This window comes from Neoarius graeffei, chromosome 18 (assembly GCF_027579695.1).
Source record: "Neoarius graeffei isolate fNeoGra1 chromosome 18, fNeoGra1.pri, whole genome shotgun sequence".
Taxonomy (NCBI): domain Eukaryota; kingdom Metazoa; phylum Chordata; class Actinopteri; order Siluriformes; family Ariidae; genus Neoarius; species Neoarius graeffei.
Window position 1 is genome coordinate 15,454,370 of NC_083586.1, and position 72,089 is coordinate 15,526,458.

The 72,089-nt window shown below is 44.8% G+C and overlaps 2 protein-coding genes across 2 annotated transcripts in view; both read left to right on the plus strand.

Moving 5' to 3' along the window:
* The first annotated feature begins 586 nt into the window (after window positions 1–586).
* On the plus strand, window positions 587–45,447 carry cpo (carboxypeptidase O). Its single transcript, XM_060898250.1, has 9 exons — window positions 587–642; window positions 942–999; window positions 1,608–1,709; window positions 1,924–2,028; window positions 2,136–2,252; window positions 9,614–9,707; window positions 14,148–14,350; window positions 44,181–44,265; window positions 45,176–45,447. Exons 1-9 carry the CDS (start codon window positions 587–589, stop codon window positions 45,445–45,447), a joined length of 1,092 nt encoding a protein of 363 aa, XP_060754233.1.
* A 21,414-nt stretch (window positions 45,448–66,861) lies between these two features.
* The window catches only part of efnb2b (ephrin-B2b), a 58,938-nt gene continuing 53,710 nt past the window's right edge, over window positions 66,862–72,089 (plus strand). Inside the window, exon 1 of the mRNA XM_060898461.1 lies at window positions 66,862–67,363. Coding sequence (XP_060754444.1) covers window positions 67,254–67,363 — 110 coding nt within the window. The 5' untranslated portion in view covers window positions 66,862–67,253. The remainder of the gene's footprint in view (window positions 67,364–72,089) is intronic.

A 72,089-nucleotide genomic window follows, 5' to 3' on the forward strand; every position in this document is an offset into this window, starting at 1 on the left:
ATGATAACAATGAAACTATTTTAGATTTGCTCATCATGAGATCTCTCCAGGCATTAAAAAAAAAAAAATCTTTACAATCATGAATTATTATTTTTATGTATTGTATCATAATAATTCATATACATTTCAAAAATAAGTGATCTACAGGGTCCAAACACTTTAGCAAATCATAAGTATTGCATTTCCTGCTCTTCATTACATCTTCATTACTGTTACAGTTACAGTACCTGGATGTAATGCTGCAATAACCACAGTCCAGTCCTCGGCTCCTTTTTTTTTATGATAAATTTCCCATTCAGTATAAATAAAATATGATGTTGCATGTACGTCAAATCTTTATCAGTGTGTGATATGACTGTGTGTGATGTAATTTATCAGTGTGTAAGCCAAGTTTCATGTGATACTGTATGCCTGATGAAACTGCTTGTTCCTTGCTGTCAAGCAAATACATTATTCAACTTTATGGGCTTTAATAATTGACTGCAGAGTCTTTATCTGACATGAAACATCTAAAGAGCCACTTATTACAGCTGGCTGTATCAGTACCTGGGTGCAGATTCCTAGAGCTCTTTGAGGTCCAAGCAACATGTTGGGGTTGGTTTTGTCTGTTCTGCTCATTTTAACCCTGCAAACCCATGACAGGTAATTTTTCAACATTATTATGGTCTCAGAAGTGTAATGTGTAATAACAATTTAGCTGACAGGACTGATAAATAACAATGTAGCAGAAAAAGTTACATTAATGGTGATTAAAAAATTAAGCTCCACTTCACCACTAAGCACAAAAACATTGTTTGAATCCAGTAAATATTCCTTTGCCTGATTGACTATATTTGTGGTAATGGGGAAATTGTGTTGTAACTCTAGTAGTAGTGGTACTAGAAATATACTCCAAGCATAATCCAAGAACAATATATTAATTATGTGTTTTAATATTCCAGGGTAGTGGAGGGACTGGAGCAGCAGGCTTATTACACCAAGTACCACACCATGGATGAGGTCATTCATACATTCATTTATACATTAATTCATTAATATAAACATTTCTACATGTTTTTAAATAGCTAATTTTATTATATAATTTACCTACTTACTCAGCATCTGGTTTTATTGGTGCTAAAATAAATATATTAAAAATATTTACAGTGGATAGATAGATAGATAGATAGATAGATAGATAGATAGATAGATAGATATTTTTGCATAAATAAAAATATTTTGAAATCTATTTCCTTCTTTCAAATTAATTTGTAAAATGTAATTTTCTTTTTCTTAAATAACTTTTCATTTACTCAATTATTTAAGTAATTTATTGAATTTATGATTTAATTTTTACTTAATGTGTTAAATAATCTATCACTCTATCTCTCATTTTATTTAAATAACTGGTCAAGGGTTCAGTTAATATTGATTGATTTTGTTACTTGATCCATAAATGGCAAATTAAATCATTTAAATTGCTGGTCAATGGATTAGTTACAATTATCATAATGCATCATGGATTATTCTTTCTTTCTTTCTTTCTTTCTTTCTTTCTTTCTTTCTTTGTGTTGATTGATTTTTTTAATGCATTTATTCAAATTACCACCCAATTTGTTTGTTCACAGATTTCCAAGTGGATGATGATGATGGAGAATAATCATCCTGACATCGTTACCAGCATCATGTATGGAACCACATATGAGAAGAGGAACATCACGATGCTGAAGGTAGTTTTACTCTGAAGCTGTGATAAATTAACTCTGTGATAAATTTTTTTTCTGAAATGAAGGTTTTGACATGTTGTAATATTTGCTTATAAGTTCACACCTTATGATAAGTTGCAAAGACATTATTTCTGGTAACATCATATGCTTAATGGTAGCAACTCTTTGTACTTTTAGTACTGAATTTCTGATGAGAATGTGTTTGTATGTAATATAGATTAGTCTGGACAGCCCCGAGCCGAAGAAGATAATATGGATGGACTGTGGGATTCATGCTCGAGAATGGATTGCTCCAGCTTTCTGCCAGTACTTTGTGAAGGAGGTGGGTGCATGACTACACATTGATAACTTATAAGTTCATAAAAAACATCAAAAGCTGCCTCTGCCATTACAGTAATGACTTTTTTTTTTGTTCAAAAATCTAAACAGATCCTGAACTCCTATAAAACAGACCCAAAGATCAGCAGGATGTTGAAACATTTGGACTTCTACATCACCCCAGTGCTGAACATGGATGGATATGTGTACTCGTGGAAAGACAACACGGTGAATTTACAGTCACTTTCAGAATACAGTACATCTATACACTTAAACAAGCCTTAAAGTACCATAAACATATATTACAGTATATACATTAAAATAAGCTGTATATTTATATATAAATATATAACATCAGAAACTATTCAAATACAAATAATTAAATTTTTGTTTTCTTTTTTACTTTTTAAATATTTTAATTTTTAAAACTAATTTTGTAAAACAATCTTCTAAAGAAATCTTATTATTATTATTATTAATTATTATTATTCTTTTGAAGCAGTAAACAGGCTAGTACATGACCTAGAGTCAAAATATATCACAATTGTCAGAGTGCAGGCACTTATGGATGTATGTGCAGATGAAGGCGGGAAGCAAACTGTCAACAAAGCCAAAACGAGAGACTGGAATCATGGTCAGTAAACTAGCGAGGGTCAGGTGATTGGCAAACAATGTAGTAGAGAGAAGACAGAAGGGCGAAAATGTGAAAGAGAATGCAAAGGGTCAGAAATCAAGAGGCAGTCAGAAATAACAATGCTTGGTATGAACTGATAGAGCAGAATGATGCTTCGCACTGGAGTAGTGTGGGAAAGTGGCTTAAATAGAGAGAGTGGTGATTAGGAAGATGCGTGTCAGCTGTAATCATTAATCGAGAGACAGATGGCGCTGTGAATCTTGGGGATTGTAGTTCGAGGTGTCCATGTTTGTAGTCAGAGCATTCTCAGCAGGTTTACTGACAGACCCCCCCGAGAAGCTCCCTCTGGGAACTACATTCTTCTTAGGACATGCTCTACTTCTGGGTGCTGGCTTGTCGGGATGTAGAGTGTGGAATTCTTGGTTGAGGATCGGGTCTAGAATGTCCTTGGTGGTGACCCAGCTCTGTTCTTCAGGGCTGTACCCTTCCCAATCTACCAGGTATTCGACTTGCCCTCCTCTTTGTCTTGAGTTGAGGATCTTATTTACCTGGTAGATGGGTTCACCCTCTATGTCGAGAGCTGGGTGCTCCTGGACTAGTGCGTTCTCAGCAAGGGGGCCTGGAATGGCAGGTTTCAGACTGGAGACGTGAAATGTGGGTACTAATCTGCTGTGAGGGGGGAGTTCCAGATGGTACAAGACCTCGTTTATGCAACAAATCACCTTGAATGGTCCGATATATTGTGGCTGAAGCTTTTTGCAGGTTTTGGGTTCTCTTAGGTTCTTTGTTGCTACCCATACTCTGTCGCCCGGGGAAAAGTCTGGCTTGTCTGCCCGATATTTGTCAGCATATTCCTTATACTGGGCATTGACAGTTTCAAGACATTGGTGTACCTTCTCCCATATTATCTGGCTGTGTGAAAACCAATCTTCGACGGCTTGTACTTGGCTTGGCGTGTCGTCCCAGGGGAACAAGGGTGGCTGGTAGCTGAGTATGCACTGAAATGGTGTCAACTGATTTGCAGAGTGTCTAAGGGAATTCTGTGCATACTCGGCCCATGGGAGGAAGCGTGCCCAGTCCCCCTGGTTATGCATGCAGAATATTCTTAAGAAACAGCCGATTTCTTGGTTACACAGTAGCTCTTTCTACTTGGCCGTTTGACTGGGGATGATACCCGGACGTGAGACTCACTGATACCCCCAGTCTTTCCATGAAGCATGTCCAAAAGTGTGAGATGAACTGAGAGCCCCGGTCGCTGACACTGTCCTCAGGGAGGCCATAATATCTGAAGACTTGCTGGAATAGTAGTTCAGCCACTTGGGATGCTGTGGGGATGCCAGGTAATGGGATGAGTTTAAGGGCTTTGGAGAAGCGGTCAATCGTTACCATTATGGTAGTATTGCCTTGAGAGGGAGGGAGGTCGGTGATAAAATCGATGGCTATGTGGGACCAGGGTCTCTGAGGTACAGGGAGGGGACAGAGCTTGCCTGCTAGTGGGATTCTCGGAACTTTAGCTTGAGCACAGACGGAACATGAGGTTGATTTCCATGAGCATGTTTTCCCACCAATACTTGTTTCTCAACAACTGATGAGTACACTGGCGGGGTGTCCAGTGGTAGGAGATGCATGAGCCCAAGTGATGAGTTTGCCTCTAAGGTGCTTCGGTACATATAGTAGTCCTGGTGGAAGATTGCTGGGTTGAGCCTGAGGTTGTGAATCCCTTACAGAGGTGGACAAAGTACCCAACTTCATTACTTAAGTCAAAGTACAGATCCCACTGGTCAAATGTTACTCCAATACAAGTGAAAGTTGTACAGTCAATTTTTTACTTAAGTTAAAGTACTGAAGTACTTGCTTTTAAAAATACTTAAGTATTAAAAGTACATTTTCTGTCAACGCTTTGTTGTATTATTGTCACAATGCTTACAAAACTTAATGCCGTTACCAAAGACAGAAATGTGAATTCACAAAATGAACGCATGCTGTGCCATCATGGTGGTTTAACATTAAGCTAGCTAGTCAGTGAAACTCCACCTGACATGGTAGCAAACTCTTTTCAAACTCAAAATCATATTGGGTAGCTAACGCTACTAGAAAATAAAGATTTCTACAGTCTGTTTATTTGGCAAGATTATGCTAAAACATATTTCTGAAAGTATTTCAGACAAGTTAACGTTATTCATGTTAGCGTAACTCCGTTTTTACATGCTAACTAACAGTGTCCAAATTAATTAGCTCCGTGTTAACGTTAGCCATGGACAAGGTTACGGCAACTTGGTGGGCAAATCCATAGAAAGTTCTTTGACTAATCAGACTGCATAGCTATTGCAACATTATCACTAGCTCTAAAAGCACAGACAACTTCATTGCAAACTTTCCCTTGGAACAAAACATTTATATACCTCAAGATGCTTCCACAGATTGGATGGTGAGTTTTTATAGGCAGTGATGTGGTTCATTTTTGGCAAACAAAGCAAACATTTAAAACAAAATGAATCTTTAATCCTTTCAAAAAACGAAAACATGGGTTGGGCCATGAGTTTGTGTTCCCCAGAAGAACCGCTTCCTTTCATTCTGCCATCATCTGATTGTGTTAAATAATGCTGTGGAGAAATCATTGATCTTGATTTTATCCAGTCTATGGATGTGACGTGACCCTAGTGATTACTGATAGACTGTCTCAGTGTAACCTGCGAAAAAACCAATCACGTTTTACAAAAGAAAAGAAAAAAACATCCACTTTCAAAGCTGCTTCATAGTAACGAGTAATGAGGACCTTGATAGAAATGTAGTAGAGTGAAAAGTACAATATTTGCCTTTCAAATGTAATGAAGTTAAAGTCATAAGTTTCCAAAAAAAATACTCAAGTAAAGTACAGATACTCAAAAAGTGTACTTAAGTACAGTACTCAAGTAAATGTACTTAGTTACTGTCCACCTCTGATCCCTTATCTCCTTATCGAGGTCCCAGGTGATTGACTGTAAGAAGCATTGTTGTGGAAGAATTGAGTGGGTGACAGTCTTGATGAGGCGGAGCAAAGACTCGAGATAGGCTATCAGCCTTGGTGTTCTTGGAGCCTGGACGGAATGATATGGTGAAGTCAAAACGTGTGAAAAAGAGTGCCCACCTGGCCTGGCGAGGGTTTAACCTTTTTGCTTTCCTGAGATACTCAAGAAAGCATGTTATCTGTGAGAATGATGAATGGGTGCGTGGCTCCCTCTAACCAGTGTCACCACTCTTCAAGGGCTAGTTTTATGGTGAGCAGCTCTGTTATGCATGCCATAATTTCTAACTGCAGATGAGAGTTTTCTGGAAAAGAAGGCTACAGGATGGGGTTTCTGTTTCTCCCCAAAACGTTGTGACAGAATGGCCCCTACTCCTGTATCAAATGTGTCTACCTCAAGGATGAAGGGCTTAGACGGGTCAGGGTGCTGTAATACTGGGGCAGAAGGGAAGGCTTGTTTCAGACAGCTAGAGGCTTCTTCTGCCGAGGGGTTCCACTGGAGCCATTTGGGTCCCTTCTTAAGCAGAGCAGTCAAGGGAGCAGCGATCATGCTGAAAACCCTAATGAAACAGCAATAGAAGTTTGCGAAACCCAAAAAACATTGAAGGTCCTTTATGGACAGGGGTGTGGGCCAAGAAATGACTGCAGAGACCTTGGATGAGTCCATGCTAACTCCTTCAGCACCGATGACATATCCTAAGGAGGAAGTACATTTCTGATGGAACTCACACTTCTCCATCTTGACGTAGAGGTGGTTCTTAAGCAGGCAATTGAGAACCACTCTAATGTGATCCTTGTGGCTTGCTTCATCTGGGGAGTAGATGAACATATTATCTATATAAGCGATGGCATATTTGCCTATCATGTCCTGTAGAACGTCATTAATGAGGCACTGGAACATGCTAGGCACTGAAGAAAGGTCATACGGCATTACCTGGTATTCAAAATGGCTGGTGGTAGTGCTTAAGGCGGTTTTCCACTCATCGCCCCTTTTGATTCTGGTAAGGTTGCAGGCACTGCGCAAGTCGAGTTTCAAAAGGGTCTTAGTTGACCTGAGTTGCTCCAAGACTGCCAGGACCAGAGGAAGTAGATATGGGTACTTAACGGACACCTGATTTAGTCCCCTATAGTTAATGCATGGCCGGAGACTGCCACCCCGTTTCTCCACAAAGAAGAAGCCTGCAGAAGCTGGAGATCTGGAAGGGCAGATGTAGCCCTGCTTGAGGGTTTCTTGAATGTATTCCTCCATAGCTATGTGCTCCTTTTGGGAGAGTGGGTATATATGCCCTCGTGGTTGTGACATACCTGGCAGTAAGTCAATTGTGCAGTAATATGGATGATGAGGTGGTAGCCCATAGGCCTTTCCCTTTCTAAACACCTCCTTGAGGTCCAGATAACATTCAGGGATGTTGTCAAGGGAGTCCGGGTGTAGGCTTTCCACAGAGGTAGATGAGATGTTGATTTAGGGTCGAGCAATGCAACCCTGGAAGCAGGCTGGTGACCATTGGAGAATTTCTTTACTTTGCCAGGAGATCAAGGGGTCGTGAAGTTGAAGCCAAGGGTAACCGAGAATGATATTGTGATTTTCCATTGTTGTGACATAGAGGGAGATGAATTCAGAGTGCAGCGCCCCCACCTGAATGTGAAGGGGGGTGGTGCGCACAGTGACTAGACCCTCTCCTATGGGTCCTCAGTCAATGGCTCAAATGCTGAGTGCACTTTGGATAGGGGTTGTTGGCAGGTTCAACCTCTGAGTGACTGAGCCACTGATAAAATTCCCCTCTGCCCCTGAATCGATAAAAGCAGAATGGATGTGTGTGGAATTTGCCAACTTTAATAGCACTGGAACCTTAACTGATTTTGAATTGAATGTTTGTGCTGGAATCATATTATGTGCTGGACTTTTTGTAGGAGCTGCATGAGACGGACAGATTGGACACTGGTTGAGCTGGTGTTTGGCACTCCTGTAGTAAAAGCACAAGCCCTCCCTCTTTCTCCTAAGATGTTCAGAGCATATTAACCGGGTGCATGACACCTCCATGGGTGAACTGCGTTCTGAAATTTGAACCAGCTTAACACTTTCCTGAATGGAAGGATGTTGAGTCAACAGACGATCCAAGCGAATGGCTAGGTCAATGAGAGAGTCCAGAGTGAACTGTTCATCTCTGCAGGCGAGCTCGCACAGAATCTCAGGACGCAGGCAGTCCAGGGCGTACTCAGCCACACTACGGGAACCTTGTGAAATGGTGAGCAAGCTCTCACTCACTTCAGTTCCCTCCGGTTCATGGTCGAATACTCTCTTGCACTGAGCGAGGAACTGCTAATACAACTTCGTCTGCTCACCTCCTTGGTTCCAAATGGCACTGGCCCATCGGAGTGCTTTACCAGTGAGGAAAGAGAAGAACTTTGCAATTTTATGCTCTTCAGACAGGTTAGGCATAGTAGTGAAATACATGGAACATTGAAGGAGGAAACCCTTACATGCGTCATGCGTTAGTGTCTCCAGCAAATCTTTCTGGAGCAGGAAGTTGCAGCACAGGGCTCGGAGGAGACTTGGGATGCACTAGGAGGGCCTGCGACATCACAGAGGCTAGTTGCACCATACATGTTTTGAGGTCTGCTAGCATCTGCTGAAGTTCTCCCAGAAGGCATCCCTGGGCATTAAGCGCAGTTTGTTTTGCTTCGTCCGCTACATCCATGGAGGCTAAGTATCCTATCAGAGTGCAGGCACTTACGGATGTATGTGCAGATGAAGGCGGGAAGCAAACTGTCAACAAAGCCAAAACGAGAGACTGGAATCATGGTCGGTAAACTAGCGAGGGTCAGGCGATCGGTGAACAATGTAGTAGAGAGAAGACAGAAGGGAGAAAATGCGAAAGAGAATGCAAAGAGTCAGAAATCGAGAGGCAGTCAGAAATAACAAGGCTTGGTATGAACTGATGGAGCAGAACGATACTTAGCACTGCAGTAGTGTGGGAAAGTGGCTTAAATAGGGAGAGCGGTGATTAGGAAGATGCGTGTCAGTTGTAATCAGTAATTGGGTGACAGAGGGTGCTGTGAATTTTGGGAATTGTAGTTTGAAGTGTTCATGTTTGTAGTCAAAGCGTTCTCAGCAGGTTGTCTGACAACAGTAATTAATACTGTTTTATCTAATGCTTATCTTAGTTATAATCAGTGATGCTGTTACATATTAATTTCCTTACAGGCACCAATAAAGTTTTATCTAAACACTGTCTAATCTATTACACACTTATCGTCAACTGACAAAGTACAAATGAACTGGGATTCTTACGTCAGGATAAGGCAACTGATTTGATCTTTATGAGACTTAATAATAATCATCATCAATAATCACAGATCAAATTGCCATGAATAAAAAATTATTAAAAGCTAAGCATTATTAGAGAGGAGAAGTAAAAAAAAGTATGATGAGAGTAAATGATCCATCCATCCATTATCTGTAGCCGCTTATCCTGTTCTACAGGGTCACAGGCAAGCTGGAGCCTATCCCAGCTGACTATGGGCGAGAGGCGGGGTACACCCTGGACAAGTTGCCAGGTCATCGCAGGGCTGACACATAGACACAGACAACCATTCACACTTACATTCACACCTACGGTCAATTTAGAGCCAATTAACCTAACCTGCATGTCTTTGGACTGTGGGGGAAACCAGAGCACCCAGAGGAAACCCACGCAGACACGGGGAGAGCATGCAAACTCCACACAGAAAGGCCCTCGCCGGCCGCTGGGCTCAAACCCAGGACCTTCTTGCTGTGAGGCGACAGTGCTAACCACAACACCACTTTACCGCCCCAAGAGTAAATGCTATAAAGCATTATTAGTATACGTTAGAATATCAGAAAGCACTGCTACTAAACCATAGTCATAGTTTCTACTAATCGTCAGTAATTCTTATTTCTTGTCATTTTATATGTGCTGTTTTATTCAGACACGATTATGGAGGAAGACAAGGTCACTTGGACATGATGGCTGCACGTGTGTTGGCACTGATCTCAACCGCAACTTCTATGCTAACTGGGGAAGTAAGTCATTATTTAATGTTTATAAAAATGCTACAAAATGCTACTAATTTTTAATATAGTGCCGTATTCACCTTATAGTTGCATTAGAATAAAAAAATAAATTATAAAGCTACCCGGGCGGCATGGTGGTGTAGTGGTTAGCGCTGTCGCCTCACAGCAAGAAGGTCCGGGTTCAAGCCCTGTGGCCGACAAGGGCCTTTCTTTGCGGCGTTTGCATATTCTCCCCATGTCCGCGTGGGTTTCTTCTAGGTGCTCCAGTTTCCCCTACAGTCCAAGGACCGGTTAACCGGTGACTCTAAATTGACCGTAGGTGTGAATGTGAGTATGAATGGTTGTCTGTGTCTATGTGTCAGCCCTGTGATGACCTGGCGACTTGTCCAAGGTGTACCCCGCCTTTCGCCCGTAGTCAGCTGGGATAGGCTCCAGCTTGTCTGCGACCCTGTAGTACAGGATAAAGCGGCTAGAGATAATGAGATGAGATTATAAAGCTAAAAACTAATAAACACAAAGGCCACATCTCCATCACTGAGACTGACAGATATAGAGGACACAACTCCTTCACTGTGACTGATATACACACAGGCTACACCTCCTTCACTGACTGACAGATATAGAGGACACACCTCCTTCACTGTCACTGACAGCTATAGAGGCCACACCTCCTTCACTGTGACTGACAGCTATAGAGGCCACACCTCCTTCACTGTGACTGACAGATATAGAGGACACACCTCCTTCACTGTGACTGACAGATATAGAGGACACACCTCCTTCACTGTGACTGACAGATATAGAGGACACAACTCCTTCACTGTGACTGATATACACACAGGCTACACCTCCTTCACTGACTGACAGATATAGAGGACACACCTCCTTCACTGTCACTGACAGCTATAGAGGCCACACCTCCTTCACTGTGACTGACAGCTATAGAGGCCACACCTCCTTCACTGTGACTGACAGATATAGAGGACACACCTCCTTCACTGTGACTGACAGATATAGAGGACACACCTCCTTCACTGTGACTGACAGATATAGAGGCCACACCTCCTTCACTGTGACTGACAGATATAGAGGACACACCTCCTTCACTGTGACTGACAGATATAGAGGACACACCTCCTTCACTGTGACTGACAGATATAGAGGACACGCCTCCTTCACTGTGACTGACAGATATAGAGGACACACCTCCTTCACTGTGACTGACAGATATAGAGGCCACGCCTCCTTCACTGTGACTGACAGCTATAGAGGCCACGCCTCCTTCACTGTGACTGACAGCTATAGAGGACACGCCTCCTTCACTGTGACTGACAGATATAGAGGACACACCTCCTTCACTGTGACTGACAGATATAGAGGCCACGCCTCCTTCACTGTGACTGACAGATATAGAGGACACGCCTCCTTCACTGTGACTGACAGCTATAGAGGACACGCCTCCTTCACTGTGACTGACAGCTATAGAGGACACACCTCCTTCACTGTGACTGACAGATATAGAGGCCACACCTCCTTCACTGTGACTGACAGCTATAGAGGCCACACCTCCTTCACTGTGACTGACAGATATAGAGGACACGCCTCCTTCACTGTGACTGACAGATATAGAGGACACGCCTCCTTCACTGTGACTGACAGATATAGAGGACACGCCTCCTTCACTGTGACTGACAGCTATAGAGGACACGCCTCCTTCACTGTGACTGACAGCTATAGAGGCCACGCCTCCTTCACTGTGACTGACAGCTATAGAGGCCACACCTCCTTCACTGTGACTGACAGATATAGAGGACACACCTCCTTCACTGTGACTGACAGATATAGAGGCCACGCCTCCTTCACTGTGACTGACAGATATAGAGGACACGCCTCCTTCACTGTGACTGACAGCTATAGAGGACACGCCTCCTTCACTGTGACTGACAGCTATAGAGGACACACCTCCTTCACTGTGACTGACAGATATAGAGGCCACACCTCCTTCACTGTGACTGACAGCTATAGAGGCCACACCTCCTTCACTGTGACTGACAGATATAGAGGACACGCCTCCTTCACTGTGACTGACAGATATAGAGGACACGCCTCCTTCACTGTGACTGACAGCTATAGAGGCCACACCTCCTTCACTGTGACTGACAGCTATAGAGGCCACACCTCCTTCACTGTGACTGACAGCTATAGAGGCCACACCTCCTTCACTGTGACTGACAGATATAGAGGACACGCCTCCTTCACTGTGACTGACAGATATAGAGGACACGCCTCCTTCACTGTGACTGACAGATATAGAGGACACGCCTCCTTCACTGTGACTGACAGATATAGAGGCCACGCCTCCTTCACTGTGACTGACAGATATAGAGGCCACGCCTCCTTCACTGTGACTGACAGATATAGAGGACACGCCTCCTTCACTGTGACTGACAGATATAGAGGCCACGCCTCCTTCACTGTGACTGACAGATATAGAGGCCACGCCTCCTTCACTGTGACTGACAGATATAGAGGACACGCCTCCTTCACTGTGACTGACAGATATAGAGGACACGCCTCCTTCACTGTGACTGACAGATATAGAGGACACGCCTCCTTCACTGTGACTGACAGATATAGAGGCCACGCCTCCTTCACTGTGACTGACAGATATAGAGGCCACACCTCCTTCACTGTGACTGACAGATATAGAGGACACGCCTCCTTCACTGTGACTGACAGATATAGAGGCCACGCCTCCTTCACTGTGACTGACAGATATAGAGGCCACGCCTCCTTCACTGTGACTGACAGATATAGAGGACACGCCTCCTTCACTGTGACTGACAGATATAGAGGACACGCCTCCTTCACTGTGACTGACAGATATAGAGGACACGCCTCCTTCACTGTGACTGACAGATATAGAGGACACGCCTCCTTCACTGTGACTGACAGATATAGAGGCCACACCTCCTTCACTGTGACTGACAGATATAGAGGCCACACCTCCTTCACTGTGACTGACAGATATAGAGGACACACCTCCTTCACTGTGACTGACAGCTATAGAGGACACACCTCCTTCACTGTGACTGACAGCTATAGAGGACACACCTCCTTCACTGTGACTGACAGATATAGAGGACACACCTCCTTCACTGTGACTGACAGATATAGAGGACACACCTCCTTCACTGTGACTGACAGTTATAGAGGACACACCTCCTTCACTGTGACTGACAGATATAGAGGACACACCTCCTTCACTGTGACTGACAGATATAGAGGACACACCTCCTTCGCTGTGACTGACAGATATAGAGGCCACACCACCTTTGCTGAGACTGACAGATATAGAGGCCACACCTCCTTCACTGTGACTGACAGATATAGAGGCCACACCTCCTTCACTGTGACTGACAGATATAGAGGCCACACCTCCTTCACTGTGACTGACAGATATAGAGGCCACACCTCCTTCACTGTGACTGACAGATATAGAGGACACACCTCCTTCACTGTGACTGACAGATATAGAGGCCACACCACCTTTGCTGAGACTGACAGATATAGAGGACACACCTCCTTCACTGTGACTGACAGCTATAGAGGCCACACCTCCTTCACTGTGACTGACAGATATAGAGGCCACACCTCCTTCACTGTGACTGACAGATATAGAGGACACACCTCCTTCACTGTGACAGACAGATATAGAGGCCACACCTACTTCACTGTGACTGACAGCTATAGAGGCCACACCTCCTTCACTGTGACTGACAACTATAGAGGCCACACCTCCTTCACTGTGACTGACAGATATAGAGGCCACACCACCTTTGCTGAGACTGACAGATATAGAGGCCACACCTCCTTCACTGTGACTGACAGATATAGAGGCCACACCTCCTTCACTGTGACTGACAGATATAGAGGCCACACCACCTTCGCTGAGACTGACAGATATAGAGGCCACACCTCCTTCACTGTGACTGACAGCTATAGAGGCCACACCTACTTCACTGTGACTGACAGATATCGAGGACACACCTCCTTCACTATGACTGACAGATATAGAGGACACACCTCCTTCACTGTGACTGACAGATATAGAGGCCACACCACCTTTGCTGAGACTGACAGATATAGAGGCCACACCTACTTCACTGTGACTGACAGATATAGAGGACACACCTACTTCACTGTGACTGACAGCTATAGAGGCCACACCTCCTTCACTGTGACTGACAGATATAGAGGCCACACCTCCTTCACTGTGACTGACAGCTATAGAGGCCACACCTCCTTCACTGTGACTGACAGCTATAGAGGCCACACCTCCATCACTGTGACTGACAGATATAGAGGCCACACCACCTTTGCTGAGACTGACAGATATAGAGGCCACACCTCCTTCACTATATCTTCATGTCACTGTGATTTGCTCAGTGGTAGGTGTTTCCAGAGACTGCTGTTCGAATATATATAATGGGCCGGGTCCTCTTTCCGAGCCCGAGGCCCAGGCAGTGACGGACTTCCTCAGCACCAATCGAGACAGGATCCTCTGCTTCTTCACCATCCATTCCTACGGCCAACTGATCCTGCTGCCTTATGGGCACCCCAACATCTCCGCCCCCAATCAAGATGAGCTGGTGAGAGCCGCCATTTTCCTTCTCACCAGATCACATCCAACCCCTGGCAAAAATATAGAACCACTACTCTTGGAGGATGTTCATTCAGCTGTTTTACTTTGTAGCAAAAAAACAATTCACAGATATGACACAAAATTATTTTATTTAACAGATGGATATTCTGGCTTTGTAAAATATACCTCAAAAAATTAAATGAAATTGTTGTAATTAATGGTACTTTTTTTAAGATCAAGTAGAGGAAAAAATTATGGAATCACTCAATGATGAGGAAAAAATTATGGAATCATGAACCAAAAAAAATCACTATTAGTACTTTGTTGCACCTCCTCTGGCTTTTATGACAGCTTGGATTCTTTGAGGTGTGGACTCCACTAATGAAAAACAATATTCTTTATTAGTCAGGTTCCACTTTTCTCGTATAGCAGTTGGTAGATCAGCTTTGCAGGATGGAGCCTTGTCATGGATCATTTTTCTCAATTTCCACCATAAATTTTCAAATGGATTGAGATCCGGATTGTTTGCTGGCCATGTCATTGAGTTGATATGCCTTTCCTCAAGAAAAGTTTTAATGCTCTTTGCTCTGTGGCAAGATGCGTTATCATCCTGAAAAACGACTTCATCATCACCAAAAGTACTTTCGATTGATGGAATGAGAAAAGTGTCCAAAATTTCAATGTACACCTGTGCATTTAATATAGAGGTAATGACTCCCAGGTCCTTTACCTGACATGCAATCCCATATCATCAATAACTGTGGAAATTTGCTTGTTTTCTTCAGGCAGTCGTCTTTATATGTTTCACTGGAATGACACCAAACAAAAGTTCCAGCATCATCTCCTTGGCCAATGCAGATTCATGGTTCATCATTGAATATCACGTTCATCCAATCATCCACAGTCCATGACTGCTTCTCTTCAGCCCACTGTAACCTTGCTTTCTTCTGTTTAGGTGTTAATGATGGTTTACGTTTGGCTTTTCTGTCTGTAACGCTCATTTCCTTCAGCTGATTTCTTACAGGTTGGTCACAAACATTGGCTCCTGTTTCCACACATTTGTTTTTCATTTCTTTTGTTGTGCATTTTCTATTTTTAAAGCATATTGCTTAGAGTTTCCTGTCCTGATGCTTTGATGTCTTCCTTGGTCTACCTGTATGTTTCCCTTTTACAACCTTCCTATTTTGTTTGTACTTGCTCCAAATTTTAGACAGTGACTACGTTTACATGCACGTCCAAATCGAGCTGCTGTTGGTAATTGAGCAAAGGGTCCCAGCAGGGGTGCCAGAGAAATCCAATCCTACATGCACAAGTGAAATCGGGCTATTGTGCAAGGTGCATTGTGCACCCGAGCCACACGTGACGCTACACGCCCCATCGTGTTGGTACACTTCCGGTTGTCGTCATGAAGAAGAGCTATAGTGTTGCCAGATACTGCTGACGTTTTCCAGCCCAAAACATGTTCAAATCCGCTAAAATGCACTTAAAACCCCCAATCTGGCAACACAGCCAGTTCCGTGTTCAAGCTGTTAGGCTTGCTCTAACAGACTGTATGGCTACAAACTGTCCGGCGCAGACCACTGTTTTGTAAGACAACTTATTTTGCACAATAATATTTTTCTAAAGTCCATTTTTTGCTTACAAAAAAAATTTTTTTTTTGCTTACAATTTAACTTATGTCTTAATAAACACACAAAAAGTTCAATTGTTTTGTTTTTATTGACATTCTTCAGCTGTTGGACATTATATATATATACACACACACACACACACACACACACACACACAAATACAATGACTTGTTTATGTACACAATTCACAGCTATGCAACAGCTGTACAGATGTATTTGGTGATACAGTAAGTGAGCTAAATTTTAACAGTGCAAACAATGCCACAAAAAGAAAAGATTCATGCCGTTGTCATGATTCGTTGTCATGCCGACCGAGGCTGTTGTGTTTCCCGCTTGTGGTCTCGTCACTCGTCACTTCCGGAAGTAGCTCGACAACTAGCTCGATAGGGTATACATGCACAAAGTAGCTCAGCAGAAATCGCATAAACTAGGTCGTGTAGCTCGATTCCGAGAAATCAAGTTCGGTTCAATTTCAGCCGAATTGAGGTGTATACATGGCATTTTGAACTTCGGTTTCAGTCGAGCAACGGCAGAAATTCGATTCTCTCTATGTGCATGTAAACGTAGTGACTGCTAACTAGGAACAACCAACATCTTTTGCCACAGTCCGTGTTGAATTACCTTCTTTAAGGAGTTTTATAATCCTTTCCATTGTTTCAACTGACAGCTCTCCTGTTGGGGCCATGCTTCCTGGCAATCAGCCAGGTGTAACAGTTCATTAAGGTCTACAAGCACTTTCTTTTAACTGCAGACTCATTTGCATATTTAGGCTTGTGCAGGTATTTGTTTTAGAAATGCAAGTTATAGGGTGATTCCATAATTTTTTCATCATGGAGTGATTCCATAATTTTTCCTCAACCTGATCTTTAGGTAAAGGAATCAAAAGGTCACCGCTCATCTGTAGCAAGGTGCAGGATTAAGTGAAAACTTTGAGTAAATAAAATATAAATCCGCACACTTGAACTCTGTGCAATGATTTCTTTACTGAGATAGCAAGCTTTCGGTCGCTAGACCTTCATCAGGCAGAGTGCATAGTCCAACAAACAGTGCTGAGTTAATACATCTTAATTAGGAGCACCTGTAGTCAGTGCTGCAGCCACTCTGTCAGTAGAGCATCATGGGAAATGTAGTGATGTAGTGGTTCTTAAGTTAAACTATTTTTCATTTATAGAGGAATTCTACCTACAACTTAAAGGGACATCTATGGGCTCCACTTTTGCTCCAGATTATGCCAACCTGTATGTGGGTTTTTTTGAACAGAAATTTGTTTTTAACCCAGATGTAAACCCTTATAGTCAAAATATCCTTAAATGGTATCATTTTCTGGATGATGTTTTCTGTGTGTTTCAAGGAACTAGTGAAGAACTGTGTGCATTTGGTACATATCTGAATAGTTGTAACTCTGATTTAAAATTTGCTCTGGATTCTGATCAATCACGTGTATCATTTCTGGATATGTGGATTATGCTAAGTAATGGGAGCCTTAATTACATCATTATACAAGAAAGAAATTGACCGCAATACTTTTCTTTTAGCTACTAGTGCCCATCCTAGAGCTTTAAAGAATGGCTTACCTAAAAGCCAATTCTATAGATTAAGAAGACTCTGCCACTCTAACAAAGATTTTATAGAGAAGGCAGTAGAAATGAAACAGCGGTTTCTAGAACGAGGTTATACTGCTAAGCGTGTTGATGAAGCATATTACAATGCTCTTTCTAAGTCCAGAGCTGACCTTTTGAAAAAAAGTGTAAAAAAAGAAAGACACTTTTCAGTCTCTTGTATCACTACATACACTCCCCAGGCCCACATTATCAAAAAAACAATTATGAAACACTGGCATATTTTAACCACAGATCCAGTCTTGTTTGCACTTTTTCAGGATCCACCTCTTTTTGTCCACAAAAGAGGACCAAACCTCCGTAATAAATTGGTCAGAGCTACCATCTTACCTCCTCCGAAACAGACTTTATTAACTCCTATTAGAGAAGGGAATTATCCCTGTGGAAATTGTGCTCATTGTCACAACTCAGTGAAAACAAACATTTTTAAGCACCCTAGAACTGGGAAAACTTTTGGAATCAGGGGGATCATCACATGTAACACAAAGAATATTATCTATATGTCCATGTGACAAAATTTACATAGGTAAAACCATCCGCCCTCTGAAACAAAGAATTAGCGAACATAAGAGTTCTATTAGGAGGAAAGATGTAAACTATCCTGTTGCCCGTCACTTTAATGATCAGTCACATCCTGTTTCCTCACTCAGATTTACACTACGTTCACACTGCAGGCTGAAGTGACTCAAATCCGATTTTTTCGCCCATATGTGACCTGTATCCGATCTTTTATTGACAATATGAACGACACAGATCCGATTTTTTTCAAATCCGACCCAGGCCGTTTGGATATGTGGTCCTAATTCCGATTCCTATCCAATCTTTTCATATGCGACTTCAGTCTGAACCGCCAGGTCGCATTCATCCGACTTACACGTCATCAACAAGCCACAAATGTCACTATTCTGAGCTGAAGTAGGCGGCGGGTCTCTCAAAAAAAGTTACAACAACATGGCTTTGATGTTCCTTTGAACGGAGGTTGCAGTCACTACCCCGCAGAACGCCTGAGCCAAAACCCTTGCCCTCTTCCTTTTCAACTTCCTCCTTAACATCAGGCTATTGTGCATGTTCTGGCTCCGTCGCAACAACAACTGCATCATCGCCAGTGTAGGTTGAATTGGGATTAATTAAATTATAAATTATGTAATAATTGATAATTAAATTAATCAATTTATAAATAAAGATCAGTCTCATAAAATCTTAAATTATTAATCTTAACACTCACCGTGAATGGTTACATTCAAGATTAATGGTAGCTCTGTATTAGATGGGAAACCCAGTTGTATACAAAAGCTAAATTCTGAAGGAAAAAGGAGTTCTAAATAGTTGACCTTGTGAATAAACAACAGGAACAAGTAAAATGCAATTCAATTTTATTAGCTTTTATTTGTCTACTACTCACTAATAATAATAATCTCAAAATACATTCAATGTCGGCAAAGGTAATAACAAGACAAAACAATGGAACAATTACACCTGGACTATAAAGTTGAGGGAAAGAGAGAGAGAAAGAGATAGAAGAAGAGAATCCCTTGTGTGTGCGTGTGTGTGGAGGTGTGTGTGTGTGTGTGTGTGTGTGACCTAGCTTGTCGTTAGCTAAAACAAAGGAATGTTAGCTAAAACAAAGGAATGTTAGCTAAATAGAACAAAGGATTAGCTCTGTGGCTAATGTGTGCTTTGTGTAGGTATCTGTGGGCAGATGCTAATGACTAGCCACTCTGGCAATGCTTAAACAAAATGGCGGTCAGTGCCTAGGTGTCGTATCACAGGTAACTCAATGAGGGAGGTAACAAAATGGCGTCGGAAAAATGGCGCCTGCAGGCCTAGTCGAGAACACAAGCCTACGAGCTAGCGTATCACCCTGAGGTAGCTAGCAATAAGTTGCTAAGGAGAATCTGACCACGCTACAGCTGGATCCAAACACTGCACTTAACAACAATTTCCAACAGACTATCTAGGCAAAGAACTCAACGCGAGAGAGAGAGAGAGAGAGAGAGTGTGTATATGTGTTAGATGGAGAGGACTAGGCCTTGTAGCGGTCTAGCCTCGGAGCTTAAAATAACAAACTTGTCGCTGCGCTGCTAATCAGATAGGGAAGCTAGCAATGGAGTTAAGGAAAGATATCATGCAAGATACCCTGTCTAACAAGTTCAAAGAAAAAAAAAACAGAACCAAAACAAACAACAAAAACAAACAAACAATAAAAACAAACACCTTCCGTGTCTGAGCGGGTATGCTAAATAGCTCAAAGCTTAAACATGACCCTAACAACCATCTGAATAAGCTACAAATAAAAAATTTGCCCAAGTGCCTACTCAATGCGATGGAAGTTCTTTCTCCGATGTCCGCGCTGAGGGTCGCAGTCCGAGGAGAGGAGGTTAGCGGCGCGTTGCGTCCAACCGCGGCTAACGAAGCAGGGAGATGGAGGCCTAGCTGGCCCACGGTGCTTCAGGAGAAACCTCCGGTGATGCGTCGACGAGAAAAAGCTGAGAGGAGCGAAGCTGTCCGCGAATGCCTCTTAGCGTGGAAAACTACTTAACTGTAGTTAAACTTTGCAAAGGTTTAGAATCAAAACCACTATATCGCTGAAACTTAGCGGGTCGTTCAAAAGTTCGGCCGAAACTAATTTGAACAGGCTGTTCTCAGACAATAGCGGTTAGTCTCAACACTGTAGGCGAGCGTGCCTACAGTCCGTCCGACCACTCCAGTAGTCAGAACATGAGAGGACGAATCGAGGCGCTCTCGATACAGTTAAAGCAGTTCCACCTTACGTCACATCCGGGTGGAGCACGCAAGGAATTGTGGGATCGTTATAGGGGGCGCTGGCGAGTTACCAACATTCCCCCCTTGGCCATAGGCGCTGAAAGGAGTGATACCCTATGGGCACATGGTGTTTAGTCTGCGACCCACGGTCCCTAGTAATCCACAATGAGGTAGTTCCACAATGAGGTAGTTCCACAATGAGGTAGTTCCAAGGGTCCTTTCTGTGAAAAGTCTTTCAGACACAGTTCAACAGTTCAATTCATTTCATACAGTCCATAAGATGCATAGGCACTTGGGCATGAAAGCATAGGCACTTGGACATGAAAACAATTACACTATGGCTACTTAACTACCTTCTACATACAATATTTCACACAGCAAACAAAAATAATCAAAACTCCATAAAGGAAAATGGAAAAGAGGGGTTAGTTAGCGTGTTAGCAAGCCTACTCTTCAAGAAAGTTAGTGGAGGCCTTAGGCCTGATGGAGAATCGGACAATGCCACGATCTAATTTCTCAGGTGCGTAGATCGTTTTGTCCAGTTTGCGGTGTAGTGTCAGTATGTACCTATGTAGAGTGATGGCTATGAAGACTGTGATAACCCAACCGCTAGCTAGAAATCCCAGCGCAATTCGGCTTATTAAAGATCCTTGATCGGACGAAGGGTTTGCGCGGTTATTCAAGAAAGTGGTAGCGATGCCAGTGGGCTTAAGATCGAATTGCACGGTTTTGGTCCCTTCCAGCAGTAGTTGTGCTTGGAGGGTGGAGTTTATCTCAAGTTCGTGACCTGGGAAGGCATCAGGCATTTCTATCTCGGTCTCATACTGGTCAGCGCTAAGGTGATGGAGGGTGATGTCACCCACGTGAACAGTGGTTCCTAGTGGGACACTTAGGAGAGAGGTTTCGTTAGGGATCTTCATTCTAGTGGCAGTGTTATGTTGATCATATGATACCAGAATCTCAGTTTGGGGAGTGTTGATTAGCCACCGATTACCAGCTCTTTCTACTCTAGTTCCTATTCCTTCATCTTTAATAGACAATTTGCCTGCACACTTCTGATCGGGGACTTTTGTCAATCCACAGAGACGGTCTGTGGTGTCTCGGATAAAGGGATTGCTGGGGCAGACCCAGTGGATATCTTTGGTAGAGGTGCACATGTCTAGGTTAGGGACGAGGTAGATAGAGGGGTTGTCATCGTGATAGGCTATGGTGGGAGGTGTCTGCAAACGTACGTGTACGTCGTTGTTCCAGAAACCTACATTAAGGACAGATTTGATTCTGTATATGTTTTGCCGTTCAATAACGGGGAGATTGAGGATGAAGCCTATTTCTAGGTTTTGAGGGTTCACAAAAATGGGGATAGCACTGCCAAGACTATAAGCCAGATGAATCTGTGATGAGTAAACGTTAGTCGTGGTAGTAGATCGGAGTATGCTGTCAACCATGCTGAGGGGTATCAAATATGGTGGGATTTTACCTCCACTCAGGGTGCTGAGAGAGCTACTTACTTCTCTCATCAGGTCCTGCATTAGGTCTCGGATTACTCGGACATACTTGACTTCGCTTCTCATGATTGCTGCTAGCCTGTCTACGGCATGTACTGTGTTCTTGATTAATGTAGAATGCATGTTAACGGTTAGTATGGTTCCCTGCAGGGTTTTGCCTAGGCCCTGCAGCTCCTCCTGTTGAGTTAGTAGTCTACCCTGGATTTCTGGCATTTCTTCCTTAAGAATGTTCATTTCTCGTTTGACCGCGGTCAGGCTAACGGTGTTAACGGCAGACAGGCCCATTGAGAACAGAGAGCCAATGGCGGATGCAGCAGTAAGTAGTCCTCCGAGGAACCGTTTAGGGCGTGTTTTGCCGCTGAGTTCCTCCTCAGTGACTATGAACTTCTGTAACTGTTCGAGCATGTGAACTGTGGTACGCTTGGCGTGTTCGATGTTGGACCCAATCTCGGAGTCAGGCCCGGTTTCGAGGTTTGTTTGTGTGGGCGATCTAAAATGCTTACGGTACACGTCCCAAGGATCGAGGCGGGTGTACACGCGCTGGGTATGGACACGGCAATTGGTGAGGAGCAGTCCTGGGGCATCTTGGAGAACAATGCCACTCAGCGGACCTGGTTCCACTATGTTACCGGCCAATGTGGTCTGCAGGACTAGGAAGATGCCGAGGATCCAGAGAGGGGCCATTCTGCAACATACAGGAGTTTGTTATTCCGATTTGAGTGGTAACGAGGGTGGTTACTTATAGATGCACGCTTATGGATTGAGAGGTGTTAGAACCTGTGTCTGTCTCAGTTCAGATGCGTTGACGTAAGAGCGCTCTGGAGCAGGGAGAAAACAAACCACACGAATGAAATCAATCTGGTTTATTCAGGCACTGCTCAGTGATACACAAAAAGAGCAGGGTTTATATACATCAGAAGCTTTCGTGACAAGATAGGTAAGGGGCCCGGGGGCACAAGGTGAACTCGCCAGATAAGGAGTCGTTTTTATTATACATGAAAGAGCAGAATGTACACCCCCTAGAACAGGAGGGTCCAGGAATGTGGTTTCAGCGAAACTAGAAGGTACAGAGAAGAGCAGAAGAGTATGTTCTCGCGGCTATGCACGTTTACCAGGATGTGAACAGGTCATAAGTTCAGTACAGCTATGCACGAGAACACACATACAATCTTACAATCCCCTCTTTTATACTTTGTTTACAGAGTATAACTACAGTTTAGACTCTAATGTATTGGCAGACATCGGGGTGTAACCAGAGTGCGCAACCATCATATTGTAGATCCTATCCATACAGCAACGAAACAGAAAAGGGCCACATATGCAAACGAGAAGACCAATCACCAGTACAGGAATAATCATAGAGATGTATGGGGCCAGTCCCCCAAAGAGGACATGCAGCCACCCCCAGCCCCAAGTAGAGCTGGCCTGCTCGTCCATTTTTAAATCATGGGCTACTTGTCGCATTTTTTCTAGCTGACGTGTAATGTCACCTAAACTCGGATCATCATTAGCGGGGACGAAAGTGCAGCATGAATCATCTACCATAGCACAGACACCACCCTCCTTGGCGAGGAAAATGTCCAGGGCCATGCGATTTTGAGTAGTCATTAAGCGCAATGCTGTTAACTCGACACGGATGCCTTCTATGGCGGCGTTAGTGGCGTTAACGAAGGTAGCCAGACGATAGTGAGTCACTTCCAGTTGATTCCAGACCTGGGTTAGACCGTATTGGGGAACTAATGATTGCCAGAATTTATTCCATTTGCTTTCTAATTGATGTTCGGGCGGCGGGAAGGAATCGTCGCTTACAGAACGCCTGGTGCGCGGACGTCCCGGAGACTTACCTGATGGCAAGACAATCATGATTTTGCTTTTAAATTGTGTTAGACCACAACGTCCGTTCCACATAAATGGAAGGGAGAGATAAACTCTTGTCCCGCAGACCCAATACCAATCATCGCCTAACGGGTCGGTGCCTACTATGTCGGGGGCAATGACAGAGCAGTTCCGGGAAGATGTACATGTGGCATTTTGAAGATAGGCTTCATATGTACTCGAAGAATTATACTCATCCAGGATTGTTCCACAATGCTGTCGGGAGAGCAGTCCTAATGAAAAGTTCGTATTTCCCTGTCGTTCTACACACACTGGGAACACAAATTTTGGTGGTACCTGAGCCGAGAACCCTTGAGGTCGAAACATTTCTGGAATCCAAAACTTCCGCATCGTTCGTATAGATTTTAAGCAATCAGTTAGGTTATTCGACGTGTTCTTGTGACAATTGTGCAAGCCTTTTACCTGCGAGTGGTTAGAGAATTCGGAATGAGTGTGTGTTTGATTAACTGTATACCCTCCCAGACACACCAAAGTTAAACATGAGCGAGCTAACTGTTGTAAGGCGCCAAACGAGCCGTTCTGCGACCTAGGAGCGAGAGACACAGATGCTGAGCTCACAGGCATTAAATGACAGACATAACATGATTCATTAGTATGTTGTTTAGCAGTCCAGTTGGCAAATTGCCAAAAAACGTTGTCCTCGTGGCTGGCTTGAGCGGGATTCCCTGCTCCAAGCACTAAGACCAATACCAGAAGGAAAGTCATACTGGTCACTGACTTTGTTCTTTCTGTGTCCACAGGATGTAGATAGTTGAAGGTAGCCCAGGCTCACGTGTCTTTCAGATTCTTTAGCCCAGAAGTCTGCAGGACTCACCGACCATCCCCTCTTTGTAGATCAGCCGAAACCGGATTATTCCAGATGCTGGGGAGAGGATCCCTGAAAAGGCCGTCAGCTGTTGTCACAACAACCTTCTGTAACACAAAAACCTGTTAGACATCATCATCATAGATTCAATTTACTATTGGAGCCTTCTTGATTCGGCTGGCGTGGATCCACTGTGGAAAAAGGTCAGTTAGTACAGCCGTTCGAGTTACAGCGAGCACATCCGTGGGTTCACTGTAGGGCGGTTCCTCCAAAGGAGCGCCTAATTTCGCAAATTTCTTTACCAACACTTTATCCCCTACCTCAAAGGGGTGAGTGGGTGCCTCAGGAATGGGAGGCTTTTTGGAATTTAGTCTCGTCCAGTACTCATCCAACACCCGCATGAGACCCACGGCGTACTCACTGAGATGTACATCAAGATCACTCGTTCCTATAGCCTGCACACCTCTGCGCCAGGGTGTAGGAAAAGGCCGGCCCATCACGAGCTCGTACGGAGACAGGTTGTCGAGGGCCACTTGAGCGGTCATTCGCATGTCAGCGAGAACTAAAGGCAAAACTTGTACCCAATTTTTAGTACCAGCTTCTTGCATGGCTTTACGCAGCTTACCCTTGATTGTTCTGTTTGCGCGCTCCACAATGCCGGAGGACTGCGGATGGTACGGGATGTGGAAACGCCAATGGATCTTTAAGTCTTTACACAGTTCTTGTGTCACCTTAGAGGTGAACGGCGTACCTTTGTCAGAGTCTATCCCTACCGGGAGACCATAACGCGGAATGATTTCTTGCGTCAATTTGTTTACCGCCGTGCGAGCGTCTTCTTTCCCGCAAGGGAAAGCCTCCACCCATCGTGAAAATTTGTCGACCATGACCAAGAGATACTTAAAGGGGCCCTGTTTTGGCATGTGAGTAAAGTCAATCTGCCATTCCTGGAACGGCGTGTCAGGTATGGGAAGGTGCTGATGTACCGCGCCTGGTTTAGATGGATTATTCTGGGCGCACGTTAAACATCTGTCTAGAATGTGATGTACATCGGTGTGTATTTTGTTGATGCAAAATATTTTGGATAAATCCTCCACTACCCCCCTTCGTCCGCGGTGAGTGGGACCATGAAACTCGCGGACGAGAAATGGAGTGCAATGTCTAGGCAAACAAAGGCGGCCCTGAGCATCGATCCGAACGCCGTCAGACGGCTGCGCGCCGCATGAGTCCCAGAAATGGTTGTCTGAGGCCGAAGCGGAGGCCTGGAGGGAGATCAAGTCAATGTCCGGAAGAACGGCACTAATCATACGGCTGGATGAGACCAGGGAGAGAGTAAGCGAAGGCGGAAAAACACCGGAGGCAGCCGCGGCTTTGGCAATGCGATCGGCGAGAGAGTTTCCCCTGATCTCAAAAGAGTCCCCAATACAATGAGCACGAGTCTTAACAATGGCTAAAGAGCGCGGGAGAAGACACGCTGTAATAAGATCAGTAACAAGCGAAGAATGAGAAATGGGCTTACCGTCTGCAGTGGTGAACCCACGCGAAGCCCAAATCCGACCAAAGTCGTGAGCAACGCCGAAAGCGTAACGTGAGTCAGTGTAGATAGTGACGTCTGTGTCCTGAGCAATAACACATGCACGGGTTAGAGCGTATAGTTCGGCAGCCTGAGCCGAGGAGAAAGGAAGAGAAAAAGCTTCAACAGTTTCATCAGGAAGGCGGCACACAGAATAACCACACACGAAAACGCCGTCAGAGGGGCGTGAGCACGAGCCGTCCACAAACAGCGAATCACCTGAAAGTAACGGGGTGGAGCGTAAGTCGGGGCGGATACTTGTCTCGAAAAGAATGCTAGAAATGCAGTCGTGTGTTTCAGAAGGAAGAAAATCATCCTGTGAATTGAGGAGGCGCTGAAGCGCGTGCGCGAGAGAATCAAAGGAGGAGGAGGGCTTAACAGTAAGGTTTTCGGTGGCCAAAAGAATAGACTCGTATCCAGAGCGACGCTGCGCAGATAAATGCTGGGTACTGAGGTTCTTTAAAACGTGCACTACATCATGTGAGGTGTGGAGAACGAGCGGGTGAGACAAAACCAGCCGTTCAGCGTCCGTGACCATGACAGCACATGCAGCCACCGCCCTGAGGCAAGCAGGGAGACCCTGTGCCACAGAATCAAGAGTTTTAGAGAGGAACGCACAAGGCCGCATACCCCCCCCGTGCTCCTGCGCCAAAACCCCAGACGCAGTTCCCTGCTGGTTGCACACATATAAATGAAACGGCAAACGGTAATTCGGAAGTCCGAGAGCAGGGGCCGAGCATAAAGCCTGTTTCAAGGCCCTGAAGGCCGTCAGCATCTCATCAGACCACACCAGGGGCTGAGTCAAAGGGTCCGAGTGCAGAATTGCAGAGCGCAGACACTTGTCATAGGTGGAACAGTCAGGAATCCACTGGCGGCAGTAATTGATAAGTCCCAGAAAAGCCATGAGGGCGTGTTTGGTGGCAGGCACCTGAGTGTCTAGGATGACCTGCACACGCTCGGGGCTGAGCCTGCGGGAGCCCTGGGAGAGATCGTGACCCAGATATCGAACAGTGGGGAGGCAGAACTGAAGCTTAGTTCGTGAGACCTTGAAACCTTCTTGCGCCAGAAGAGAGAGGAGAGCGAGTGTGGCTTTAGCGCAAAGGTCCTCGTCCTCCGCCGTTACCAGAAGATCATCCGCGTATTGGAGCACGGAGGAGCCCGAGGGGAGGCACAAATCGGCCAAGGCGTCCCTAACCACGGCTGTGAAGACCGCAGGAGAATCAACATACCCTTGAGGTAACCTGGTCCAGGTGTACTGCTTACCCCTATGCGTAAAAGCAAACAGGGGCTGTGTCTCACAGCCCACAGGGACGCTGAAAAAGGCAGAACAGAGGTCAATCACAGAGAAAAACGCATGTTCACACGGAATCGAGGCCATAAGAGAGGGAACGTCTGGAACTAATGGGGCGACTGGGATAATTAACTCATTAATCTTACGCAAGTCCTGGGTGAAACGCCACGTGCCGTTGGGCTTCTGCACCGGGTTCACTGGGGTGTTATAAGGGCTGACACAGGGAACAACCACACCTTGCTCTAGGAGAGAACACAGAACATCATCAATGCCAGACAGTTTAGCTGGGGAAAGGGGGTACTGTTTTACATATACTGGCGAAGAGTGTTTAATGACCGCCTCGTAAGGGGTACAGTTAACAAAGCCCACCTCGTCCTTATGTTCCGCCCAAAGAGAAGCTGGAAGGTCAGAAAGAGAGGGTGTGAGGTGGGTAACGGCACAAGCAGCATTGAGAAGGTTATGGGGAAGAGAAAGGGAGGTGAGGGCAAGAGCAGCCGACGAAGTGTCGTCTGGTATGTCAACAACCATGTGTGAGCCACTAAAAGAAATAGAGAGCCCTAGGAGGCTCATGAGGTCCCGTCCAAGCAGGTTAAAAGGGCAATCAGGCATGCAAACAAAGGAGTGAGAAAACTTCAGTAAAGGATCAAGGGCACAAGTAACAGAAAGGGGGGGCGTGCAACTGGAATGGAAAGGAACCCCTTCTATTCCCACAGAGCTTACAGACCGTGTAGATAAAGGACCCGCATATTCCCTCCCCACTGAGGACATGGTAGCCCCGGTGTCGAGTAAAAAAGGATATTCAGTCCCTGCCAGGCATAAAACAATAGTGGGAAGATCTTCGTTAAGAGGGGAGCTGAATAAAAGATTTAACATAGCAACGGTCGGGGTTTCATCGCTCTGAGGGCAGCCCTATGGGCGGGCAGGATCTCTCTGCCCTGTGGGGCTTGAACCGGCGCGCATGACGGGTTTCTCGCGTTCCTGCTCATCTCGCTGTTTCGCATGACATTCTCTTATCCAGTGCCCCTCTTTTCCACAATAGTGGCACTTTCCATTTCTCCTCCCTCCCCCGCCGCGCGGTCCCGTTCGGCGACCCCTCTCCTGTCGTCCCTCCGCTCGTCCGCCCGGCACGACGGATAAACATGCTTTATTCGTTTTACAGTCTAAAAGACCATCGCTCTCCAACGTGCGCACCCGCTCCCCGGCCTGACGGAGGACCAGATTATTCCGGTCACTCCAGTGATGTTTTAATACGCTCTGTATTTCGGGGCGACAATTAGACAGAAAGGTGGACAAGAACATTGGGTTCGGGTTTGCCAAATCAAGTTCAAGACCTCCCAAATGTTGCCAAACTTCCCCAAAGCGCTTCCAGAAAGCCGACGTCAGCTCAGAACGCTCCTGTTTGCAATTAGTGACCTGTGACAGGTCTCTATTTGCTTGTTTTAAGGCGAGCAGGTATCGCGTCAACTGCTCGCGAAGCTGCTGCAGCGCGTCCGGCGTGTCTTTCCAAAAGAAGGTAGACACGGTGCGCTGGCGAGGGCGACCGTTTTCCCCTACCGGAGGCAATTCCTCCTTAACATTAACAGCAATATCGTTGACGGGGCGGAGGACCTGTACGTTTTCTAACAGGGCCGTCTCATCGTATGCGCCTCCTAATTTATTCTGCAGAATAAACCGGTAGTCGGCTCCCGTTAGCTGACAGTTACGAGAAACATTAATTAACTGATCAACGAAGAGCAGAGGCTTGTCGGGTGACGGAAGAAGTGAGATGATGTCCTTAAGAGCCGACGGGGACGGAGGAGTTATATCAATACCACTGCGCTTTGCAACCCATACACAAGCAGCGTTTTGTGGCGGATAAGGACGCGAGCCGGCGTCTGGACCCACACCATCGGGATTATCCCAATCATCATCATCAGTGTCATCATCGGTGTCGTCACTGCTTTCTTCGTCTTTGCCGGTCTTGGCTGATGCAGGCGCACCTTTTATCCCTCCAGGGCGCTGCCCTCTGTCAACCGTGGGGGGGGGGCACGCAGACACAGCAGCCAGGGACGGATAAATTTTAGGAATCGTTTTTACAGATGACGACGATTTACCAGTAGCTTTTCCGGTCTTACTGTAAGGCGGAGGTTTACTGTCTAACGAGGCTGGAGGAGCAGAAGGAGATTTAGATTTTCCCAACGCCGCCTCCACCGTTTCTGTAGTAACGGGCGCAGATCGAGGCTTCGGGATGGACTTCAAGACTGAACGGGGAGTATAGGCCTGTTTAAAATTATCCCATACCTTTTTCATGTCATACCACTTAGCGTAACCCTCCCGCATATACGGGCGATCCCAACCGGGGTCCCCTAATCCCTCATAAATCATGCGATAGGCTGATGCAAGATAACCAGGATCGAATGTACCTTGACAAGGATAGGAAGGAATTTGAGGGTTGGCCTCAGTCCAACCTGCCAAATTATCGAGCCAGGGAGAAACATAATAAGCAAAACCGCACCTAGTCATCCATTCGGCCGGGGTTTCCCCTGGCGCAGGCTTAGGGAACGAGCTTCCCATCGTACAATGACAACAAACGGATCTGAAGAGGAACAGACAACAAATATAGTACAAATTTGTATAGCGCGCTCTTCCTGGACTCGAACCAGGGAAAACTGTCCTCCGTAGGACACTACGAAACTACTGCCAACCAGGTAGTCAATCAAACATGTCTTACCTGATTGAGAGTATCACGTCGGGGTCACCAAATTGTTAGAACCTGTGTCTGTCTCAGTTCAGATGCGTTGACGTAAGAGCGCTCTGGAGCAGGGAGAAAACAAACCACACGAATGAAATCAATCTGGTTTATTCAGGCACTGCTCAGTGATACACAAAAAGAGCAGGGTTTATATACATCAGAAGCTTTCGTGACAAGATAGGTAAGGGGCCCGGGGGCACAAGGTGAACTCGCCAGATAAGGAGTCGTTTTTATTATACATGAAAGAGCAGAATGTACACCCCCTAGAACAGGAGGGTCCAGGAATGTGGTTTCAGCGAAACTAGAAGGTACAGAGAAGAGCAGAAGAGTATGTTCTCGCGGCTATGCACGTTTACCAGGATGTGAACAGGTCATAAGTTCAGTACAGCTATGCACGAGAACACACATACAATCTTACAAGAGGCATGCAACTAAGTTGGGCAGGCTATAACTTATTGTTTGTCCACCCCCCTATGGAGTGTGGACTGCTCAAAAAGCTTTATTTGGTTGCTATGGACCCATCTATACGAAGGCGCCTGGCTGGGCTTCGAAGTTTTGATGCGGTAGGCGACGGGGGACAGTTTACCGACGATTTCGAAAGGGCCGGACCAACGGGGTAAGAATTTTCTGGCTACTCCTACCGGTTTGGTGAAATTGAAGTATAGGACTCTGTCGCCTACTTCGTACTCACGGTGTGTCGCCTTTCTGTCGTAGTAAGCTTTCTGTCCTTTCGCACTCTTTTCGAGGTGTTCCTGGGCCCACGCAAATGTGGCCTGCAAGTGGCGTTGCAAGTCGGTGACGTACTGGTGTGCGGTGTACGCAGTGGCAACGCTTAGGTCCTCTGGTCGGTAGAGAAGGTGTAAGGGAAGAACCATTTCACGGCCAGTCATCATTTCGAACGGGGTGACTCCGGTGGTGCGGTGAGGAGTGGACCGAATGGCCATCAGCACCAGAGGGAGTTTGATGTCCCAATCTTTGCCATGGTGACTCACATACTTGCGAAGCATGCTCACGATGGTTTGGTTGGCGCGTTCGACCTGACCAGAAGACTGAGGATGATACGCGATGTGGAATTTTGCCTTGACTCCGAGCATCTCCCACAACACTCTCATGACCTCTGCGGTGAAATGAGTACCTCGGTCGGAATCAATGGATAGGGGCAAGCCCCAACGGCTGAACACATGGTTCATACGGAGGAGAGCGGTGGTCTCTGCGGTTTCGTTCGGGGCAGGCAAGCATTCCACCCACTTCGTGAACGCGCAAGTGACTGTCAGGAGGTACTTATTACCTCGAGCCGATTTCGGCACCGGTCCAACCCAGTCTATCTGGAGATTAGACCAGGGGAATGAGATGCCTTTGCTTTGCAGTGGGGCGCGGTTCAACGGTTGGGCTGGTCGGAATTGGCAGCAAATCAAGCACCCTTTGACATACTCAGTAACGTCCTGAATCATGAAGGGCCAATAGACAATCTGTTGGAGTGTCTGGTAGGTCGCCTGAGCGTTCCTATGGCCCCCGCACGGGCTGTCGTGAGCGTACTGCAACATGACCCCCCTATGATCTGTGGGCACGACCCACCGGGGAGGTCCCTGGTTGCGTGGTATGTACACCAGGAGTCCTTTCTCGAGTTTTAAGCTGTTTTTGAGATTGTGAAGGTGATTTAAGTCTCGGGACTGTTGCAACTCTTGTGGGGAAATTGGGAACGCCACGGGGTCCGCAAGGAACTTACGGATTTGGTGGATCACGGGATCCCTTTCCTGCATAGACACCAGGTCGGCGTCCTGGGGCAGTCGGCTGAGTTGCACTGTTCCCGCTTGGGGTACTGCGTCAGTTTGACCTGCTCTAGCCTGTCGGTGAGTAATCGCGGTTACGTTATGGCGTGGCATCTCGGGAAGCCATGACGGCTGGAATTCCCAAAGGGGGCCGTCTACGGCTCCCGCTTTGGCGAGGCCATCTGCCTCATCGTTACCGACTTTGTCAGGTCCTGGGACTTGAGAATGTCCCTTCACCTTCTTCCAATAGACGCACATTCCCTGTTCGGTTACGAGTCGATCGCATGCTAGGAAGAGTTCGGAGTGTTTCACTTCCTTGCCCCTTGCGTTTTTCATGTCCTGCACCTTCCACGAGGGAAAGTGTGAGACGAAGCTATGCCTGGCATAATTTGAATCAGAGCAGAGGACTAACCGCTTGATGTTCTCACGGGCAGCTTGTTGCAGGACGATGAGCACGGCTGCTACCTCCGCATATTGGCTAGTCTTAGCCCCGAGTCGATGTTGGTATTTCCCTTGTATAGGGCCGTTCGCCCATACGATACCGACACCGGCTTGGACTTTGCGTTCATGATGGAATGAGCATCCATCTATGTAAGCGGTGGGGAGGTCTTTGCAGACGTTCTCGTCATAGTAGTGGTGGTCGGAGGGGAGAGCAGGTACGGTTGTTAGTTCGGTTTGATCCGGACTATTCTCACAGTCGCAATGCTGGCATTCCGCCAGGCCTCGGCCAAGCGCCATCTTGTGGTTCTGGGCGTACTTCACCTCGACGTCGTAGCCCTGTAATGCCATCATCCAAGCTGCGATGCGACTGTTCGAAACTCTTCCCTCTCTCAGCCTCTGGCTGTTCAAGAATGAGACCGGTTGATGATTGGTCTCTATCACCACCTTCTGGCCACCAATGTAACTGCGAAAGTGTTCAACGGCCCAGACCGTGGCCAGCAGGGCTTTTTCGCAGTCTGAAAATTTAAACTCCACAGCACTGAGGGGCCGACTGGCGTATGCTACGACATGGCGATCTTTGTCATGCTGCTGTGACAGTGCAGCGCTCAGGCAGTGGGTGGAGAAACTAGCCTCCAAGAAGAACGGTTTGTCTTTGTCGGGATACGCGAGGCAGGGAGCAGAGCAGAGCTTCTGCTTCATGCTCTTGAACGCGAGTTCTTGAGACTCACTCCACTGGAAGGGTTTATCCTTTCGGAGGAGCTCGGTGAGTGGTCGTGCTATCTCCGCGTAGTCCTCGATGAACTGTCGGGAGTAGTTGCAGACCCCTAAGAAGCTCCTGAGTTCGGGTACGTTGGATGGGGCTTTGATGTCTTGGATAGCCCGCACCCTCCCCGACTGGGGTTCAATGCCATCTGGCCCAACGCACAGCCCAACGTATTCGACTTTGGTGCGACACCACTGCCCTTTGGTGACAGAGAGCTTCGCTCCTGCTCTGGACAGCTGAGACAGAACATGGCGTATCTCTTCGAGGTGTGCATCAAAAGTCTGTGACCTAATGAGGATGTCATCGACATAGATCAAGTTGCCACGAGCTGCGGCATCGCTCATTGCCTTATGCAAGAAGATGTTGAATTCAGCGGGGGAGTTCGCGTAGCTGAACGGACATCGGTTGAAAGTTAGCTGGCGGTTCCCAAAGGAAAAGGCCAGCTTGTGTTGGTCAGCTGGATCCATGCGCATGGTCCAGAATCCACTCGCCACGTCGGCTGTGGAGAAGAACTTTGCACCCTTCACCTTGGCAAGTTCTTGATCCAGATGGATCATGGGCCATCTTGACAAGGGCACTTGCTTGTTCAGCTGCCTATAGTCAATGGTGAGACGCCACTTGCCGTTCGGTTTCAGCACTGGCCATAAGGGGGAGTTGTAAGTCGAGTTACACTCACGAATGATCTGCTTTTCCAGCAGAGTGTCCAGTGTTTCTTGTATTGAGTCGTATGCGGCTAACGGGATTTTGTATTGCCGCACGAACGTCGGTGGAGCGTTCGGATCTGTTGGGATTCGGACGGTGTGGATGTCCGTGACTCCGCAGTCATTAGAATCTCGCGCCCAGATCGCCTTGAAGTCGTAGAACAGTTCACGGAGCTGTCGTCTCTGGGCGTCCGTGGTCAGGCTGTCAGCTTTCACCAGCTGTTGTTGAACTTCTCGTTCGAAGCCTGGGTACGGTTCACCTAGAGCTGAATCGACGACCTCAGTTGCAGGGGTGTCGTTGCTCGATTGCGTGGCAAGAGCGTACACCAGCATGTGTTTCGGGGTGTCAGTTTTGGTCATGACTATGCGCTCATCGCGAAGCATGTCGTGAGGTTCGACGCGGATCATGTGGAAAGGAAGAGTGATCCAGGGCGGTTCCACTGGATCGGAATGAGTGTCCGGCGTTGGCAACTCACCGATGACTGGAATGGTGAGTTCAAAGTCATGGAATGCCTGGTCTATCAGAAGGCCTAAAGGCCGACGGGCGGGGATCGTGATGGCGTCCCGCGTGGAGTTTTGAACCAGGAGGTAAGCCGAACGATGACTCACTTCAAGCAGCGGAGTCCCACACACGGCTAAATCGAGCTCCATGAAGAATCTGAGAGGCTGGAAGAACGCCTGGGAGCTACGAAACTGTTGGTCTTTCATGATGACCAGCTTAAGAGGGGAACCAGCAGTCCTAGCGGGAATGACGATGTCAAATTCGCTAGCGACATGGCAGGCTTGGGGAATCGTTTGTCCTGACCGCATTTGTTCCAGGTCAGCTTGGAACGGGTGCTTAGCAGCGTCGGCTTGGGTCCAGATGACCCGGTTGACTAGGTCCAGTTGGGCTCCCAGTCTGACTAAGATGTCTGCCCCAATGACCACTGGGTCAGGAAGTCCGGGGACGACACTCAAGAAATGAAGGAATTCTCTCTGACCGATAGCGAGCGACACGGCGCAGACGCCCGTGGCTTTGATGGGGCTCTGGGGTTGTTCGGCTGACAGTAGCCGGTGGCTCTTCTGCACAAAGACAGGGGAAGGAGTGCTCTGACGCACTATGTCGAACCACGTTTGGCTGATGGCTGACTTCTCTGACCAAAACGCTAACCTGACGCCAGGTGCCGTGACGCCGTTGACAGTAATGTTGCCAGATATCCAGGGGTAGTACCTGGTTGGGGCAGATTCGCCAAGAAAGCAAAGGAAAGACGGGTGGCCATCAAGCGCGTTGCGGTTGAGAGGAGTGTCGGTTGAGTTTGGTGCGTCTCGACTCGGCTCAGGGTGGAGCGGAATGGTCTCGAGGTTCTCGGGGACCTGCCCTGACTCAGCTATCGGTGGAGTAGCCTCCACGCTAACTTCATCGCAACAGGCTCGATCGTGACGACGAGGATCTGGGGTCTGTGGGGACGCGACCTGGGCCCACAGTTGCCCACGACGACAGTCAATGAGGGGCGCTAGCCTATCTAGTAGGTCTTGGCCAATGAGGAACGGTTCTACCCCAACAGAGCAGATGTAAGTGGGGTGAGTGATGGACATGCCCTGGAAGGTGAGTTCTAACCATGCAATAGTTGTTACTGGGGCTTGATTCTGGGTGAAGCTAACCAAGTTGACGTCACAACGTTCGGTTCTGATGGGTCTACCTTGCGCGCGCCGCGCATCAGAAACCTCTGCGAAGACTTTGGAACACATCAGGGTGATTTCTGACCCGGTATCCAAGAGAGCTTGGAGGGAAACGTTGCCTTCTACCACCACTGGGGTATAGATACGCTTGGCGTTGCCTTTCCTAACCAAATCTCCAAGAAACTGCGTCAGGGGTGCATCCTGCGGGTCAGGCTTCACTACCGGGGGGGGGGGGGTGGGGGGTGGTTTCAACTCATCGCTGCCTATTGGGCAGGGGTCCTTTCCCCACCCCACGAGGTAGACACGCGGTGGTGGTGGGGATGGGTCCCGGCCTAGTCATGCTGACGGTTCGTCCCTGTCCTTGCTCGGCTTACCCTTCCTGTTCTTATTGCTCAGCAGTTGTTTAACCCGTGCTAATTCGGTCCTCAGTTCTGCCATCCCAAGCGGCTCTTGGTTGGCTTGTTTAATCCGTGCTAATTCAGCCCTCAGTTCTGCCATCCCAAGCGGCTCTTGGTTGGCTTGTTTAGCGGTAGCTAGCTTAGGGCTCCGCTCCCTTCGAGAGGAGTTGCGATGGGGCCTTGACTGTCCGCTATTCTGAGATTTAGGGCCGTGACTGCCAGGTTTGCGGTTACCTTGCCCGTGGGCGTTGGGGCCCTGTTCCCCCTTGGCTCCAGCTTGTCGAACTTTCCAGTTACCTTTGGGTTGACTCGACGTCTGGTGGCCGGGGTTTGGGTTCGCCCAAGGGGGCCCACGGTTTGGGGCTTCACCCCCTTCTAGGCCTAAGGACTGACCTTCCTGCTCATATAGGCTGAGGACTCTGGGATCGTCCTCGTGGCGGTCTGTGGGTCGGACGAACGTCTCCCACGTTAGTTGTGCGGTGCGACGCATTTCTCTCATAGTATGGGGGCGCTGGCGACACGCGAGTGTTACTTGGTTACGGATGCACGGGTGAAGGTTATGGAGGAAGAGGGACTTGAAGTTGCGATCTTCCTCTAGCCCGGGCTCGCTTCTGCCCTGAAAGTACGCTGCGCGGAGCCGACGGTAGTACTCGCGAGGGTGTTCGCTTCGTTTCTGTCTGATTAGAATGGCACCCATCGTCGCAGCAGTCTCGTCCTCGTACAACGAGTATTCCTCTTTCAAGTACTTACGTATTTTCTTGTAGTTGTCGAGGACTGACTGCGGTAGGGTCTCAACGAATGCTCGTACGCCACTACCTAAAGTTTTCCAGACTAGTCTGGCCTTTTCATGCGACGTAGCCTCTGGCAGGTCCAGGAGACTACGCTCGATTTCCCGGAAATAATCATTAACGCTTCGGTGTCTATGATTTTCCGGCTCAAAACGCTCTATGTCTTTCGCAAGGACGTCGATTTGGCGGATCCTAGTTTTGCGTTCTGCGACGAGGCGTTTTGATTTTGACCCGTAGGGGTCCTCGCTGTCTTCGCTATTTGAGCTGCTCTCATATCGCCTATGTCTGCGTTTCGGCTTGTAGGCGGCCTCTCCGTCAGAGGAGTCTGAGGGTACGTAGCGCGGCGTTTTCTGCGGGCTAGAGGCTGCAGCGATATTGAAGCGCGAGGGGGTGTAGTGGGGAGTAAAGTAAAAACTCCCAGCGCCACGAGGTGGCGATCGCGCGACTTTCACGCGAGTTGAGCTTGAGTGCGGTGTCTGATCTACCGTTCTAAGCTCAGGTTCTTCCTCCTCCAGAGCGGAACTCTGTTCTTGGGAGGGTTTGGCCGATCCCTCATCTGAGCGACGTGCTTGCGTCACTTCTTCTCTGAGGTATTCTATTTCGCGCTTTAGTTCATCTTGTGTGGCTCTCAGGCCCACGAGGCTACTCTCCGCGCTTTCTGCTCTCCTTTGAGCTTCGGCCAGTTGTCGTTTTAGTGTTCTTTTCTCTTGTTCGAGGGTCATACACACATGTTCCATTTCCTTATAGTAGATCATGAACAATTTGGGTAGCCCTTCTGGGAGAGTCATAGTACGCTCCTTAAGTTCCCTAACGGCTATGTGTATTTCATCAAAGCGAGCCTTTTGGTCCAGATCACAGAAGTAATTTCTCCTATCCTCTGGGACTTGGCCTAAATCGCCTACAACGTCGAAGAGAGAGAGGAGGGGCCCTTCTGACTCCCTTGATGGGGAACGCGACATTTTGTTCGAAATGTATTAATTAACTTAAAGGAAATTAATACTAGGGATTGATTAGGTTAGAATTTAATTCAATCCAAGTTGCTAAATAATTGATGTGGTTTCTTAGCTACTTTGTTTTCACTAATGTTTCACTTGTATTAATTAGCTCAATTAATAATTAGTTAATAATAATGATTATTATTAATAATATTAATTAAGTACTTGGATTAGATATTACTCTAAGGTACTAATCAATTAAACCAGTTTATCAGCTAACTGTGGTTGGCAGCTGAATTTCAGTTCTGTGATTAACACACTGTTAATGATTCACCATTAAAGTCATCTGTGTTATACCTTGGCAGTTGATTTTGGGTATACAGCAGTTTACAAGTTATTGTTGAGAAATTCACAAGGTCATTAAACTATTCCTCACACGAGGCACCACTTTAATGTAGGTTGAATTGGGATTAATTAAATTATAAATTATGTAATAATTGATAATTAAATTAATCAATTTATAAATAAAGATCAGTCTCATAAAATCTTAAATTATTAATCTTAACACTCACCGTGAATGGTTACATTCAAGATTAATGGTAGCTCTGTATTAGATGGGAAACCCAGTTGTATACAAAAGCTAAATTCTGAAGGAAAAAGGAGTTCTAAATAGTTGACCTTGTGAATAAACAACAGGAACAAGTAAAATGCAATTCAATTTTATTAGCTTTTATTTGTCTACTACTCACTAATAATAATAATCTCAAAATACATTCAATGTCGGCAAAGGTAATAACAAGACAAAACAATGGAACAATTACACCTGGACTATAAAGTTGAGGGAAAGAGAGAGAGAAAGAGATAGAAGAAGAGAATCCCTTGTGTGTGCGTGTGTGTGGAGGTGTGTGTGTGTGTGTGTGTGTGACCTAGCTTGTCGTTAGCTAAAACAAAGGAATGTTAGCTAAAACAAAGGAATGTTAGCTAAATAGAACAAAGGATTAGCTCTGTGGCTAATGTGTGCTTTGTGTAGGTATCTGTGGGCAGATGCTAATGACTAGCCACTCTGGCAATGCTTAAACAAAATGGCGGTCAGTGCCTAGGTGTCGTATCACAGGTAACTCAATGAGGGAGGTAACAAAATGGCGTCGGAAAAATGGCGCCTGCAGGCCTAGTCGAGAACACAAGCCTACGAGCTAGCGTATCACCCTGAGGTAGCTAGCAATAAGTTGCTAAGGAGAATCTGACCACGCTACAGCTGGATCCAAACACTGCACTTAACAACAATTTCCAACAGACTATCTAGGCAAAGAACTCAACGCGAGAGAGAGAGAGAGAGAGAGAGTGAGAGAGTGTGTATATGTGTTGGATGGAGAGGACTAGGCCTTGTAGCGGTCTAGCCTCGGAGCTTAAAATAACAAACTTGTCGCTGCGCTGCTAATCAGATAGGGAAGCTAGCAATGGAGTTAAGGAAAGATATCATGCAAGATACCCTGTCTAACAAGTTCAAAGAAAAAAAAAACAGAACCAAAACAAACAACAAAAACAAACAAACAATAAAAACAAACACCTTCCGTGTCTGAGCTCGTCTCGTCTCGTCTTCTTCCGCTTATCCAGGACCGGGTCGCGGAGGCAGCAGTCTAAGCATGGAAGCCCAAACTTCCCTTTCCCCAGACACCTCGGCCAGCTCCTCGGGAAGAACACCGAGGCGTTCCCAGGCCAGCCGAGAGACATAGTCCCTCCAGCGTGTCCTGGGTCTTCCCCGGGGCCTCCTCCCGGGGGGACATGCCTGGAACACCTCCCCAGGGAGGCGTCCAGGAGGCATCCGAAAAAGATGCCCGAGCCACCTCAGCTGGTTCCTCTCGATGTGAAGGAGCAGCGGCTCTACTCCGAGCTCCTCCCGAGTGACTGTGCTTCTCACCCTATCTCTAAGGGAGCGCCCAGCCACCCTGCGAAGGAAACTCATTTCAGCCGCTTGTATCCACGATCTTGTTCTTTCTGTCATTACCCAAAGCTCATGACCATAGGTGAGAGTCGGAACGTAGATCGACCGGTAAATTGAGAGCTTCGCCTTTTGGCTCAGCTCCTTCTTCACCACGACGGACCGGTAAAGCGACCGCATCACTGCGGAGGCTGCACCGATCCGCCTGTCGATCTCACGCTCCATCCTTCCCTCACTCGTGAACAAGATCCCGAGATACTTAAACTCCTCCACTTGAGGCAGGACTTCTCCACCAACCTGGAGAGGGCAAGCCACCCTTTTCCGGTCGAGAACCATGGCCTCGGACTTGGAGGTGCTGATTCTCATCCCAGCCGCTTCACACTCGACTGCAAACCGCCCCAGTGCATGCTGAAGGTCCTGGTTTGAAGAAGCCAACAGGACAACATCATCCGCAAAAAGCAGAGATGAAATCCTGTGGTTCCCAAACAGGATTCCTTCCGGCCCCTGGCTGCGCCTAGAAATTCTGTCCATAAAAATTATGAACAGAACCGGTGACAAAGGGCAGCCCTGCCGGAGTCCAACATGCACTGGGAACAGGTCTGACTTACTGCCGGCAATGCGAACCAGACTCCTGCTCCGTTCGTACAGGGACCGGACAGCCCTTAGCAAAGAGCCCCGAACCCCATACTCCCGAAGCACCCCCCACAGAATACCACGGGGGACACGGTCGAATGCCTTCTCCAGATCCACAAAGCACATGTGGACTGGTTGGGCAAACTCCCATGAACCCTCGAGCACCCTATGAAGGGTATAGAGCTGGTCCAGTGTTCCGCGACCAGGACGAAAACCGCATTGTTCCTCCTGGATCCGAGGTTCGACTATTGGTCGAATTCTCCTCTCCAGTACCCTGGAGTAAACTTTCCCTGGGAGGCTGAGAAGTGTGATTCCCCTATAATTGGAGCACACTCTCCGGTCCCCTTTCTTAAAAAGAGGGACCACCACCCCAGTCTGCCACTCCAGAGGCACTGTCCCCGACCGCCATGCGATGTTGCAGAGGCGTGTCAACCAAGACAGCCCCACAACATCCAGAGACTTGAGATACTCAGGGCGGATCTCATCCACCCCCGGTGCCTTGCCACCGAGGAGCTTGCAAACCACCTCAGTGACTTCGGCTTGGGAAATGGACGAGTCCACCTCTGAGTCATCAGCCTCAGTCTCCTCAGTGGAAGACATGACGGTGGGATTGAGGAGATCCTCAAAGTATTCCTTCCACCGCCCGACAATGTCCCCAGTCGAGGTCAACAGCTCCCCACCCGCACTGTAAACAGTGTTGGCAGAGTACTGCTTCCCCCTCCTGAGGCGCCGGACGGTTTGCCAGAATTTCTTCGAGGCCGACCGATAGTCCTTCTCCATGGCCTCCCCGAACTCCTCCCAGTTCCGAGTTTTTGCCTCCGCAACTGCCCGAGCTGCAGCACGCCTGGCCTGCCGATACCCGTCGGCTGCCTCAGGAGTCCTGGAGGTCAACATGGCCCGATAGGACTCCTTCTTCAGCTTGACGGCATCCCTTACTTCCGGTGTCCACCACCGGGTTCGGGGATTGCCGCCACGACAGGCACCGGAGACCTTGCGGCCACAGCTCCGAACAGCTGCATCCACAATGGAGGTAGAGAACATGGTCCACTCAGACTCAATGTCCCCCGCCTCCCTCGGAAGCTGGGAAAAGCTCTCCCGGAGGTGGGAGTTAAAGACCTCCCCAACAGAGTGCTCGGCCAGACGTTCCCAGCAGACCCTCACCATACGTTTGGGCCTGCCAGGTCTGTCCAGCTTCCTCCTCCGCCAGCGGATCCAACTCACCACCAGGTGGTGATCAGTTGACAACTCAGCCCCTCTCTTCACCCGAGTTTCCAAGACATAGGGTCGGAGATCAGATGACACGACTACAAAGTCGATCATCGACCTCCGACCTAAGGTGTCCTGGTGCCACGTGCACTTATGGACACCCCTATGCTCGAACATGGTGTTCGTTATGGACAAACTGTGACTAGCACAGAAGTCCAATAACAAAACACCACTCGGGTTCAGATCGGGGAGGCCGTTCCTCCCAACCACGCCCCTCCAGGTGTCACTGTCATCGCCCACGTGAGCATTGAAGTCCCCCAGTAGCACAATGGAGTCCCCAGTCTGAGCACCCCTCAGTACCTCTCCCAGGGACTCCAAGAAGGCTGGATACTCTATACTGCTATTTGGCCCGTAGGCACAAACAACAGCAAGAGCCCTCTCCCCAATCCGAAGGCGCAGAGAGGCGACCCTCTCGTTCACTGGGGTAAACTCCAACACATGGCGGCTGAGCTGGGGAGCTATAAGGAAGCCCACACCAGCCCGCCGCCGCTCACCACGGGCGACTCCAGAGAAGTGGAAAGTCCAGCCCCTCTCAAGGAGCTGGGTTCCAGAGCCCAAGCTGTGCGTGGAGGTGAGCCCGACTATCTCTAGCCGGTACCTCTCAACCTCCCGCACAAGCTCAGGCTCCTTCCCCCCCAGCGAAGTGACATTCCATGTCCCAACAGCCAGCCGCTGTGTCCGGGGATCAGGTCGTCGAGGCCCCTGCCTTCGACTGCCACCCAATCCACACTGCACCAAACCCCTACTGCTACCTCTGTGGGTGGTGAACCCACAGGAGGTCGGGCCCACGTCACCTCTTCGGGCTGAGCCCGGCCGGGCCCCATGGGCAAAGGCCACCAAGCGCTCGCATACGAGCCCCAACCCCGGGCCTGGCTCCAGGGTGGGGCCCTGGCTGCGTCCTACCGGGCGACGTCACGGTCCTGGATTTTTCCTCCATAGGGGTTTTTTGGTGAACTGCTCTTGGTCTGGCCTGTCACCTAGGACCTGTCTGCCTTGGGAAACCCTAACAGGGGCATAATGCCCCCGACAACATAGCTCCTAGGATCATTCAAGCACACAAACCCCTCCACCACAATAAGGTGGCAGTTCTAGGAGGGGCCGTGTCTGAGCGGGTATGCTAAATAGCTCAAAGCTTAAACATGACCCTAACAACCATCTGAATAAGCTACAAATTAAAAATTTGCCCAAGTGCCTACTCAATGCGATGGAAGTTCTTTCTCCGATGTCCGCGCTGAGGGTCGCAGTCCGAGGAGAGGAGGTTAGCGGCGCGTTGCGTCCAACCGCGGCTAACGAAGCAGGGAGATGGAGGCCTAGCTGGCCCACGGTGCTTCAGGAGAAACCTCCGGTGATGCGTCGACGAGAAAAAGCTGAGAGGAGCGAAGCTGTCCGCGAATGCCTCTTAGCGTGGAAAACTACTTAACTGTAGTTAAACTTTGCAAAGGTTTAGAATCAAAACCACTATATCGCTGAAACTTAGCGGGTCGTTCAAAAGTTCGGCCGAAACTAATTTGAACAGGCTGTTCTCAGACAATAGCGGTTAGTCTCAACACTGTAGGCGAGCGTGCCTACAGTCCGTCCGACCACTCCAGTAGTCAGAACATGAGAGGACGAATCGAGGCGCTCTCGATACAGTTAAAGCAGTTCCACCTTACGTCACATCCGGGTGGAGCACGCAAGGAATTGTGGGATCGTTATAGGGGGCGCTGGCGAGTTACCAACAGCCAGGTACTCCATGCTGGCTACTGTCATACACAGGAAACTTTACGTTACTTCCATAAACACTGGCCATGCTCACTGCGTGTGACGTCGTCGTATCCTGCAATGCGCATGTGGAACACTTTTAGGTCGCTTTTCGTTCATACTGAGGATCACATACAAGTCGCATATATTTGTTAATGTGAACGACCTCACAAAAAAATCGGATTTCACAAAAAAATCGGAATTGAGCATTAAGCCTTGCAGTGTGAACGTAGTGTTAGAGGTATAGAACAAGTCACCTTACACAGAGGGGGTGATGTTGACAAGAAGTTATGCCAACGGGAACTTTTTTGGATATATACATTAGAAGCACTACAACCATCAGGTCTAAACGAGGATTTTGACATGAGTGTATTTATTTAATTCTGAATTGTTTATTGAATGTTGAACTGTTTATGCTTTGTTTTATGATGGCGGGAGCCTGATGTGTACACAGCATGGACTTGTTCGTTTTTGTATATGTTTTATGACTATTTTCACTACATTTCCCATGATGCTCTACTGACACAGAGTGGCTGCAGCACTGACTACAGGTGCTCCTAATTAAGATGTATTAACTCAGCACTGTTTGTTGAACTATGCACTCTGCCTGATGAAGGTCTAGCGGCCGAAAGCTTGCTATCTCAGTAAAGAAATCATTGCACAGACTTCAAGTGTGCGGATTTGTACCGTATTTTATTTACTCGACTTGATCTTAAAAAAAAGTGCCATTAATTACAACAATTTAATTTAATTTTTTGAGGTATATTTTACAAAGCCAGAATGTTCAACCGTTAAATTTTTTTTCTTTTTTTGTGTGTCATATCTGTGATTTATTTTTTTGCTACAAATAAAAACAGCTGAATGAACATCCTCCAAGAGTAGTGATTCCATATTTTTTGCCAGGGGTTGTAGTAGTGTTCAAGAAATCTGATAAGAATCATAGAATCTGAAATTCATTTGACTGTCTAAACTCCAAATCTGTGTGTGTGTGTAGATGAAAGTAGGTCTGGCTGCAGCAGAGGCCATTAAAGCTGTTCATGGAATGAGCTACACAGTGGGAACGCCTCCTAACGTTCTGTGTGAGTTTTACTTCATTTCCACCACATTAACACGATTTAACTCCAGGGTTTCATTACAGTGTGATTTTTATGGATTCTTAGAATTCTTACAAAAACATAAGACTTTAGTTAGGATAAGAATTTTTTTATTTTGTTCTTATTTATTGATTAACTTAATAAATTCATTATTTTCCCCATGTATTTTATTATATTATTTTCAATACATGGAACATATTTTCTAATATTTTATGTAGATGAAAAGTAAGGTTTAGTCAGTTAAGATGTCTGGAACAATAATTTTTTTTTTCAGTCCAGATTTTAGGCTTGGTCACTCAAGACATTTTTACTTATACATTTTTTTTTATTGTATTACTTAAATTTTTCTTTATTTTTAGGTTGAAAAGAATGACTCCTGTTCTTCCTCACCCTGTTCTATGACTGTTTTATTAGTCTTTCAGGTGTCTTTAAAAAAACATGCATACAATTGTTGAAATTGTTTTTAGAATTTCTTTGAGGAAAAAGTACATATTCCTGTTATTTATTGGATTGTTCCAGAATTACTTTGACCAGAAATCTTCAGGGTTTTTTTTTTTAGTTCCAAAATTTAATTTCTTTGAGGTGTGGGTTTAGACACTTTTTTAAATTCTTGATTTATTTTTTCAAACAAAACCAAAACAAACAAACAAACAACCCATTCCATATCATATTTATAGTTATTTTTCTGTTTTTAGTGTTTCTTTTTCAGATGTCCCTTCTAGGTTTATTCTGAATAATTGACTTTAAAATTGTTTTTTAAATTTTTAAATATGATTTTATTTTTTTTTTAAATGTTGTGATTTATTAAAAAAACTGCTTTAAAAGGGTCATTACTAAGTTGTGAAAATAAAACTCAGGATTTTTTTGACAGCTTATTTTCCTAAATCTCTTTCAGACCCCAATTCAGGCTCGTCTCGTGATTTTGCACGTCTCATCGGCATCCCATTTTCCTTCACGTTCGAGCTGCGTGATAAAGGCGAGTATAAATTCTTGCTGCCAGAGGACCAGATCCAGCCCACATGTGAGGAGGCATATCAGGGCGCGCTGTCCATCATCTCATACATCCACGATAAAACCTATGCCATTGGAGCAACTACAAGTATCACAGCTACACTGTGGAATGTTGCCCTTGCTGTGGGGCTCTCCAATGCCTTGTACCTGAACTGAAATCAATCACATACTTGAGGTTAAATAGCCTATTTTATTTTAGTCTTCAAAATGGCTTTCTATCATTATTAGATATTATAAACAAGTTATAAATGGCACAATTCTGTCTGAAATAAATTATCGCACAATTTTTATAGGTCTGTGTGAATTTAGATTTTTTTTTTTCCGATAATGATATATTTGGAAATTGTTGCCCATAATAATATTATAAATGCACATAATAATTCTACACTCACTGGCCACTTTAATAGGAACTTGTTCTTGATTCTAAGATTCCTGTTCTTGGCTGCAGGCGTGAAACCCAATGTGGTCTTCTGCTGTTGCATGCTGAGATACTTTTCTACCCACCACGATTGAAAAGAGTGATTATATGAGTCATATTCTTCCTGGCAGCTCGAACCAATCTGGCCATTTTCCTCTGACCTCTCTGATCAACAAGGCATTTGTTTCCACCCACAGAACTGTCGCTCACTCAATGTTTTTTTGTTTTTCGCACCATTCTGACGTGTAAACTCTAGAGACTGTTGTGTGTGAAAACCCCAGGAGATCAGGAGTTTCTGAAATACTCAAACCAGTCCATCTGGCACCAATACCCATGCCACAGTGAAAGACACACTTTGAGATCACAATTTTTCCCATTCTGATGTTTGAAGTGCACATTAACTGAAGCTCTTGATTTGTATCTGCATGATTTTATGTATTGTGCTGCTGTCAAGGGATTGGCTGATTAGAGAACTGCAGGTGGATGGTTGTACCTAATAAAGTGGCCGGTCAGTGTATATGCTTAAATAATCACAGTAAACATTATAGGGGATTTTTTCCCCTCCAGTTCCTGGTGTAATATTCTGCAATGACAATTAATATCTTCTATAAAAGATCTGATCATTGACTTATTTTAGGTTCACTTTGTGTTTTGTTTAAAAGTATTCAAAGGTCCACTATTGGAGTGAGTCTGACATCCTTGGTATTTAGACAGACCAATATTTCACTAAGGTACAACAATTCACTTAATTAAACACCGAATATATCCCAGATGTGTAACTGAACCAAGAATGAGTGCATCCTTGAACCATTAAGCCAATTAGATATTGATGAAGACATGTTTAATGGAAAGCATTCGGCCACGTCCTATTAAGGCAATGCAGTATTATTTAAAAACAGGTTTCTCAAAACATCACAAAGGTTCACGAATCCTGATAGCTAGCTGGAGGAAAAAACTTTCCCAGAACATACACACTACAACAATAAGGGTGCATTTAAAAAAATAATAAAGTAATATGCACTGGTTTGTGAAATAATCAACAATGTTGAAGCCATCAGTCTTCAAAATCTCACAGTAAAGACTTTGATGAGAAATGAGACTCTGATCAAAATTTAATAACATACAGTTGAGTTCTAAAATCTTTGGGCAGTGTTGTGTTGTAGGTTGTGCAATGGCAGAAATAATATGCTCAGTTCAGTAGAAGGCTCTTAAAAGGAAACTCGTCCCCCGGACACTTTGCACCGTCCTCAAGTGGGCAGCATTTGGACAAAAATCACAGAGAGACACCATGTGATTCTGCTACAAGACACAGAGACAGACTGTCTGTACAGGCCAAAACAAACAAAACAGTGAGACTTTACTTAAACAATGCAGATGTTTCAAACCGATCAAAAGCTGAAGAGTCGAATAGCTCTTAACTGAAGTGAGGTGGGATGAAAGAAAGAAGAAAAGAAAAATATATAATATTTAATGTATAAAAATATTTAATAAGAAAAGGAAAAAAGAAAAGGATTATGTAAAAATAAAATAGACAATATAAAAATAATAAATATGTATTAAAATATAATATATAATATTTAATTTGTACAAACAAAAAAGATAAATAATATATAGTGTGTCAAATTATAAAAATTAAGAGAAAGAAAGAATTAAAGAAAGGGAAGTCATAATTAAAATATAAGTATGTTTAAAATATAATCTATGACATAATACAGAAAAATATAAAAAGAGAAAGAAAGTCTAAAAGATGTATAATATATAATGTATAAAGATAAAGGAAGAAATCAAAAGAATATGAAAAAGAAAGAAGGAAAGAATTATGTAAGAAGAGGACAAACCAAAATGAAATGAAGAAAGTCAGAAAGAAGAAAGAAAGAAGTAGGGATCATTACACAAAAAAAGCATTTTTGATAATTTCCGGTCTGGCCTGTTTTCATAAACAATCTCAGACAGTTCCAAACATTAGGCCCTACATCATTTCCGGTTTGGCCCCAAAACAGCAAAGCATTATTTTTGGCCACAATACACAGTTGGAAGAGGATGTGGAGAAAAGGACTGAATCTACATCACTGCCTCCACGGCGTTAATTAAACAACCACTAATAAGCTAATTTACTTAAATACATTATTGTGTGAGCGTGTGTTAGCAATCTGAGGTTAACACCGGCGCACGCACTTGCTCACCTTCTTAGCCAATCAGAGCTCAGAGGTTACAGCACACGCTGCCAATATACAAACATTAACCGTTTGTTATTCGCACCATGTGTGTGTGTGTGTGTGTGAAGCTGTTTGATCTGGAAGCAGACAGGAGTCACACTCAGACTCTGATGGAGGTTTACACTGAAGAAAGAAACAGACAAATAAAGCGGGCAGTAAATTAATTAGAGCCTTTCTCAGTCAGCTGTTTTAGCAGTTGGTTTGTCTCTTTTTTTAAATCACCCAAGGTACAGTAGATCACACTAGGTAGAAAGTAGGGAGTTTATTTTTCCAAGAGCAAATTTGAAGGAATGGTTAAAGCTTACTTGGGAAGTCACTGCTTCATAAGAAAGAAAAAGAAAGAAAGCACAACTTTATTCATCACACACTTGTGAAATTCCTCTCTGCATTTAACCCATCTGAAGCAGTGAACACACACATGCACACACACGTGAGCAATGAGCACACACACATACCCAGAGCAGTGGGCAGCCATGCTAACAGCGCCCAGTGAGCAATTGGGAGTTAGGTGCCTTGCTCAAGGGCACCTCAGCCCAAGGCCGTCCCATATTAACCTAACCACATGACTTTGGACTGTGGGGGAAACCCATGCAGACATGGGGAGAACATGCAAACTCCACACAGAAAGGCCCCCGCCGGCCGCTGGGCTCGAACCCAAAACCTTCTTGCTGTGAGGCGACCGTGCTAACCACTTACATCACTGGGTGACTGCTCAGGTCTGCACTCCCCATGGAGCCTGGGGAAAAATAAAAATAAATGTTCTTCTGTATTACAGCTAATCTATAATTGTTTCACATGCAAGCACACATACATACATACATAACACTGGTTCACCGGTTGTCCTTCCTTGGACCACTTTTGGTAGGATTAACCACTGCAGACTGGGAACATCCCCACAAGATGTGCCATTTTGGAGATGCTCAGACCCAGTCATCTAGGCATTGCAATTTGGCCCTTGTCAAAGTCACTCAAATCCTTACAGTTGTCCATTTTTTCTGCTTCCAATGCATCAACTTCAAGAATTCACTGCTCTCTTGCTGCCTAATATATCCAACCCCTTGACAGATGCCACTGTAATAAGATAATCAATGTTATTCACTTCACCTGTCAGTGGTTTTAATGTTATTGCTGATCAGTGTACAGTAAGTAAGTAAGACCTCCCAAAGTCCAACCCCTTATCCAGTGTTGTAGGAGGCTCATCTGGGGGAGTCTTTTCCTCCCATGCAGCCAGCTCATGGGCTCTGGTGACACTTTGACAGGCCTAGCAAGCTGGAAGTGGATTCAAAATTGCTCTTGAAAATACAAGGAGAAAGATATGGATGAATTGAAATGGTAATTGGAATTGAAATTGGCTTTGGACATGGACAAAGAAAGGCTCATAAAAAGATAGGCTTGCTAGTGGAACATCTGTGGTCAAGGAAACAAAGAACCAGAAACAGTGAACTTCATGCAGAAGAATAATATTAAGATAATGGGAATTTCAGACAGCAGAAGAAAAGGAAAAGGAACTAAAGAGACACTCCAGTTATGTCATCACATGGTCTGGAGTGCAGATGCATCAGAGAGCCGCATATGGAGTAGTATTCATATTAGATCCTACAACAGCCAAAAATCTACTCAACACAGAATGGATTTCAGAAGGCATTATTAAAATAAGAGTAAAGGAACAAGATGGCATTTCAAATTACATCCAGATTTATGCTCCTTATAATGACAACTACACTGATGAGGAAAAAGAAAAGTTCTTCGATTCCCTAGCTTAAATGGTTGATGGAACCCTGGACAACGAAGATCTGTTTGTCATGGGCAATTTTAATGGATGGATGGGCACACAAAGAACACCTTGTGAACCCTACCTTGGACCGTTTAGTGACCCCAATGCTGAATGTAACTACAATGGTGAACTGCTGCTAAACCTGCTGAGCATCAGCTTTTTATTACCAACACCTTCTACCAGCATAGACCCAAACAAGTCTGCATATGGTATAAATGGAAAGACCTCACAGTTGCATCCCAAGTTGACTTTGTACTCACAAGAGTTTCAAAAAGAAACACTGTGAATGACTGCAGAGCCATACCAAATGCAGGCCTTGACACTGACCATAGACCAGTTATAACTAGTATAACTGTCATGCTCCCGGGCTCACCTAACACTCTGGACTCCACTTCCCACAATCCCACTCACACACCCGACACTACCACGTGCACTCCATCAGCCAACCCCAAGCCACTTCCTAGGAGTGGCTCCCCTGAGTTCTAATTGTCATCACCTGTACCTTTTTGTTTATGTCTGTATTTATACCCCTGTTTGTTTTGTTCATTGCACAGTATTGCCTCCACATTTCCGTCAGTCTACTGAGTGTTTATATTTGTGATTACGTTTCCGTGTATGACCCTTTTTGCCTTCCAGTTTCTTCCCATTTCGCCTAGCCTTTGTGTTTATCTGCTTGTTTCTCTCGCTTCCCGGTTTCTCGATCTTTGCCTGTTTCTTGACTCAGATTTGCCTAGCCCTTGTGTTTATCTTGCCTGTGTTTTTCTGATTTCCGGTTCTTGCACTATTGCCCGTTTCATGACCTTGATTTGTCTAGCCCTCGTTACTTTGTTGGATTTCCCAGTATTGACCTGGCCTGGTTATTGTACATTGTCTTCTCTCACTGTGTCTATTAAAACCTTGAGTTTATTCTTAATCCGCGAGCGTCTGGTTTGTCACAGCTGCGTTACAGAATACTGTGCCGACATGCAGATGGCAGATTACACGGAGCTACAGGTGGCACTTAGCAGTCAAGGACAGGTGCTTAGACAACATAACCAGCATTTTGACTCCATGACCCAGTCCATCCAGAATCTTACTCAGCAGCAGGGTGAACAGCAAAAACAGTTAGTACAGATCGCCGAAAGCATGAAAGAAATCACAACCCAACTCCAATGACTCAGCCTCCCCAGTGCGCTTAGGGTCACTAACCAGGCTGCTCCCCCCACGGCAGGTACCTGTTCATTTGTTGTCAGCAAGCCGGATAAATCTGATGGCTCACCTAATCAGTGTAAGTTTTTTTTTTGCAATGTTCTATATTTTTTTCAAATCCCCCCCGAGAGCAGATGATGCTCACACTTCTTTTGTGATTTCTCGCCTTACGGGCAAGGCCTTAGATTGGGCTACCGCAGTTTGGCCCATTATTCAGTTCGACACTTATGAGAATTTCATTAAAGAATTCAAAGCTGTTTTCAATCACACCAATGATGGTCACTCTCAAGGGGAATTACTCACCTGTTTACATCAGGGTAATCGCTCAGTGTTGGACTATGCCTTGGAATTTCGCACTCTTGCAGCTGAGAGTGGTTGGAATGAGCCGGCATTACTGGTAACATTTCGCAGTGGTTTGAACCCTGACATATTAGTGGAGATGGCATGCAAGGACAATGGTCTTTCCCTAGAGAGACTGATTTCCCTCGCCATTCACCTGGACCAAGTGAAGCATGGGAGAGGTCTGCGTAGATCCCCTATGGCTCCAGCTGCTGCACTGGCTCCTCGTCACCCATGTCCACCACTGACCCGGACTCCTAAGAAGCCAGAAACCCCCGAGCCCATGCAGTGTGACTCCTTCTGTTTGTCTGCAGAGGAGAAGCAATGACATATCCACAAAGGACTGTCTTTATTGCAGAGCTGTGCATCACCTCCTACATGACTGTCAAATCCACCGATGCAGCATTTTGGCACTGACCCTGGGAAAGTGCGTGGAGCCTGCTTCACGTGCTAATGTGGTGAGTGCACCCACTAATGGGCTGGTCTCCAAGTCCTTCCTCCTGCCTGTGACAGTTAACTGCCCCCCGTCTGTCTGTGTGTTTTCAGCACTCATTGATTAAGAAGCTGAGGGGGATTTTATCCATGCCGAGCTGGTGGAGCAACTCCAGATTCCCATGGAGCCACTGGAGCCACCACTGAGACTGACAGCTGTCGATGGGGACCCGGTTGGAGAGGGACTTGTTACCTGGGTCACAAAATCCATTAATATGACTATCAGTGCTTTGCATTCTGAAAATATTTTTTTTGTACTAAACGCTTGTGAGTATGCAATTATTTTAGGTTTGTCTTGACTCAGAAAACATAACCCCATCATATCCTGGTCTGACAAGGAAATACTCTCATGGTCCAGTTACTGTTATGATCATTGTCTCACGCTTCCCACAGCTCTGGTGTCGTCTGCCAAAATAGAAAGCCCCAATGACAATGTCATAGTTTCCTTGCCCCCCGAATACAGTGATTTGCTTGAGGTGTTTAGTAAAAAGAATGCTACCAAACTTCCCCCTCATAGAGAATATGACTGTTCTATTTAGTTACTAGATGGTGCAGTCCCACCTAAATCTTGGGTTTACCCACTTACTCAGGCAGAGGAGAGAGCTATGGAGGAGTATATTCAGGAGGCCTTACAACAGGGTTTCATCCGTCCTTCTACTTCCCCCGCCGCTGCAGGGTTATCTTTTGTCAGCAAGAAAGACGGGGGACTTAGGCCCTGCATTAACTATCGTGGGTTAAACCAAGTCACGAAACCTTATTCCTACCCGTTGTCTTTAGTTCTCTTAGCGCTAGAACAACTTCGTGGAGCACATATCTTTACAAAACTTGATTTGAGAAGCACTTATAACCTAGTCTGTATAAAGGAAGGTGACAAATGGAAAACAGCATTTCTCACCACTAGGGGGCACTACGAGTACTTGGTAATGCCCTTTGGGTTGTGCAATGCCCCGTCCGTATTTCAGGCTTTCATTAATGACGTACTCCGGGACACGCTTGGCAAATATGTCATTGCATACATTGACGATATTTTGATCTACACCCCGAATCTTGAAACCCATATTTGTCATGTCTGTTCCGTCCTCACATATCTACTTGAGAATCAGTTGTTCATTAAAGGAGAGAAGTGTGAGTTTCATCTCCCTTCTACCTCCTTCTTAGGCTATGTCATCAGTCCAGAAGGTGTCATTATGGACGATGAGAAAGTGAGAGCCGTAACAACTTGGCCCGTCCCTACATCCATAAAAGAGCTCCATTGATTTCTTGGGTTTGCTAATTTCTACTGTCGATTAATTCATAACTTCAGCAGTCTCGCAGCTCCCCTTACCACCTTATTGAAGGGAAATACCAAGAGACTCTTGTGGAACCCCCAGGCGCAGGAGGCGTTCAAAGCCCTCAAGATAGCCTTCACCTCTGCCCCCATCCTGAAGCATCCTGGTGGAGGTGGACGCCTCTGAGGTAGGCACCGGGGCGGTGCTGTCCCAGCACATAGGTGACCCCTGTAAACTACATCCCATCACCTTCTACTCCCACAAACTGACCCCTGCCGAACGTAATTACAGTATCAGGGATAGAGAATTGCTGGCTATGAAATTAGCTTTTGAAGAGTGGCGCCATTGGCTAGAGGGAGCAACGCATTCCTTCCTCGTGTTAACAGATCATAAAAACCTAGAATATTTATGGTCAGCTAAACGGCTCAACCCTTGTCAAGCCTGGTGGACCCTCTTCTTTTCCCAGTTCAATTTTTCCATCTCTTATCTCCCTAGTTCCCGTAATACTAAAGCAGACGCTCTATCTCACATATATCCCAGTCCTGAAGCCTCCTCCAAAGCAGTCAATGCGCTACCCCCATCTGTTTTAGTCACCTCCATTAGATGGGAAATACCGTAGATGAAGAGATCAACCAAGAACTATCTGTCACTCCTGTCCCGGAGTCCTGTTCCATAAGAAGTAAATATGTACCCACTCAATGTAGGGATAAGTTAATTACCTGGGCCCATTCCTTTCTGTCATCTGGCCATCCTAGTGAGATACGTACGTGCCAGTTATTATCTGGCAGATATTGGTGGGAGAATATGTTATCCGATATCCATAGGTTTGTCTCCTCATGCACCACCTGTTCTAAATGTAAAACACCCAAAACTCTCCCTGCCGGTAAACTCATGCCCTTGCCTGTCCCTTCTCGTCCATGGTCATATGTAGCGGTAGACTTTGTCACTGACCTGCCCCCCTCACAGAATTACATGGTCATTCTGACCATTGTAGACAGGTTCTCACATGGAGTTAGATTTGTTCCCTTCGTTAGCCTACCCACTGCCTTTCAGACAGCTGAAACCCTTTTTAATCATGTATTTCATCTATTTTGTATCCCAGAAGATATCGTGTCCGATCGTGGGCCCCAATTCACCTCACATGTCTGGTCTGCTTTCTTTGAGAGACTGGGGGTTAATGTCAGCCTCACTTCCGGTTACCACCCCCAGTCTAATGGTCAATGTGAGATCGTTAACCAGGAACTGGGAAAGTTTTTGAGACTATATTGTCATGAAAACCCAGCTGATTGGTCGGACTATTTGCCCTGTGCTGCAATAGCCCAAAACTCATTAATCAGCTCTGCTACAGGCCTCACATCTTTTCAATGCATGCTGGGTTACCAACCCCCCCTTAATGCCATGGTCAGCCACGCCCTCTGACAACCTGGCCATTGACAATTGGATGCAATGGAGCAAGCAGGTCTGGGAACAGACCCATTAGCAGATCGAGAACGCCCTCCGCCAACACAAGAGGATGGCGGATCGCCATAGAGAGAACACCCCTACCTACCTCCCAGGGGACTGAGTGTGGCTGTCGACCCAGGACTTCAGGTTCCCTGAGGGAGGTAGAAAGTTATTACCCAAATACATAGGACCGTTCAAAATTCTCCAGCAAATCAATGAAGTTACATACAAATTGGATCTGCCTGTGCGTTACCATGTTTCTAACTCCTTTCATTTGTATGTCTTAAAACCTGCTGTCCCAGGTCCGTTGGACGAGGCCACACCCGATGTCATACCCCTACCTCCGGTGGACGTAGAAGGTATCCCAGTGTATGCTGTCCATCGGTTGCTGGACTCCAGAAGGAGAGGAGGGACTCTGCAGTACCTTGTGGACTGGGAGGGCTATGGGCCCGAGGAGCGTAGCTGGGTTCCCGCATGACATATCCTGGATCCAGGGTTGGTGGAGGAATTCCATCAGCATCATCCAGAGAAGCCTGTGCCTTGGCCTAGGGGCTGTCCCAGGTGCCATGGGTCCAGCCCTCCCAGCAATCTGCACAGCAGTGGTCCTAGAGGTCGCCTGCAGCGACAACCTTCTGTCCAGCACTCTGGCAGTTCTGATGGCTCGTTCAGGAGTGTTCCTGGCAGCATGGGTGGTGGTTGTCATGGTAGCCCTCGTCCCTCAGCCTCCTTGGGCTCCTTGGGGGGAGGGGGTACTGTCACGCTTCCGGGCTCACCTAACACTCTGGACTCCATTTCCCACAATCCCACTCACACACCTGACACTACCACGTGCACTCCATCAGCCAACCCCAAGCCACTTCCTAGGAGTGGCTTCCTTGAGTTCTAATTGTCATCACCTGTACCTTTTTGTTTATGTCTGTATTTATACCCCTCTGTTTGTTTTGTTCATTGTACAGTATTGCCTCCATATTTCTGTGAGCCTACTGAGTGTTTATATTTCTGATTGCATTTCCGTGTATGACCCTTTTTGCCTTCCAGTTTCTTCCCGTTTAGCCTAGCCCTTGTGTTTATCTGCTCATTTCTCTCGCTTCCCGGTTTCTCGATCTTTGCTTGTTTCTTGACTCGATTTGCCTAGCCCTTGTGTTTATCTTGCCTGTGTTTTCCTGATTTCCAGTTCTTGGACTATCGCCCGTTTCATGACCTCGATTTGTCTAGCCCTCATTAATTTGCTGGATTTCCCAGTATTGACCTGGCCTGGTTATTGTACATTGCCTTCTCTCGCTGTATCTATTAAAACCTTGAGTTTATTCTTAATCCCCAAGCGTCGGGTTTGTCACAGCCGCGTTACAATAACATCAAAGAAGTGTATGAAAGAAGTGTATGAAATAAACTTGCCTTGCCTTGCCTTGAAAAGCAGCGAATAAGACCAAGCAAGACACAATAAAGAACGAAGAGATAAGGAAAATGGTGGGCACAACACCAGTCCTGACTCATATCCAGTGACAAAGAATCAAATAGTTTGGTCATCTCAACAGATTGTCGATTCACCATCCAGCTTTCAGAGCCTCAAGCCCAAGGATGCCCTCATAAATGCTGGATTGGCTGCATGAGAGACCCTCAGTATCCATCACCTGTCTACTGCCGAAGCCACACACTGAGCCCTTGACCGGCATCTCCATCTCCCCCGACACCACCGAGTACAAGCGGAAGATAAAGTAAAGTAAGTACAACTGTTTCATGCAACATGCAAGCACACATACATACTTACAGTACATACATGCATACAGTACATACATACATACATACATACATATCACCGGTTCACCGGTTGTCCTTCTGTGGTTCTAACCACTGCAAACCGGGAAAACCCCACAAGATGTGCCATTTTGGAGATGCTCAGACCCAGTCATCTAGCCATCACAATTTGGCCCTTGTCAAAATTGCTCAGATCCTTACGCTTGCCCATTTTTCCTGCTTCCAATACATCAACTTCAAGAACTGACTGCTCTCTTGCTGCCTAATATATCCCACCCCTTGACAGGTGCCATTGTAATGAGATAATCACTGTTATTCACGTCACCTGTCAGTGGTTTTAATGTTATGGCTGATTGGTGTATATACATACATACATTAAGTAAAAGTTAAGAAAAAAGAACAAAAAAGTAAGTAAGAATAAAAAGAAAAATCAAAATATGACAAGGAAGTGAACTAGAAATAGAGCGGCGGCAACAATTATCGACAGTCTATAATTATCGACACCTTTTCAGATTTACCAATAAAAAACAATTTTACAAAGGTGAGTTTCAGTTACAACAGTTATTATTGGTTAATTAATCAACCAGAAGACCCCCCCCCCTCGCTCTTTGATCTTGTCATCTGATGACACAGCTCGTTACCCGAGATGGAATTTTTTTCAGCACAATCAGCAATCTGAGAAAAACCCAGACGTTATCATTGCAGGTAAGCATGGTGGAAAGATCGTGAACAAGTTTTTACTTATTAGATTCACCGATATTTCATGATATCCTTGTCAAAACCTACTTTGTTTTTTACGTTTTAATTTGACAGTCGCCATTTTGTATTTAAACGCGCATTTGAGAAGTCACATGGGGTGTCGTTAATAGTGATCACTTTCACGGTGTCCACCATTATCGACACCCTGTGGAATTAAGTGACATTTACAACCGTTATGTATCGATCTTTGTATAACATTGTTGAAGTAGATTAAGTACTTTAAAAAAATGAAACTGCTGTGATTTATAATACAGTCAAGCCAGAAAGTCTGCACACCCCTTTCACATTCTCCACGTTTTATTATGTTACAGACTTATTCTACAATAGATTGAGTTCATTTTTTGTCACAAAATTCTACACAAAATAGCCCATAATAACAAAGTGAAAGCAGGTTTTTAGACATTTGTGCTAATTTATTAAAAATCAAAATGTAAAATATCATATGCACACAAGTGTGCACACCCTTTGATATGACACCCAAAAGTGAGCTGAGGTGCATTTTGTTTCCACTGAAACTGCTTGAGATGTTTCTACAACTTAATTGGAGTCCACTTGTGGTAAATTCAATTGATTGGACATGATTGGGGATTGCCAAGACCTGCCTATATAAGGTCCCACAGTTGACAGTGCATGTCAGAGCAAACTCCAAGCCATGGGGTCAAAGGAATTATTTGCAGACCTCAGAAACAGGATTCTGTCAAGGCATAGATCTGGAGAAGGGTACAGAAAAAATGCTGCAGCTTTACAGGTCCCAAAGAGCACAATGGCCACCATCATTCATAAATGGAAGAAGTTTGGAACCACCAAGAATCTTCCTAGACCTGGCCACCCAGCCAAACTGAGTGATCAGGGAACACAGGCCTTGGCCAGGGACGTGAGCAGGAACCCGAAGGTCACTCTGACAGAGCACCAGCATATCCTTGTGGAGATGGGAGAACCTTTCAGAAGATCAATCATCCAGGCAGCACTCCACAAATCAGGCCTTTATGGTAGACCAGCCAAACGGAAACCACTCCTTAGTAAAAGGTACATGACAGCCCACTTGGAGTTTGCCAAAAGGCACTTTGAGGACTCTCAAACCATGAGAAACAAGATTCTCTGGTCTGATGAAACCAAAATTGAACTTTTTGGCCTGAATACCAAGCACCACGTCTGGAGGAAACCAGGCACCACTCATCACCTGGCTAATGCCATCCCAACAGTGAAGCATGGTGGTGGCAGCGTCATGATGTGGGGATGTTTTTCAGCAGCGGGAACGGGGTGACTAGTCCTGATAGAAGGAAAGATGAATGCAGCTAAGTACACTGAGATCCTTGAAGAAAACTTGCTCCAGAGTGCTCTGGACCTCAGACTGGGACGAAGGTTTACCTTCCAACATGACAATGACCCGAAACACACAGCCAAGAGAACAAAGGAGTGGCTTCGGAGAAAGTCTGTGAATGTCCTTGAGTGGCCCAGCCAGACCTGAATCCAATTGAACATCTGTGGAAAGAGCTGAAAATGGCTATGTACCGATGCTCCCCATCCAACCTGATGGAGCTTGCAAGGATATGCCAAGAGGACTGGGCAAAAATGTCTAGAAACAAGTGTGCCAAGCTCATAGCTTGTTTCCCAAGACACCTTGAAGCTGTAACTGCTACCAAAGGTGCATCAACCAAGTACAACCCCAATTCCAAAAAAGTTGGGACAAAGTGCAAATTGTAAATAAAAACAGAATGCAATAATTTACAAATCTTAAAAACTGATATTGTATTCACAATAGAACATAGACAACATATCAAATGTCGAAAGTGAGACATTTTGAAATGTCATGCCAAATATTGGCTCATTCGAAATTTCATGACAGCAACACATCTCAAAAAAGTTGGGACAGGGGCAATAAGAGACTGGAAAAGTTAAAGGTACAAAAAAGGAACAGCTGGAGGACCAAATTGCAACTCATTAGGCCAATTGGAAATAGGTCATTAACATGACTGGGTATAAAAAGAGCGCTATCTTGGAGTGGCAGCGGCTCTCAGAAGTAGAGATGGGAAGAGGATCACCAATCCCCCGAATTCTGCACCGACAAATAGTGGAGCAATATCAGAAAGGAGTTCGACAGTGTAAAATTGCAAAGAGTTTGAACATATCATCATCTACAGTGCATAATATCATCAAAAGATTCAGAGAATCTGGAAGAATCTCTGTGTGTAAGGGTCAAGGCCAGAAAACCATACTGGGTGCCCGTGATCTTCGGGCCCTAAGACGGCACTGCATCACATACAGGCATGCTTTTGTATTGGAAATCACAAAATGGGCTCAGGAATATTTCCAGAGAACATTATCTGTGAATACAATTCACCGTGCCATCCGCCATTGCCAGCTAAAACTCTATAGTTCAAAGAAGAAGCCGTATCTAAACATAATCCAGAAGCACAGACGTCTTCTCTGGGCCAAGGCTCATTTAAAATGGACTGTGGCAAAGTGGAAAACTGTTCTGTGGTCAGACAAATCAAAATTTGAAGTTCTTTATGGAAATCAGGGATGCCGTGTCATTCGGACTAAAGAGGAGAAGGATGACCCAAGTTGTTATCAGCGCTCAGTTCAGAAGCCTGCATCTCTGATGGTATGGGGTTGCATTAGTGCGTGTGGCATGGGCAGCTTACACATCTGGAAAGACACCATCAATGCTGAAAGGTATATCCAGGTTCTAGAGCAACATATGCTCCCATCCAGACAACGTCTCTTTCAGGGAAGACCTTGCATTTTCCAACATGACAATGCCAAAACACATACTGCATCAATTACAGCATCATGGCTGTGTAGAAGAAGGGTCCGGTACTGAACTGGCTAGCCTGCAGTCCAGATCTTTCACCCATAGAAAACATTTGGCGCATCATAAAATGGAAGATACGACAAAAAAGACCTAAGACAGTTGAGCAACTAGAATCCTACATTAGACAAGAATGGGTTAACATTCCTATCCCTAAACTTGAGCAACTTGTCTCCTCAATCCCCAGACATTTACAGACTGTTGTAAAGAGAAAAGGGGATGTCTCACAGTGGTAAACATGGCCTTGTCCCAACTTTTTTGAGATGTGTTGTCATGAAATTTAAAATCACCTAATTTTTCTCTTTAAATGATACATTTTCTCAGTTTAAATATTTGATATGTCATCTATGTTCTATTCTGAATTAAATATGGAATTTTGAAACTTCCACATCATTGCATTCCGTTTTTATTTACAATTTGTACTTTGTCTCAACTTTTTTGGAATCGGGGTTGTATTAGGCTAAGGGTGTATACAGAAATGTAACCCCTAAATAACCTATTTTTGTCAGTAAAATAAAATTGCATATTTTCTAAAAATAACACGGCTTCACCCGTTAGAAACCTTGGAATACTGCTTGACCCCTCACTCAATTTTGATCCTCACATTAAATCCCTCACCAAGACTGCTTTCTTCCACCTTCGGAACATTGCCCACCTTCACCCCTTTCTTTCCACTAGTGATGCTCAAACTTTGGTCCACTCCTTCATTATGTCCTGCCTAGATTATTGTAACTCCCTTCTCATTGGCCTCCTCACTAAATCCCTTCAAAGACTACACTACATTCAGAACTCTCCAGCAAGACTCCTCACCTATACCAAAGGATCTGCTCATATCACCCCTATTCTTTCTCAGCTTCACTGGCTACATGTTCTGTCCAGAATTAAATATAAAATCATACTACTCACCTTCAAAGCTCCCCCTTAACCTTGCTCCTACTTATATCTGTGATCTTCTGACCCCTTATACTCCATCCTGCTCTCTCAGATCCTCTAGCTATAATCTCCTTGCTGTTCCTCACACTAGACTCTCTACTCTACTCTGGGTGGCAGCTAGGTCCTTCAGTGCCACGGCCCCCAAGCTCTGGAATTCCCTTCCTCAACCTCTCCATGACTGCTCTTCTCTTCCTTTCTTCAAATCTCATCTCAAAACCTTTCTGTTTCATGAACATTTGTCCACCAGTGCATAAACTCAACACTCTTTAGCAACTTTTTTTTGTGGTGTTTTCTCTGACCTACAGGTAAGTAAAGCGACCTTGAGTTTGAAAAAGGCACTATATAAATGTAACTTATTATTATTATTATTATTATTATTATTATTAAAAACCTGCTTTCACTTTGTCATTATGGGCTATTTTGTTAAGAATTTTGTGACAAAAAATTAACTCAATCTATTGTAGAATAAATCTGTCATGTAATAAAACATGGAGAAGGTGAAAGGTGTGTGCAGACTTTCTGGCTTGACTGTAATTTTTGAATCCTATTGCAATAAATAGAATTACACCAGAATTAAATTCCTAGCATATAAAAAAAAAATTATATGCTTGAAATATTCAGATTTTTCTGTTCCATTCAGAAAATATATATATATTTTTCAGTTTGTTGTAAATATCTACCACATATTACAATATCAGTAGACATTTTATATTTTGCTTTGAGGAATGACATGCGACCTTTGACCTGGATTTTCATGTAGTTACAATGTCATTTGCCTGTTGACATTTATTGGTAAACTACAAAACTAGAAATTAATACAAACAACAATGAATGATTAACAAATTGTGATCTATCAAAATACTCAGAAAGTGGGTAGAAAGTGGAACAAAAAGATGTTCTGACACTAGTTAAACATTATCAGTTAATTTGTTTACAAACATTAGAATTACGTCCTCATTTATGTAAGTACCGACATTGATATATTTATATAAAATATATTTTGTACTAAATATAAGTCTATGTAAAACACATTTTAAATGAAAATAATGTTTTGTTAACTTAATACCACATATCAATGATTTTTTAAAATAAATAATCATCTGGGTGTCGATATTTGTGGAATGGTGTCGATAATTGTGGACAAAGGTGTCAATACTTGTGGAATGGTGTCACATGATCTGATACACTCAGTAATCGGGAATCAACTAATTTTTTTCCAGTGGAATTTTGAGTAATTATTCATGCACAATGTATGTATTGAAAGTCTTTTCTACTTCTGCAATGGCCAACAGATCGTTAAGGTGTTGATAATTATAGCCGCTGCTCTAGAAGAAATGTAAGAAATAGAATACTAAGAAGAAAGCAAGCAAGAAAGAAAAGAAAATAAAGGAATAAAAAGGAAAGAAAATCAAAATAAAGAATAAACAGAGGGAAAAGGAGCAAATGATGAGGGAGAGATAAAAATAAATATGAAAAATGGTTATGGAAAGAAAGAAAGAAAGAAAGAAAGAAAGAAAGAAAGAAAGAAAGAAAGAAATGAAAAGTCGTGCAGAGCACGATACTTGCGAAAATCACAAAGAAACAAAGCAAAACCAAACAAAAATATCCCACACTACAATGTTCCCCAAGTCCATTGGTACCACTCACTAGGCTGTACCCTTGTTTATTCTGGTAATTATGGTGTTCACAAAGTAGTACCTATCAGCTCGATTTTCATATTTTAAGTGTTTTTCGTGACATTCAAACTAGGTCACATTTGGGTCAAGGTCAAATGTCTCATATGGGTGCACAACTACAATGTTCCCCGAGTCCATTGGTACCACTCACTAGGCTGTACCATTGCTCCTTTTGGTAGTTATGGTGTTCACAAAGTAGTACCCATCAGCTCGATTTTCATGATATTTTAAGTGTTTTTCGTGACGTTCAAACTAGGTCACATTTAGGTCAAGGTCAAATGTCTCATATGGGTGCACAACTACAATGTTCCCCGAGTCCATTGGTACCACTCACTAGGCTGTACCATTGTTCCTTTTGGTAGTTATGGTGTTCACAAAGTAGTACCCATCAGCTCGATTTTCATGATATTTTAAGTGTTTTTCGTGACGTTCAAACTAGGTCACATTTGGGTCAAGGTCAAATGTCTCATATGGGTGCACAACTACAATGTTCCCCGAGTCCATTGGTACCACTCACTAGGCTGTACCATTGTTCCTTTTGGTAGTTATGGTGTTCACAAAGTAGTACCCATCAGCTCGAGTTTCATGATATTTTAAGTGTTTTTCGTGACGTTCAAACTAGGTCACATTTGGGTCAAGGTCAAATGTCTCATATGGGTGCACAACTACAATGTTCCCCGAGTCCATTGGTACCACACACTAGGCTGTACCATTGTTCCTTTTGGTAGTTATGGTGTTCACAAAGTAGTTCCCCTCAAAGTGTGACAGACAGATGGACAGACAGAATAATTTGTTGTTGGGTGACACGAGTGTGCAAGGTCTCTGGGGTTCTTCTGTAAAAAGAGTGGTCTGTGATTTTTTTTTGTCATTAAATGGATAGGAATTGCTCTTTTGCAAAAAAAAAAAAATAATTTACCAATCTCTTGTTCATTTGGGGATGCCTCTGTACTATTTTCAACAATAGTATGGAAAGCTGTGAGATGCACCCAGTAGACTTTGTGTGGATAAATGAGTGATGTGTATCTGGGAAGCGGATGCAGATAGAGAAAAATGTTAAAGTAGAAAGTTGTTTGGTAGTATTTGCTGAACAATTTGAGCCAAACTGCGTGTTCCCATGAAGTTTCTGGGCTTTTTGTGAAGTTTGCAGACAACACAACAGTGGTGGGCCTCATCAGGGATGATAACGACCTGGCCTATAGAGAGGAGGTGAAGCAGCTGGTGGGCTGGTGCAGGGAAAACAACCTGATCCTGAACGTGGACAAAACTAAAGAGATCATTGCTGACTTCAGGAAAAATCAACCTAGCCACGCTCCAATTCTCATCAACAACACGGCCATGGAGGTGGTCAATAGCACCAAGTTCCTAGGGGTGCACATCACAGATAACTTCACCTGGTCTGTGAACACTGCGTCACTGGTCAAAAAGGCACAGCAATGTCTGCACTTCCTGCATAGGATGAGGAGAGCCCACCTGCCCCCGCCCATCCTCACTACATTAGAGAGCGTTCTAACCAGCTGCATCTCTGTGTGGTGTGGAGGCTGCAGTGCCTCTGACTGGAAGAATGTGAGGAGAGTGGTGAGAACAGCAGAGAAAATCATTGGGACTTCTCTTCCCTCCATTAAGGACATTGCACCAAGGTGTTGCATGTCTCGAGCCAGAAACATCATCAGTGACCCCTCACACCCTCACTATAGACTATTCTCCCCTCTGGCCTCTGGAAAGAGGTTCCACAGCATTAGGTGCAGGACCACCAGGTTCTGTAACAGCTTTTCCCCCCAGGTCACCAGACTGCTGAACTCCAAACCCAAACTCTAAACTTCTATTTATAACTTGAACATTCCTAATTCCACAGGTCATTTTATACTATTGCACTTTATAATATTTTTGCTGCTGTATAATTTAATTTAGTACACTTCATGTTTATTTCTGTGCTGAGCCAAATTGCAACGAAATTTCTTTCGGTGTACACTTGTTGCATGCTGAATGACAATAAAGGTTGTCTAAGTCTAAGTCTGAGTTATGAAAGGTCGGCCGATTTTGACCTTTGTATCCTGTTGACCTTGAACTTCAATCTTTCTCCTCCAAACTCACAGGATCCATTCAGATGATGATCCTCTGTTGACCCACTAAGTTTGATCAATCTATTCCCAATATCTCCAAAGTTATGAAAGAACCATGTTTTTTGGTGGGAAATTTGACTATAATGGGAATTCGATGGAATATGACGTGATTTTTTTGTGACCTCATTATCAAGTTTGCTCAAGATTTTATTTTATCAATCAAAATTGGTTTTAATGGAGAACCTACAAAAAAATTAATCAAATTCTGAGTTCAACTTAAAATGTTGGCACTAAAAACCGGTACTGTGACCTTGACCTTTGGACCCCAAATTTTGCATATGACCTTAGAATTAGGCCCAGAATGCTAATTAATGGTCAGAGTATTGATATCAAATCAATAAACATGTTTTTGAGGTCAAGGCCAAAATTGTCAAAAATCACGCAAAATCTGACCTCATTTTTCAACCTCAAGATGACATCACAGGTAAAACGTCAACAGTGTATTCGAAAGGGATACAAAAATGCTTTCCAACGCCACCAGTCCCATCTCGATACGAAGGCTGGTTAGGAAGTTATGGCCGATTAGGTGTTTTTTTACAAGATTTGACCTTGGTGACCTTGACCTTTGACCTTGACCCACCAAAAAACTAATGATGTCTTTGTATGACCCTAGTGGGTTGTCCTGTGCATTTGGGTGAATATTTGTCAAGAAATGATGACACTAGAGCACCAACAAACAAACTAACAGATCAACATTTTTTGCAAGTAACAAACATAGTGGATCTCATCTCATCTCATTATCTCTAGCCGCTTTATCCTGTTCTACAGGGTCGCAGACAAGCTGGAGCCTATCCCAGCTGACTACGGGCGAAAGGCAGGGTACACCCTGGACAAGTCGCCAGGTCATCACAGGACTGACACATATGGCCCTTTTCCACTACCCTTTTTCAGCTCATTTCAGCTCACTTCAGCCCGACACGGCTCACGTTTCGACTACCTCAGAACAGCACGACTCAGCTCGCTTCAGCCTTACTCAGCACCCAAAACTCGCACGGTTTTGGAGTGAGGCTGAAGCGAGCCAAACCGAGCCGAGTGGGGCGAGAAGCATGAGGAGACACTCCCCTGTGCACTGATTGGTGGGGAGGAGTGTCCTCACATGCCCACACACGCCCCGCGAGCACGCTGGGATCTGTAAACACCGTAAACCCGGAAGAATAATAATTACGAATTACGAGAATTTCTGAAGCCTTATGCGCCTCGCCTCATCTATACGCTCTTGCCAGTATCTGTTGGTGTTGTCGGTGACAACAAGCCACAGCACCAAGACCAGCAACACTAACGACTCCATGTTTATTGTTTACTCTCCAGGTCGTGAGACTACCGCTTAAAAGGTCACTGATGTCACTGTTTGCGCCGCCTAACAACATCACGTGACGTCCACCCACTTTCGCTAACTCCACCCAATGTGTCCACCCACTTCCAGCCAGCACGGTTCAGCGCGGTTGTAGTCGAAATGCAACTCCAACAGCCCCGCTCAGCCCGACTCAGCACGGCACGGCTCAGCCCAACTCAGCCGCGTTGGTAGTGGAAAAGCGGCATTTGTGTCACCGAGTGCATGAAAACAGCTTTCCTACCGCAGGAGCGCTTTCAGCCTGTTTGTGACGCCGTTTCAGAGCATAAAGCAAACGTTTGACAAGGAACATTGATTTTGAGTGAAATGAGTGCATTCGAGCATATGTGACATGTAACAACTTTCTAAGCATGGATTTTCATGTTTTCGAGCTTTGAACACATTTTCATCATATTTGTCATTTTAACTGTAAAAGAACGTCTGAAACGAGTTTTCAACATACCGGTAGTACTGTGATATGCACTTAACCCAGCTGACTACGGGCGAAAGGCGGGGTACACCCTGGACAAGTCGCCAGGTCATCACAGGGCTGACACATAGACACAGACAACCATTCACACTCACATTCACACCTACGCTCAATTTAGAGTCACCAGTTAACCTAACCTGCATGTCTTTGGACTGTGGGGGAAACCGGAGCACCCGGAGGAAACCCAGGCGGACACGGGGAGAACATGCAAACTCCACACAGAAAGGCCTTCGCCGGCCACGGGGCTCGAACCCGGACCTTCTTGCTGTGAGGCGACAGCGCTAACCACTACACCACCGTGCCGCCCACAATAGAAGGTAATCAAAGAAAAGAGAGAAAGAATAAGACAAAGAACCGAAATAAGGAAGAAATAGAATACTAGATACATTTAGATACGTTTATATATCATATTACATGTCGCATGAAAGTCAGGACTGACTAAACTCCGCCCATTTCAGGAAGCAGTAGGTGGAGTCTCCGCCAACCCAGTGGGCGTGGTTATGACCGGGTCTAAACGCACAACGGATTCCGGTTCAGTTAAATGCATTAATGCACCGACAGGGTGTGTGTAACTGCAGGAACAGCAGCAGCGCGATCTAACAAGAAACGAATATTTTCTACAACGTCACCGATTTATAGTGATTTTTATAAATCGGTTTTTTTTTGATAATGTCAGAATTCGTGGTAGAAGAACAGTTATTTCATGCACGCGTCAGATGATGCTCTGAAAAGAAAGTCAGCCCTGGATTATTTACAGAGTTCTTTCTAAAGAGGAAACAAACTGGATGAAGAAGCAGGAACGGGATTTGACAGTTGTTTTGGGGTTGTGTTTGTGTACTGAACACCTGAAATAATCCGACTTCAGCTCCAGATTTGGAGATTATTGTTATTTACTGATTTAAAGAGTTGATAATCCCGGGATTGACTTGTAATCCCATTTCACACCGTCATGAATCCGATGTGGAAAACTCTCCTCGCACTGTTCCTCATCGTGTGCAGACTGAAACTCTCCATGTCCATGCTTTTAGAGTCCATTTACTGGAACACTTCAAATACAAAGTGAGTCTCAACCCATTTCCCAGTTCTGAGTTGTAAAGTGGAAGATCTATTGATAGGAATATATCTAATAAACAATCTATAGCTGATACTGTATATAGGCTCGAATAACACTGGGGAACACAATTTTTGTTGAGTTAGGTCTGACAGCTGTTTTTAACTAACTTTTGGGTGTGGAATCCAAAACTGATCTCAGTTTTTCTCTATCACGTCAAGTTTTTGAACTATAGCATCCCTGTTTTCTTAAAAAAATATGAAAAATACTGTACTTAACAACAGAGTGCTTGTTAAGGTGCATCAGTTGCCCCCTAAAAATGAAAAGTTCCTCCGATCATGATGCATTTTTGTTTTTATGTTCCTTTTGGTAAGAAAACACACTGGGTGAAATATTTTGACAACATTCAAAAGTTTAATGTTGGCACCAGGAGCTCAAAGTTATGGAAAAAGCTGCTATTTTATGACAAAATTTCTATCACTTTTCATGAAACATTATGGCACCTTATAGATTATACCAAATATCTTAGATACACATTTTTAGTACGTATTCTAAATATATTCTCAAGCACAGTTTGAGTTTTAGCTGTTCATTGAATCATTGTTCAACTACTTTTAAACAATACAAATGTATTATGAATCACATTAATGCTTCTCAATCCCTCGCAAAGGTTCTTAACATGATCTCTGGCTCACAAGAAATCAATAAATGGAGTCCAACATTGTGATTCAAACCTTACGTGAAAACATAAAATAAGTGTTTTTTGGCAAAAAATGAACCTCATGGTGCCACCGTTAGACTTTTGAATATGGTCAAAAAATTTTACAGGATGTCTTTATTGGTGAAAAGGAACACCCAAACAAAAATGCATCAGATTTTATGAAAGTGAGGGCAACTGATGCACCCTAGTGCTTGTTTTATAAAAATTTACAAATATTGACATACAATGAAATATGAAAGAAACAGGCATGACTGCAATGTTTATTTAACACTATTATGTTTTTACAAAGGATATGGCTATATGTAATTATAACTGTGTGCAAGAAGAAGAAGAAACCTTTATTCATCACATGCACACTTCAAGCACAGTGAAATTCATCCTCTGCATTTAACCCATCTGAAGCACTGAACACACACACACACACACAGAGCAGTGGGCAGCCACACCAGAGCACCCAGGGAACAGTCAGGGGTCGGGTACCTTGCTCAAGGCTGCCCCGTGTTAACCTAACTGCATGTCTTTGGATTGTGGGGGAAACCGGAGCACCCGGAGGAAACCCACACAGACACGGGGAGAACATGCAAACTCCACACAGAAAGGCCGTCGCCGGTCGCTGGGTTCGAACCCGGAACCTTCTTGCTGTGAGGCGCCCGTGCTAACCACTACACCACCATGCCGCCTGTGCAAGTAGTTAAGGTAAAAATTTACGTTTATAGCTCTTTCTGGAGTGTTCAACTTGAGGACTATTGCGTTTGATGCTCCAACAATAGTCAGCCATCATATGTACATCCCATCTACCCTGATAACGTTCTTCCATAACCTTCAAATAGTCTTACTACAGTGGAATTTTGCTTATCTGGAGGGTAAGCTGTGGAGAAAAAAACTTGACGTGCTAGAAAAAAAACTGACTGCAATTTTGGAATCAGCATGTCAATTTTAGTTTTAATCAGCATAAAAATCTAACTCAACAGAAATTTTTTTTTCAAATTGTTCCCCAGTGTAATTAAGTGCATGGCCAAAATCAGATCCATTTTGAAGTTTATTTTACTGTAGGACTAATGAAATGTCCAAAAAAAAACCCACCTATATTGATATCAATATTTGTACCAATGTACATGCATTAGGAAGGATATAAGATGCACCAGGAATGGTCTAAAATGGCCAATAGTAAGTTACATGATGTACATGTATCTCACAACACATGGTATTATTGCCATGGATAAATGAAAGTGTCCTATTTCTTTGCAAAAAGGTTCTAGGATTGAGTGTGTTTACTGAAACATCTCAAACATAAAGTGAGTTTGAATCCTCAAGTCAGAAAGTCATGTCTATTGAGAAGAACATTTTCATCATCCAACGTTTTCCATTGTAAACAAACGAAACCCATCAGCGAAAGGTGTCTAAAACTATACTGGAACCATGGAAAAAGTTCTGCACACTTTGAAACCATGAACATTCTGGTTTATAGGAATTTTAATACCCAGTTCACACAATGCATACTGTTTTAGGAATGAATTCAGATCAATAATTGTAGTCAGACGGCATTATTTTGTGATATTCAACCTGCAATATATTGTTGTCATGGATGTTTTGAAAATGTACTGGAATTTTTTTCTCTCTCCAAACATCTCTAGCAAGTTGATACTACAAAAGTTAACAGTGAACAATATTTCTTCAGATGGTATGTAGCTAGATATATGGCATAACTAATTTGTGAAATATTATGGGATTTTTCCTTACTTACGCCAGTGTAATATCCAAAAACGGTTGGTGAAATTGCACCGTAATAATTTCCAGTAAATCCTACACATTATAAATGACTTTCAGACCAAAAATGACAATAATTGGCTTGGCCAATACTTAGTTCTATGATATTCCTACCATGGGCACACCATAATATTGGCACCCTGTGCTTTCCATTTGGCTGCCTTGATAGGCAATGTCCAATTCAGAAGACCACATAAGGACAACTGTCTCCTCAGGTTCCTTTTTTTGGGCAAATTTGAAGGTAGCATGGCATGTGTCCTTCATGGAGAAGGCAGTCCCATAATTCTGACCATCTGTTTGCTCCATCAAGTGAAATATCCCTAGGTGTCGAGTGAAGAAAAATACAGCGACTGTTTCAATTTTACGACACTTTTATGACGCGTCATTATAAGGCCAAATAAAGGCTTCAGTAGTTACTTTCTCCATTTTTCTGGCAAGGTTTGGTCGCACCATAAAACTCTTGGAGGTGGCTACAAGCTGCCCGTTTATACCCCTAAACTGAATCCACATATAGCTCTGGCTGACATTAAAATCTGAGGATTAAAATAAGTGTTTTTATTAGCTGAAGAGGTCCCGCTGCATAGATTTTTTTGGATTAATTTATTTTCCGGTAATTAGGCTGTCAGATAAAGTGAGGACGAAAGGGTTGGGACTAACCCGGCTTAAGATCGGGATAAGTTTTTGTTATTAAAGCAAACCCCCCGAAAATCCCTGCATTCTGTTTTCATGAGCTCCAGGAACTCTTTTGTCACGGGGCTTTGGAGACAAAAGGCTCTCAAGGTTCAGAGATCAATCCTTCCACCACCAACCCCCCTCCATCCCCCCCGTCTCCACACAGTTGGGTCTGTATAGTGCAGTTAGAGTTAAAGCCGCAGGGGGGTGAAGGAGGGGCGCTAACATTTCCTGACTTCCCAGGGACCCTCAGGAGAGCAAAACCAGCCAGGTTTGTGTGTGTGTGTGCGTTTCCAGCTCTTGATGATTTTACGAGGAAGCACGTGGGTTTTGAAAAGTGGAAGTCTGTCAGCCTTGTTTGTTTTATGAGCTCTTAAAATGCGTAAAAATCGCTTACGACAGCTTCGGAATCTTTTCTACACGTGTACAGTGGGGTAAATTATCAACCACCCCCTGTTATACAATGCAAGACACAAGACAATACAGTATGCACAACTGCACAGAACTACATATCAGATACAGATGATGGGTTACAACATGGATATTGTGATATAATGACATCATAATACGCTTTTCTGAGTAATAGACATCAGTGATTTTCTAAGTCTAATACTATACTGGTTCTGTTGTTTAAATTTTTGAATCTCAAAATTGATATTTTTTTCACACAGTGCCATTATTTTATTAACTCTGTCAGAAAACCTCAACAAAACTAAATACTATTATGCATATCATATATTAAGAAGATGCATTTAAGTATCGCAATATGATATATTCTATCATATCACTCACCCTTAGCCAATATTTAAAATATTCATATTATTTCAGTTCATATTTTTGTATTTTACCAAATTTCTAAGCACTGTTGGATGGTCTTATATATGGACTCTAATTTTTTTTTTTATGGATGGATGGAAATATTTTATTGTCTTTTGTGACAAGGACTTATCTCATGTGCTGTTAATTTTGTCCAAAATATATATTTTTTGGAAAACTCTCAAAAAAGTTCTGCCTAAAACTCTTTCCACAAGGGTTAATTGAACTTCATAGCTTTGTAAAGGGGCTCTACTTGGCACTCATTCTTATTTGAAACAGAATTCTTAGATTCTAGACAAAACATTTAGAGTTCCCCAGGAGGACAAACCAAAAAAAAAAACAACAACAACCCTGTAAGTTACTAATCTACCCCGAGAAGGAACAGAAGGGGAATGTCAATATTTTTGACATGCTCATGTAGGCAGTATGGTGTGTTGATTATCACCGCATACAACAGTATAAGCAAACGCACTCAAGTGAAGTGCAAGTCATGACCCAATTGCATAAAATCAAAACCAGGCCATTTGGTTTGAATGTATCGGTTTAGCAGTAAGAGCCTGAATCGGCCTGGCTGAATTAAGCTTGGGGCTAATCGGTCTCATTAGTCTAGGAAATGCCATCAAAAAGAAACAGATGTCTGTGCAGCGTATGGGTGCACTCTCGTGTCACGTTTGCTACATGGAAACATTTAGGGTGCAATCCACACCTGCGAATCCGAGAGGAGCGGAATGTTAATGGTTTGCACGCTTTTTAATAAT

Excerpts from the sequence above, each read along its gene's own strand:
- cpo (XM_060898250.1), top strand. The coding sequence starts at position 587 with ATGTTGGGGTTGGTTTTGTCTGTTCTGCTCATTTTAACCCTGCAAACC. Across the intron at positions 1,000-1,607 it reads AGTACCACACCATGGATGAG|ATTTCCAAGTGGATGATGAT; the intron begins GTCATTCATACA and ends GTTTGTTCACAG. Across the intron at positions 2,029-2,135 it reads GCCAGTACTTTGTGAAGGAG|ATCCTGAACTCCTATAAAAC; the intron begins GTGGGTGCATGA and ends AAATCTAAACAG.